Below are 72089 nucleotides of genomic sequence, written 5' to 3'. Positions count from 1 at the left end.
GCGGCAGCTACAGTGGCCTGTCAAGGCATTTGGCTTGCTCGCCTTCTCGGCGAGATGCTGAATCAGGACACCACCCTGCGCTCATCTTCGTCGATAACAAGTCAGCGATTTCCCTCTGCAGAAATCCAGTGCTTCACGACCGCAACAAGCACATCGATCTCCGCTATCACTTCATACGTGACTGCGTCGAGAAGGGCACGGTGATAGTGGAGTTCATCAGGACTGGTAAGCAGAAGGCGGACATCCTGACCAAGTTACTTGGTCGCGTCCGGTTCCAAGAACTGCGCGACAAAGTCGGGACCATCGACGTCAAGCCTCTTCGACATGGTTAAGGGGAAGATTGTGAGCTTCACCCTGTCTTCGACGCATGCATGGTTGCATGAAAAGTAGCTAAGCAATACTAGGCTTTCTCTAGTTAGAAAGGAGCTGAGTAGTGGACGCCTAGTAGTAGTAGTCTTTCTCTTGTGAAAAAGCCTGAGGTGGAGAGTTAGTAGTAGCCTTTATATCTAGTAAAAAGGCTAGGGGTGCATGTTCGTAGTGTGTGTGCACTGGGCACAGCCCGGCTTATAAAAGGACCCTGGGTCCTTCACTTGTAATAAGGCCATTCCATTTCAATCCATCTATGCCTCAATTAGTACTACTACATATGTGTACGTGTGTGTGTAAGCAGCACTTGCGAGTGTGTTTTGCCATTCTTCTTGTTGCTTCGGTAGTATACTTAGTGCAAGTAGTAGTAGGCAGTACCACACAGCCGCTACTCTGTGTAGTTCATCTCTTCCTCGACTTCGTCCGATCCTGGTAGCCGGCTACTCTGTAGTTTGGGCTAACAGGCTTTAGCAGCAAAATGTCTGAAGAAAACCATGTGCTGCGTGCTCAAGCTATGTATGCTCTGCTCTAGCTGGGGCACAATTCCATTTCCTCTGGGATGCAGAGCAGAGGCAGGACCGCAGTCGGGCTGCCTGCTTACTTGCTTAGCTTTACAGCACAGTGCACAGCCCGCTGCATCCCGGTCGCGAGGAAACCAGCAGCAGCAACAGCAAAAAGTCTCCGACCACCCACGTCCACGTTAGCAGCTGGCGCTGCGAGCAACCGGAAACTACCGATGACTGAATTCACCAAAGATAACTTCACAAAGTACTACTCCTTCTGTAAAGAAATATAAAAACGTTTAGATCACATCAAAACGATGATCGACATTCATCGGCTGCAGACTGACCGAAAGAATGTCTTGCCACGGCACGCGTCGACTCCCATTATTTTAATCTTTTTCCTATTCCCGGAGTAGCTAGCGTAGAATTCCAACTCACTTGGATCAAGGTGTATGTAGAATGTAGTGGCACGGCAGCAGAGCGGAGAGCATGTGTGTCTGAACCGAGCAGCGTGACACTGTGTTTGACTTTGTGTTTTCATATATTCAAACTTCAAAATGGAAGTTGCATACATCCCCATCCCCAGCTTGTCTTGTCATTGCTAGCTTGGACATATTCGCTCGCTTGCATGTCGCATGAGGACGTTGTATACATCTGTATCTAGATAAATATAAGACAAGTAATTTAAGATGAAGATAATACTAAGCCCTGGTTTCAGGTTCGCTAGCACGGCGGGATTATACATAGTCCTGGCCAACTAGGGCGTTCCTGGTGTGCCAAAACTCTATCAAAAAGAGTCATCTCATAACTGAATAAAATGAGGGGCGCAATCTTGCTCGTGAAGGTAAAAAAATTATTCAAGCAGCTTGCAAATGGGCATGTCGTCGGCTGGCACTATGCTATACATGCCTCCTATTGGTGACTTGCGTGTCGGAAAAAGATCAAACGCGCACCCTCGCTCCCTCTGCGCGCCCTTTTGGACCGGCCCATGTGCGGGATGGGACGCCCCCAGTTTTCTTATTTTCTTATTTAAAATAATTATGTCAAAAAAATTCAAAATTTTAAAGACATATCCAAGAAATCACAAAAATTTCATGAATTTTAGAAATGTTAGCGTACTCATAAAATGTTCACGAATAACAAAAACATTTCCCCAATTTAAAAAATGTGTATTGTTCAATTGTTTTGCTGATTCATAAATATTCATGAATTCAAAAATGTCCATGCATTGTAAAACATGTCATAAAAAAGAGTTCTTGAATTTCAAAAGTTGTGACAATTATTTTAGAACATGTTTGCCGATTAAAATTAAATATGCACAATTTAAAAATGGAATTTTTTTAATAATATTCACTAATACGAAAAATATTAATGATTTATTTTGTCACAAATTTGTCATGAATGTTCGCAAATTTGAAATATATTTGTGATTTGAAATAAAGGACCACGAATTCAAAACAATGTCAAGATTTGAAAATATATTCACGATTCAGAAAATGTCCATAATTTGAAAGATGTCAAAAATGCAAAATAAAGAAATAGAAATTAAAAAATAAAAAAAATCGAACATGAAAAAATAAATATAAAAAAAAAGGAAAAATATAGAAGATGAAAAAAAAGAAAAGGAAGAAACATGATGATGTGGAAGACATAAAGGAATGGTGTAGTGGTATTACCTCATCCACACTTCCTCAACTTCCCTGATGTTGTGCAAGATATAGAACATGAGGTCCTCCCACTCTTGTCGTGGCATGTTATAAGGTTTCGAGGCCCCAGCCCTCCCACCTTGCGCGTTGAATAGATGGAGCCTGGGTTGATACTTCGGCTCTTCTATATTGTATCGAGGCACCTTGTTATGCAGATGGGGAACGTGGTCTGGATAGTATGATGTCCTGAGGTCTGACACCTCCTCTAGGATAACTGCCTCAGCTATGGAAGCTTCAATCTTAGCTTTGTTTCCACATTTCTGTCGGAGATGCTTGTTCTGTCTCTCAGGGCCGTACTGCCAGCGATTCTGCAAAGGCCCCCCCAACAATACCTCGTTCGCGAGGTGCAGAATGAGATGTGTCATCGGTGTAAAGAAGCCTGGCGGAAAGATCTTCTCTAGCTTGACTATCAACTCCGGTGCCTTCTTATGCAATTTTTCAATCACGTCTTTACTTACTTGTTTAGCACAGAGCGTGCGGAAGAAATGGCTTAGCTCGGCAAGCACTCGCCAGACATGCTCGGGGACATAGCCTCGAACCATCACCGGCATTATCCGCTCAATCCATACATGGTAGTCATGACTCTTCAAGCCGGTCACTTTGCCCGTTGAAAGATTGACTCCCTTACTTATATTCGATGCATAACCATCGGTGAACTTCAAAATGTGTTTGAGCCAGATAAGTACTTCCTTTTTTTCTGGCGGTTTAAGGACAAAGTCAGCATCTGGCTTGAACCAGTTTTTTCGACCGCCTGTGGGAGGCTTCATGTTCAGACGTGGTCTATCACAAATTCTCTGTTGATCGGCTCTAGCTTTAACGTTATCCTTCGTCTTATCAGGAATATTGAGGATCGTGCGGAAAAGGGACTCTGCCACATTCTTTTCGGTGTGCATCACATCGATATTGTAAGGAAGTTTGAGGTCCTTGAAATAGGGAAGCTGCGAGAAGGGGGTAATGTGGGTCCAGTTGTGCGTCTCACCATATCCCTCGAAGCCTTTGGCTTTGGCTTTGGCTTTGCCTTTGACTTTAGGCTGGAGAGCTTTTAGCTGAGCAAGAACATCTGCCCCCGAAATGTTGGAATCTCGGTTACTTCATGAACAACCCGGCCTTTCGTGAAGTTCTTCTTGTCTTCCCTGTCTGGATGGTCTGGAGGGAGGAACTGTCGATGCAGGTCAAAGGCTACATACTTGCCACCCTTACTCAGCCAAATCATTCGCAGAGCCTGCATGCACACGGGGCATGGCATCTTCCCACTTGTACACCATCCGCAGAATAGAGCATAGCCGGGAAAGTCATGCATGCAATAGTGCAACCAAACTTTCATCAAGAAATTTCTCTGCAGATCCCGGTCGTATGTCAACGTCGGAAAGTACCAAGAATGGTGCAAAGCATCCACCAGCGGCTGCATAAACACACCCAATTGCTTCCCCGGATAATCAGGCCCCGGAATGATGAGCGACAAGAACATGGTCTTGCGTTGCATTAGGGCACCGGGAGGAAGATTGAGCGGAATTACAAACACGGGCCAGCAGCTATATGGATTGGACGACATACCATATGGATTCAACCCATCACCTGATATGGCTATTCTGACATTCCCAGCCTCGGCTGCTTGCTCAGGGTATTCTTCATCGAACGACTTCCATGCTTCCCCTTCCGATGGATGTACGATTTTTTTTGGATTGTACCTTATACCTTCCTTGTGCCACTTCATCATTTTGGCAGACTCCTTCGTGATGAAAAGGCGCTGCAGTCTTTTTATAAAATCAAGATACCGAAGAACCTTAACGGGGATGGTTAGCTGCTTTTTCTCACCATCCTCACCGACCACCTCAATGTACCGAGATGAACCGCACTGCCTATAGTACTTGTCATCCGCATACTCGTGCCTAAACAAAAGGCAATTCTTCGGGCAAACATCTATTTTCTCATAATCCATAGAGAGTGCCTTCATGATTTTCTTTGTATCGTACATGCTTTTCGGCAGTTCATGACCCTCAGGGAGGCTGCTAGCCCGTACTCCCAAGAATGCTTCGAAGCATTTCTGGCTACAGCTGTACTCAGCCTTGACTGCAATCAGTTGCGAGATGGCATCCAGCTGAGATATTTTCGCACCCGCATAAAGAGGTTTCTTCGACGAGGCCAAGACCTCCAAGAAGGCCTTTGCGGTTGCCTCCGGCTCCTCCGGTTCATTCTCTGAAGGTGTCGCATTTGCCATTTCTGCAACAATGACATCATCTAGCATGTCCCTGACCCCGTCGTCCTCATATCCATCGATGCGTTGTCGCATCACCTCCTCTCTACCACGGTCCTGCTCGGCTATGTTTATCGGCGGCATGTCAAAGTTTGGCATATATCCGTGCATGCGAAGGTGCTCACTCATGTCCGTCTGATTTCTACGGTGACGTCTGGCACATCTCGCACAGGGGCATGGTGGGATATTCTCATTGGACGACGGAATATCTCCTTCAAATACACATCAGTTTTCGCGATCCACTCTGATGTAACTCGATTCCGACGGATAAAACCACTGTACATCCACTGATTATCTGCCATCCTCTGCTTTTTTGCAGCCACACAACATAATTAAGGACTGACTTAAATTAATGACATCAAATTTTCAGTTTCTACCGCGTTGAATCCACCTACATCTCTAATAGGTAAAGATGGGTCCTAATCCCACCCGAGGACGTGTAGATTGAGTACGTTCTGCATGCTCTACCCCGTTCTGAGACAAAATTTCGGCAGCACCTCCCCGCTGTTCTCCAGATACACGTCTCGGCTAATAGCCAAGAGAATGTGCTCCGGAGAACAACGGGGAGGCACCACCGAAATCCTGTCTCGGAACAGGGTAGAGCATGGAGAAACATAACCAATCTACACATCCTCGGCCTGACCGTGGAAAACGCTGGACAATCCGAAAGAGCTGTGGTGATAAATATACAATTGAATGCATATTTATCGATGCAACCCTTTCGGACGGGAGACGCCTAGGTTACGCGACTTGACTTGAGAATGAAATCTAGTGACATGATAGGTAGCTCACCCTCGGCTGTAGAGAAAGTAGTCGAACAATGGAGGGACAATCGGGGTCCAACAGCTCCTACGACGATCACTCCATCGAGATGGAACACCACAGAACCTGCACCGTGACAAAATTTAAGAACATCACAATATCATCATCATCATCATCATCATCTATTATCATGTAACAATCATTGAAGCATAAAAAAATCATTATCATCATCATTTATCATGATCCAACAATCATCATCATTTATCATCTCTTCCACAAAAAAGATGGAAATCTATCATCATCATCATCTAAAAAATATCAAGGCATCCATTCATCTAACCATCTATCATCATACATAATGCATCCATCCATCTATCATCTAACTAAATTAACAAAAAAATTGCTTCAAAGAGGGAGGGAAGGAGCTCACCGTGGGGGAGGGCAGGCACGGAGGGGGAGGCGGAGGGGAGGTCGGGCTCGGTCTAGGCCAGCCGGAGCAGCGGCAGAGGAGGGCCGGTGCAGCCTAGCCGCCGACCGGGGCGACGGTCGGGCGGCGGTGAGGGAGGAGTGGGCTCGGGAGGTCCGGCCGGACCGAGCTCGACGAGGGCGCGGCCGAGGGGTGGCCGGGGAGGAGTCCAGGCGCCCCACTGCGGCAAGGGAAGGGCGGAGGCGGCGCGGGCTGAGACGGCAAGGGAAGGGCGGCGGTGGCACGGGTGTGGGTCGGGGGGGAAGGGGGAGATGGGGAATGGGTGGTCGGGAGCGAACCGCAGCGGATAAGGCAATCCTATGTCGACGGCCAAACCGTCGGCATAGGCTTGGCCCTTTGCCACGTCATCGATCCGTGGCCGTGTGCGCAGCTATGCCGACGGCCTTGCCGTAGGCATACCTCTATTTATTAAAAAAAATTAATTTTTTGTTTTAATTTTTTAATTATATTTTTTTCTGTTTTTTTTCACAACATAAACGTGCCTTATCTAAAAAAACATACCCCGATGGTATATCAATTGCCCCCCTCACGGACGTTGCTGCCGCCGTGCCCCGCAACAACGCGCGTGAGGCGGGCACACCCACGAGCCGCGTGTCGGGTGCCTGCGCCCGCCACCACGCTGCCACAACCGTAGCAGGGCCCACCGCAACACCTGGCGGCATTGCTACCGCCAGGTACCCCGTCTCGTCTAACCCTAACACAGATGACCGCCGGATCTAGCCCTTTGAATTTCGCCGGACAGGGTTTGATCGGTGGACCTTTTCACTTGGTTGTCATAGCCCAGCCCATAGCTACATCCCCAACACCGTCCCAGCCTTCCCTCCGTGTTGTGGTGGCATGTCCGAAGAGGCGGCACGCGTCTCCGCGGTGTGCCCCCCCCCTCACGGACGGCGCCGCCGCCGGCACATGGAGGGGGGAAACGGACGCGTCGGGTCTACACGGAGGGGATCTTGCTGTGGGTCTGGCCCGGATGTTGCTCCAAAGTGTTCCTATGGGCTGACCTAACACAACCGGGTGGAGAGGTCCACTGGTCAAAGCCCGTCCGTGCAAAGTCAAAGGGCTAGATCCCGTGGTCAAACGCTACAGGGTTAGGCGGGACGGGGGCCCTGGGGGTAGCAATGCCACCCGAGCGTCGCACCGGGACCTCATACATGCGGGGTGTTGTGGTGGCATGTCCGAAGAGGCGGCACGCGTCTCCGGGGTGTGCCCCCCTCACGGACGGCGATGACACGGTAGTAGACGTTCTGCGGTAACGATGCGGCGTGAATATTATTAAATACTCGGAGCGCGATAAAATCATGAGCTTTTTACACGACGTGGGCACATGTGTTGTAGAACTGATGGTAATTTTTCATAATTGTTCGTGATGGAGTAGTATCTGAACAATTCCCTCTACGCGGATTGCTCTTCGCGTGTCTACGACTGTGGCCGGCGGCCTCCAGGGGCTAGCATGTCGCCAAATCTTGCGTAGGCGGCCTCTCACAAGTCTGGAAGTGTTGTGGCGGGTGCCAACGCCCGACACGCGTCTCCGCGGTGTGCCCCCCCCCCCTCACGGACGGCGCCGCCGCCGGCACATGGAGGGGGGAAACGGACGCGTCGGGTCTGCACGGAGGGGGTTTTGCTGTGGGTCTGGCCTGGATGTTGCTCCAAAGTGTTCCTATGGGCTGACCTAACACAACCGGGTGGAGAGGTCCACTGGTCAAAGCCGGTCCATGCAAAGTCAAAGGGCTAGATTCCGTGGTCAAACGCTACAGGGTTAGGCGGGACGGGGGCCCTGGGGGTTAGCAATGCCACCCGAGCGTCGCACCGGGACCTCATACATGCGGGGTGTTGTGGTGGCATGTCCGAAGAGGCGGCACGCGTCTCCGGGGTGTGCCCCCCTCACGGACGGCGATGACACGGTAGTAGACGTTCTGCGGTAACGATGCGGCGTGAATATTATTAAATACTCGGAGCGCGATAAAATCATGAGTTGTTTACATGACGTGGGCACATGTGCTGTAGGACTGATGGTAATTTTTCATAATTGTTCGTGATGGAGTAGTATCTGAACAATTCCCTCTACGCGGATTGCTCTTCGCGTGTCTACGACTATGGCCGGCGGCCTCCGGGGGCTAGCATGCCGCCAAATCTTGCGTAGGCGGCCTCTCACAAGTCTGGAAGTGTTGTGGCGGGTGCAAACGCCCGGCACGCGTCTCCGGGGTGTGCCCCCCCCCCTCACAGACGGCGCCGCCGCCGGCACCTGGAGGGGGGAAACGGACGCGTCGGGTCTACATGGAGGGGATCTTGCTGTGGGTCTGGCCCGGATGTTGCTCCAAAGTGTTCCTATGGGCTGACCTAACACAACCGGGTGGAGAGGTCCACTGGTCAAAGCCCGTCCGTGCAAAGTCAAAGGGCTAGATCTCGTGGTGAAACGCTACAGGGTTAGGCGGGACGGGGGCCCTGGGGGGTAGCAATGCCACCCGAGCGTCGCACCGGGACCTCATACATGCGGGGTGTTGTGGTGGCATGTCCGAAGAGGCGGCACGCGTCTCCGGGGTGTGCCCCCCTCATGGACGGCGATGACACCGTAGTAGACGTTCTGCGGTAACGATGCGGCGTGAATATTATTAAATACTCGGAGCGCGATAAAATCATGAGTTTTTTACACGATGTGGGCACATGTGTTGTAGGACTGATGGTAATTTTTCATAATTGTTCATGATGGAGTAGTATCTGAACAATTCCCTCTACGCGGATTGCTCTTCGCGTGTCTACGACTGTGGCCGGCGGCCTCCGGGGGCTAGCATGTCGCCAAATCTTGCGTAGGCGGCCTCTCACAAGTCTGGAAGTGTTGTGGCGGGTGCAAACGCCCGACACGCGTCTCCGCGGTGTGCCCCCCCCCCTCACGGACGCCGCCGCCGCCGGCACATGGAGGGGGGAAACGGACGCGTCGGGTCTACATGGAGGGGATCTTCCTGTGGGTCTGGCCCGGATGTTGCTGCAAAGTGTTCCTATGGGCTGACCTAACACAACCGGGTGGAGAGGTCCACTGGTCAAAGCCCGTCCGTGCAAAGTCAAAGGGCTAGATCCCGTGGTCAAACGCTACACGGTTAGGCGGGACGGGGGCCCTGGGGGTAGCAATGCCACCCGAGCATTGCACCGGGACCTCATACATGCGGGGTGTTGTGGTTGCATGTCCGAAGAGGCGGCACGCGTCGCCGGGGTGTGCCCCCCCTCACGGACGGCGATGACACGGTAGTAGACGTTCTGCGGTAACGATGCGGCGTGAATATTATTAAATACTCGGAGCGCGATAAAATCATGAGTTTTTTACACGACGTGGGCACATGTGCTATAGGACTGATGGTAATTTTTCATAATTGTTCGTGATGGAGTAGTATCTGAACAATTCCCTCTACGCGGATTGCCCTTCGCGTGTCTACGACTGTGGCCGGCGGCCTCCGGGGGCTAGCATGCCGCCAAATCTTGCGTAGGCGGCCTCTCACAAGTCTGGAAGTGTTGTGGCGGGTGCAAACGCCCGGCACGCGTCTCCGCGGTGTGCGCCCCCCCCCCTCACGGACAACGCCGCCGCTGGCACATGGAGGTGGGAAACGGACGCGTCGGGTCTACACGGAGGGGATCTTGCTGTGGGTCTGGCCCGGATGTTGCTCCAAACTGTTCCTATGGGCTGACCTAACACAACCGGGTGGAGAGGTCCACTGGTCAAAGCCCGTCCGTGCAAAGTCAAAGGGCCAGATCCAATGGTCAAACGCTACAGGGTTAGGCGGGACGGGGGCCCTGGGGGGGTAGCAATGCCACCCTAGCGTCGCACCGGGACCTCATACATGCGGGGTGTTGTGGTGGCATGTCCGAAGAGGCGGCACGCGTCTCCGGGGTGTGCCCCCCTCACGGACGGCGATGACACGGTAGTAGACGTTCTGCGGTAACGATGCGGCGTGAATATTATTAAATACTCAGAGCACGATAAAATCATGAGTTTTTTACACGACGTGGGCACATGTGCTGTAGGACTGATGGTAATTTTTCATAATTGTTCGTGATGGAGTAGTATCTGAACAATTCCCTCTACGCGGATTGCTCTTCGCGTGTCTACGACTGTGGTCGGCGGCCTCCGGGGGCTAGCATGCCGCCAAATCTTGCGTAGGCGGCCTCTCACAATTCTGGAAGTGTTGTGGCGGGTGCAAACGCCCGACACGCGTCTCCGGGGTGTGCCCCCCCTCACGGACGGCGCAGCCGCCGGCACCTGGAGGGGGGAAACGGACGCGTCGGGTCTACACGGAGGAGATCTTGATGTGGGTCTGGCCCGGATGTTGCTCCAAAGTGTTCCTATGGGCTGATCTAACACAACCGGGTGGAGAGGTCCACTGGTCAAAGCCCGTCCGTGCAAAGTCAAAGGGCTAGATCCCGTGGTCAAACGCTACAGGGTTAGGCGTGACGGGGGCCCTGGGGGGTAGCAATTACCCGAGCGTCGCACCGGGACCTCATACATGCGGGGTGTTGCGGTGGCATGTCCGAAGAGGCGGCACGCGTCTCCGGGGTGTGCCCCCCTCACGGACGGCGATGACACGGTAGTAGACGTTCTGCGGTAACGATGCGGCGTGAATATTATTAAATACTCGGAGCGCGATAAAATCATGAGTTTTTTACACGACGTGAGCACATGTGCTGTAGGACTGGTGGTAATTTTTCATAATTGTTCGTGATGGAGTAGTATCCGAACAATTCCCTCTACGCAGATTGCTCTTCGCGTGTCTACGACTGTGGCCAGCGGCCTCCGGGGGCTAGCATGCCGCCAAATCTTGCGTAGGCGGCCTCTCACAATTCTGGAAGTGTTGTGGCGGGTGCAAACGCCCGGCACGCGTCTCCGTGGTGTGCCCCTCCCTCACGGACGGCGCCGCCGCCGGCACATGGAGGGGGGAAACGGACGCGTCGGGTAAACACAGAGGGGCTCTTGCTATGGGTCTGGCCCGGATGTTGCTCCAAAGTGTTCCTATGGGCTGACCTAACACAACCGGGTGGAGAGGTCCACTGGTCAAAGCCCGTCCGTGCAAAGTCAAAGGGCTAGATCCCGTGGTCAAACGCTATAGGGTTAGGCGGGACGGGGGCCCTGGGGGGGTAGCAATGCCACCCGGGCGTCGCACCGGGACCTCATACATGCGGGGTGTTGTGGTGGCATGTCTGAAGAGGCGGCACGCGTCTCCGGGGTGTGCCCCCCTCACGGACGGCGATGACACGGTAGTAGACGTTCTGCGGTAACGATGCGGCGTGAATATTATTAAATACTCGGAGCGCGATAAAATCATGAGTTTTTTACACGACGTAGGCACATGTGCTGTAGGACTGATGGTAATTTTTCATAATTGTTCGTGCTGGAGTAGTATCTAAACAATTCCCTCTACGCGGATTGTTCTTCGCGTGTCTACGACTGTGGCTGGCGGCCTCCGGGGGCTAGCATGCCGCCAAATCTTGCGTAGGCGGCCTCTCACAAGTCTGGAAGTGTTGTGGTGGGTGAAAACGCCCGGCACGCGTCTCCGGGGTGTGCCCCCCCCTCACGGACGGCGCCGCCGCCGGCACCTGGAGGGGGGAAACGGACGCGTCGGGTCTACACGGAGGGGATCTTGTTGTGGGCCTGGCCCGGATGTTGCTCCAAAGTGTTCTTATGGGCTGACCTAACACAACCGGGTGGATAGGTCCACTGCTCAAAGCCCGTCCGTGCAAAGTCAAAGGGCTAGATCCCGTGGTCAATCGCTACAGGGTTAGGCGGGACAGGGGGCCTACGGGGGTAGCAATGCCACCCGAGCGTCGCACCGGGACCTCATACATGTCGTACGGTGTGGTGGCATGTCCGAAGAGGCGCCACGCGTCTCCGGGGTTTGGCCCCCTCCAAGTGACGGCGGCACTGCCTTGCGTGCAGGGGCACACCACGGAGCCCCAAGACGGGCGTCTACGCATGCCTGAACACTTTCACATATGCATCGGGACCCGTGCGATGTTTCGGTGACATAGCTACACCCCGAATCACCCCCCAACCAGAATTCCCTCCGTGTCGACCGTTTCCCCCCTCCGTGACACGGCGATAACGACGTTCGTAACGGGGGGCAATCGATATACCATCGGGGTATTTTTTTAGATAAGGCATAATTATCTTATGCAAAAACAAAAACTAAAATAAAGTAAAAATAGCAAAATAAAGTAAAAATAAAAAAATAAAGTAAAATAAATGTATGCCGTCGGCATATCTGTGCACACACGGAGGTGCAGTCCCACGGATCGATGACGTGGCATGGCACACGGGTCGATGACGTGGCAGAGGGGCCTATGCCGACGGCTATGCTGTAGGCATACCTTTGCCATAGATAGTATAAAGCAAAATTAATAATAAAACTAAATAAACATATGCCGACGGCAAGGCCGTCGGCATAGCTGCGCACACGGATCCATGACGTGGCAGAGGGGCATGGGCCAGGTCTATGCCGACGGCCTTGCCGTAGGCATACCTCTGCCATAGATATGCCGACGGCCGCCGTTACCTCCCGTCGGCGTAGTTTCAACGCCGTCAAACGGTCAGCGCTGACCGGGTAGGTGGGCCCGGGCTATGCCGACGGCCACGCATATGCCGATGGTCCCCGTAGGCGTATCTCGAGCGGTCCCGACGGCCTGGTCTATGCCAATGGCCCCGTCGGCATAGATGTATGTATGCCGACGGCTTTTCTACGCTTACGGCCTGTCCTTGGCCGTCGGCATAGGTCCATCTATGCCGACGGGGGCCGTCGGCATAGATGAGGCCGTCGGCGCAAGCAGTTATTCTGGTAGTGTTTGTTCTATGCGAACGTCTATGATGTGCACATTGTTCTGAGAAGCTTGGTCTTCCCTTGCTTTACGTGATGAAGTTCTAACAAAGTTATCAATCAAGTTCTATCTAGGCAGGCTTTTCTAGACATCATATAATAGTACACATATCATATAATAGTACACATATCATATAATCTTGATGGTGTGTTGCATTCAAGGTTAACTCTATTTACAAGTAAGCCACTAAGGCGCATATTGATTATCGATGCCACTATCATGCTATAATGCTCATCTATTTTTGGTAATTTAACTGATATCATGGAAACACTTGAGTGCAAGTGAATGTTTCAGCATGCAAATTATAATAGCTTGGTATGTGGGTTTAAGACTTGCTAGCCCCACGCACCGCACGGGTTGATGACTACACCCCCCCCCCCTTCGTTTCTAAATATAGGTCTTTTAGAGATTCCAATATGGACTACATATGGAGCAAAATGATTGAATCTACCGTCTAAAATATGTCTATATACATTTGTATGTAGTTTGTATTGACATTCCTATAAACACTTATGTTTAGAAATGGAGGGAGTAGTAATAATAACTAGTGTAAATTTTATACTTTTCCAAGGATTTATAATATGTTTATAGAGAGTTTATTTTCAAAACAGCTAGATGAATTTTCTGTTTTTTAAGTATAGAGTTGTAACGTTTGATTGTTTTTCAAATGAATAAACAAGCTAAATGTTAAATTTTGGTATGTTAGTTTTCAACGCGGTTAATGCATTCTCAATGGTCGCATCTTTTGGGAAGTTAAAAATCAATTTTCTGTAACATGTTTTTTTACTTGTGTAACATATTAATCTAACAATCATTGTGCTTTTTCAAAAAATAAATCTAATGTGCCTTTTAAATAAAATTGGTATTTTCATCAAGATCTGGTATACTGGTGTGAAGCCACAATGGCTCAAGTTACATTTGAAAAAAAAAATATAGCAAATGCACAAACATGAATAATGACACAAAAGAAAGCTGAGTTCAAGGTTTCATCAAGAATAGTACTCCCTCCATTCCAAAAAATGTGCCATGGCTTTAGTCCAGCTTTTTTTTTGGCTCAGAGAGAGTAGCAATCCTAAAATATCAGTGAGTGAGTTTATGGGAGAGTAGTTTGCATGCCATAAAAAGAGAAACGACAATGTAAGATTCAAGAATACTAGCAAGATGATCCACCACACAAGTAAACATTGAGTAATTTTTTAGCGATAAAAGATGCATGCTTGAAAAGTTTTATAAGTGTTGCAAACGTTGCAAAAGGATTCTAGAAGATTATTTGGTATTATACATGAGAAACATGTTTGAGAAAAGGCCTCTAGAAGAAATGAAGAACAACCACGATATATGTTGGAGAAGAACCCTATGATTAGAGAAAAATCTGGAGCTGGATGTCCTGAGTTTTGGATGTATACTATTCATGGATTAGAAATATCTAGACATGTGTAATTTAGAGATTTGTAGAGAAAATGTGTTATGTACCAAAGAGAGTTTCATATATTGGATAGAATATTCATGGATTATAAATTTATAGACATGATTACTTAAGAGAATTTAAGATTAAATATGTTTTCGCAGGGTTTTGATGGTTGCCACATTTAATAAATAGATTTACTGCCCCTCCTAGTTAACTATATAATCATATTAAGTTTGTAACTATGGAATAGTTTATATGTTGAGGATTTAATAAGTTCCAAATAAGAATGATTTTTTTTAAATTCTCAGTAGCATTAGAATATCTTGATGCACAATCAACATCAAGAACCATTGGTCCAAGCTATGATCTATCCAATATTCTACCTTTTATTTACAAATGAATACTAAGTTTCATTTTTCACCAGATGAACAAATTGTTACAACATGATAAACATTTATTCAGATAAAAATGGTCTAGAAAATGAATTTCCTAGGTCAATAAATATTAAATTTTATTAGTCCAAATGAACAAAATATTATGATATGAAAAATAATTTTTATATTTGTTTCAAACTTTTTGTAAAATCGATGGATAAATATGTTTGTATCAATCATCAGAGATAGAATAAATAAACAACCAAATAAGACACCTCATGAAGGAAATATGCCCTAGAGGCAATAATAAAGTATTATTTATTTCCTTGTATCATGATAAATGTTTATTATTCATGCTAGAATTGTATTAACCGGAAACATAATACATGTGTGAATATATAGACAAACAGAGTGTCACTAGTATGCCTCTACTTGACTAGCTCGTTAATCAAAGATGGTTATGTTTCCTAGCCATAGACATAAGTTGTCATTTGATTAACGAGATCACCTCATTAGGAGAATGAGGTGATTGACTTTACCCATTCCGTTAGCTTAGCACTCGATCGTTTAGTATGTTGCTATTGCTTTCTTCATGACTTATACATGTTTCTATGACTATGAGATTATGCAACTCCCGTTTACCGGAGGAACACTTTGTGTGCTACCAAACGTCACAACGTAAATGGGTGATTATAAAGGTGCTCTACAGGTGTCTCCAAAGGTACTTGTTGGGTTGGCGTATTTCGAGATTAGGATTTGTCACTCCAATTGTCGGAGAGGTATCTCTGAGCCCACTCGGTAATGCACATCACTATAAGCCTTGCAAGCATTGTGACTAAATGAGTTAGTTGCGGGATGATGTGTTACGGAACGAGTAAAGAGACTTGCCGGTAACGAGATTGAACTAGGTATCGAGATACCGACGATCAAATCTCGGGCAAGTAACATACCGGTGACAAAAGGAAAAATGTATGTTGTTATGCGGTCTGACCGATAAAGATCTTCGTAGAATATGTGGGAGCCAATATGGGCATCCAGGTCCCGCTATTGGTTATTGACCGGAGACGTGTCTCGGTCATGTCTACATAGTTCTCGAACCCGTAGGGTCCGCACGCTTAAAGTTACGATGACAGTTTTATTATGAGTGTATGTATGTTGATGTACCGAAGGAGTTCGGAGTCCCGGATGAGATCGGGGACATGACGAGGAGTCTCGAAATGGTCGAGACGTAAAGATCGATATATTGGACGACTATATTCGGACTTCGGAAAGGTTCCGAGTGATTCGGGTATTTTTCGGAGTACCGGAGAGTTACGGGAATACGTATTAGGCCTTATTGGGCCATACGGGAAAGAAGGAAAAGGGCCTCAAGGGTGGCCGCACCCCTCCCATTGGTCTAGTCCGAATTGGACTAGGGAAGGGGGGCGCCCCCTTCCTTCCTTCTCTTTTTCCCTTCCTCTTTTCCTATTCCATATGGGAGGTGGAATCCTACTAGGACTAGGGAGTCCTAGTAGGACTCCACACTTGGTGCGCCCCCTCCTAGGGCCGGCCTCCTCCTCCCTTGCTCCTTTATATACGGGGGCAGGGGGGCACCCCAGAGACACAACAATTGATCCTTGAGATCTCTTAGCCGTGTGCGGTGCCCCCCTCCACCATATTACACCTCGATAATACCGTTGCGGAGCTTAGGCGAAGCCCTGCGTCGGTGGAACATCATCATCGTCACCACGCCGTCGTGCTGACGAAACTCTCCCTTAACACTCGGCTGGATCGGAGTTCGAGGGACGTCATCGAGCTGAACGTGTGTAGAACTCGGAGGTGCCGTACGTTCGGTACTTGATCGGTCGGATCGTGAAGACGTACGACTACATCAACCGCGTTGTGATAACGCTTCCGCTGTCGGTCTACGAGGGTACGTGGACAACACTCTCCCCTCTCGTTGCTATGCATCACCATGATCTTGCGTGTACGTAGGAATTTTTTTGAAATTACTACGTTCCCCAACACCTCATCTGTAATCAATTGAACACTATGGTTGGATTTCCACTATTAAAAAAAAATATTCAACACAACATTGAATACATTAGTGGGATAAAGTATAGAAAGGTTGCACTTTGCGAAAAGATGTTTTATTATTTTGAATAATGCAAATGAAACAATTTAAGTTAAGATCTTCCAAATCTTTCTTCAACCAAGTCGCGTGCATCATGGCTTTCTTGTTATTCCTTTATTTTCCTGCCTATTACAATCATGCCTAGCGTTATCCGCTTGCCGGTGCTTTGCTATCCGAACTACCATTGCTAACTCTGAAAGGCATACAACTTTTAAGACATGGTCTTCGGGCGAAAAGAATGTTGTCGGTAGCCATTCGCCAAACTTTTTCAATAATGACCAAGTTATTTTTCCTTTTCATGATGGTATACTTGTGAGGTGTTCACTCATATTTCCACTTCTCTTCTCCCATCAGACTAAGTGGTCGATTAGGTCATCTTCATATACTCATTGCCTCTCTCTCTCTCTCTCTCTCTCTCTCTCTCTCTCTCTCTCTCTCTCTCTCTCTCTCTCTCTCTCTCTCTCTCTCTCTCTCTCTCTCTCCTAGTAATTGTTTCATAAATCCAGCAACCAGATCGGAGTTGCAGACAAGAGAAAACCTCATTGCCTCTCAAATGCAAACTTGAGTGTAAGTTTTGCCAAAAACTAACTACATAGATGACCTAGTTCCAAAAATATTGTTCTGCATCAAAATATAACTATGTGTAGGCATAGTCAGTTTCAGATCCCAAAATAAAAGGATGGCGTAAATAGTAGAACACAAGATATGACGTCCATATTGTGTAGGCGAGTAACTTGATTGAAGGGCCAAACGTTTTACTATCGTCGTCCTCAATAGTGACGGTTACAATTATACTGGTTCCAACAATCTGGACAACAATTGTCCAAGTTAGGAACATGACTACGTGGAGTTCGCTAGACGATCTAATGTGCATGCCTTGCGCGTTATAATTGCCAATGAAGGAGGCGACATAGGAGACAACGGCGAGATAGAGCGTGTTGGCTTCCTGAAAGAGTATGCGGGTCAGTCCATCCCAACGATAGTGCCAACTAGAGGCACATATTACCATCATGACCAGGACAAGTACGGTCTTGGAAACTATGAACGCATTGGAGCGTCACCGTTTTATATGTACACCATGGATAAAAATTATTGTCGCATTATGAGAGCAATTCCCATTTTCCATATAATCAGTCATCTCCTCGCCTACTTTATATGTTGAAGCATGCACTAGGCAAATTAAAAAGCTGCACCAAACATGACTGGTGTTTAATGAGCCATAATAAAAATGCATATAAACAACCATGACTAATTATGTGAACAATGTAGGTTTACCAGCACCAAAAGATGGTTGGGAATCAGAAGATTTGTTGTCCGGTCCAGTTGCAAAGTAATGAGGATAGGAGTGAAGGCCACAATTTTCTCCCATTTACTCCACAAAGCGATGACTCGGTCCATGAGTTGAGTGATTGCTTCCGTTGCTCGATCTATCTACACACACGTCACAAAATCAGACTAGATATATATGCTCCTTTCTTTCTGTGTTCTGATCGTCTGATGATTCAATTGAATTGTGTGTACAACTACTATCAGTACTAGTATCCAAACGATGATCGACGGGCATCCACTGCAGACTGAACCGATGTCTTGCTACAACACGCGCCCTAGCATCGACTCGCTTTCTTCTAATCTTTTCCCCATTCAAACTCACTTGGATCAAGGTGTATGTAGAATGTAGTGGTACGACACCCACAAGGAAAGGGGGCGCAACTTCCTATTGGGCCAAGTTGGCCCATTGCACCTTCCCCGATTTGGCCTTTTAAGGCCCGTGTGTATTAAATTTAATATAAAAGCCTTGTAATAAATATTAGACCCTTTTATATATAATTTAACAGCACCCGAAACATTTTACACCTATATATTATTTATTGGAAATACTTGCTATTACTCGATACTCTCAAAAACACTTCCGGTGACCCCAATACGCTTTCAGATTCTCTCGAAACTATTTTGAATATTTATGAAATAATTCCACAAATATATTCTCATCACTCCCGTCCTACTAGCACTCAGCAGATCATGATTTCCTAAAGCCTATGACCCCGTAGGTTCGGTAACTCATAGACATGAACGAAACCCCTTCGTTCAATGATCCATAGCGGAACCATGGACGTCCATATCGATCCCTAGAGTACATGAATGATATTCGAGTGAACCTTTGGTTATCATGTGATGTTCCCTTTGCTTCGCGATGATTCACAAAACTCAGGATGCATCGGTATCTAGTCATCACATGCTCACTATATCATTATCCTCGTTACCGGTTTTGTTTTTCTTTCTCATTGTCGTGTTCCCGCATCCCCGTGACGTAGTCACCTATGTTTGGCCAGACGGTGACGGATGCCGTCACACCGAGAGGGCACTAAGAATATCTCTACATCGTCGGAGGAGAAATCCCACTATCGAGCTATCTAGTCCCTTGTCGAACTTTTCGATGAGCATGTAAGTTGTCGTTTTGATTACCGTGTTACCGGCGTTTGAGAAACCCCAAAGGCCATACCTGTGGTAAGACGTAACTACGATTCTCGCATGGTCTAAGGTGCGAAATCACACGTTAACACTCCATGTTATTATAATTGATTGCAGACGATATAACCTCAATTCATAACAGACAAGTTTGGGTCGATTCAATATGATCGTTCTTCTAACAGCATACTCTCAATGTTGTTTTAGGACTATCATTACACTTAACGATATTGTAAGATCCAGAAAACATGATCACCAACAACACTTGAGCCAGTCTTAGAGGCAGGACCAGGAAACTGTTATTTAACCGTTTATCATTCCACACGTGCATATGAGTTTTCCACTGAATCACATATTCCAGGATCAACCAGTTATATCATAGGATATAAACTCTTTAATTATGAATATGGAAATATAATAATACAAATATTATTACCTCTAGGGAATATCTACAACATTTATTTTCTCCATGGTACTTTTCATCTCCTATTTTTTTTGCTTGTGTGGTGCCGCTGCCGGCGAGGCCTTCGTGGGTCACACGATGCTGCAAACCCGGGCCTCAAAATTATCATATTCGTGAAAATAGAACAAAATTATCACGTTTGACCTAAGGTTTTCCACTTATCATGAAAATAGAACAATATCACCACATTCAGATAACTTAAGTTCACTTTTAAATTTGAAGTATTGTGAAGATCACAGTCCATTTGTGAAATTTGAAAATACAAACCAAAGCACCTTTTCAAAATGAAAGATGTTATTATCCCCACTTTCATTTTTTAACCATACCACATGATAAATAAATAAACTCATAAATATTTGCCGACACATGATTCACTTTAATATCTGCACACGATGACTATTGAAAAATAATCCAGCTTTGTTTGGAGCTTTCTGAAATAAAGGGAGCATGTGCTCCCGAGAGGAAAAATGCATGTTATGTATGGTTCATGGTCCTCCGGTTAAGTCAACAAGAAAATAAAATGGAAGTTTTGAACAACCAAATCCCATGTATATGTGTGGATAAACAAAGAGTTCAAGTTCTTTTTTACTTTTGTAGGAGATATTAGCAAATGGACGGGCATGGGTAAGGGCTAAAAATAGAAGTAAATTAGAAGGTTACACAAAGTATGATACAATATTAGGTTAATAGTGAACAAGTTTAAGTGGGCATAGTCTCCATGGGATCAAAAAAATAAGAAAACTTAGAATGGCAAGGTCTAAAAGACTCAAGAACATTGGCCAGAAGTTGATCCATGCCCCAAGTAAATACAAACGAGTAGTCTTGGGCAAAAGGCAATGCATACTTCAATGCTTTCTAGGAATTTTGATAAAGTTGCAGGAGGCTTCTAGGATATTTTGGAGTACTGGACATGATAAAAGTGTTTGAGAAAAGAGCCCTAGAAGAAATAAAGAACAACCATGACATAATTTGGAGAATAACCCTAGGACTAGAGAAGGTTGTAGAGATGGGTGTTCAAGGTCTTACATGTAGAATATTCATGAAATATAAATATCTAGACATGATTAATTTCGAGAATGCTAGAGTAGATTTGTTATTATCGAAGATATTCTATAGTTGGATGTTTCATATCTTGGTCTAGAATCTTCATGGTTTACAAATATCTAGAAATCATTACTATAGATAATCTAGATTAAACATATCATTTATTGAATGATTGCCACTTTTTATCAATAAGATTGCAACCCCTCCCACCTAACTACACATATTCATACTATAACTATTGAATACGAGTAGTATATATATTGTGCACTTAATAGGTTTCCTAATAAGAATACAATTTTGTTAATTCTAAGCGCATGAGAATTTGTTAGTGCGTTGTCAAATCAAGAACCATTGATCTGATCTTGTGATCCACGAAAGTTTTATATTTTATTGAGCTCTTTAACAACCTCATGAATATTTATACATTTGAATTTTGCTTTAGAAAAGGTATCTTCTGGGTCAACAAATAATACATTTATAAATTAAATGAAAAGGTATCATAATATGATGAGCAATTTTTTTGTTTCACCTTTTTTGTAAAATCAACAGATAAATAATATTGTACCAGCCATCAATGTGAGAGACAAAGAAAAAAACAAATTAAAAATACCATATTAACTGCAATACTATTAATGGTAGTTAAGCACATCTATAGTATTATATAGTATACGAGTTTTTAATTTTTGAATCCAAATCCTAAGAAGCAATTTCCGCCGTTGATGACATCAATCATACGGTCCAAAGTCAATGGATTCGCGTCTGTAGTAGTATTCACTGTGCAAGCGCACTTCACTCTAAAGAAATCTAGAGCCTTCAGAATTGTTTATTGTAGGCCGCTTCGACACTTCCTGTACGTTCAGCGCTTCAATTCGCAACCACTCCAGTGTCCTGTCCTCCCCTCTCTAACCTTCTCTTATTTTAGCATCACAAGATTTCTTGGGGCCATACGAAAATATCGGAGGATGGTGCGTTTGTGTGTGTGCGCGCGCCAAGTTGTGGCTTTTCGCGTGTGCACAAGGCATCACATGATTTTATGTGGCCAAACTTTGTACCCAATCTATGCGGAATATTGCATTTTTTACAGAGTATAACACGGTACTAATATCCGAGACTGATAAGTTTTTAGTGTGTACGTTTTATTCTAAGTTTTGCAATCATAAAAATATTATTCTTACAAGAACAAATGTGAGTATAAGATTATTCTTTTTTATAGTATGCATCGCTAAAAAAATATATTACGTTTGCACCAGAATTACGGACGGTAAGAGTGATAAGTGATATAATGAAACATTGCACGTGTTGTGCAAGTACCCGCGTACTAGTATCCTACAGTAACAATAAGGCGTTGGTAGGCCAAGTGAGAAAAAATATATTTTGTATTTACTTTGGTTTAAAGGTTAGATTCCGTGATTGTTCAACCAAAATAAGAAACTATATAAATTTATATAGAGTTGTGTTGGTTCATAAAAAAATTTGACAAAATAATACATATGTTTTTTGTCTTTGTCTCATAAGCACAATTTTCCATTTGATAAAATAACACAACTTTGGTACACACTTAACAATAATACCTCTTTTTCTATTTTTATTTCAATTTTCATGTGTTGGTTTAATGCATCCTATTTTTTTCTATGCATGTCCGGTTGAGCCAAACCAACTATTTACTCACAATCAAGCATCACGCTATTGCCAGCAGGGTACATTGAGTCGACGTCTGTGTGACAACGTGAGAAGGGATGTCAGACTCTCGTGATTCCGGCTCATTCGTGGTGGCGGGCGTGTGTCCGTGAAGTCTTGCCACTCAGATCGTGTTAGGCAGGCAACCAACTTCAAAGTTTAGAAGATGTTTTTGGATCAAAAAAAAATTCAAAACATTTTTGGATTCATAAAATGTTCATTAATAAATAAATATTGATGAACTTCTAAAAATATCCATGAATTTTAAAATATTTTACAAATTAAAATGTTTTAAAATTCATAAATTGTTAAGAAATTCGAAAAATATTTTTGAATTCAAGATTATCTAATAATAAATTGAGAGAAAACCCAAGGAAAACCAACACAAAGAAACATAGGAAAAATCAGTTTAGGCAAGATAATTGATGGAAGAAAAACTGGTGGAAGAACCCTACCAAGTATGCCCTAAAACTCCAGCCTATATTTAGTGTAGTAGACTTATTTTCCTATCTGTAGTAGTCATTTTAAACTGAACACGTGTTATTAAGTAAAGGGATCAATCTTCTCTTAACGTATAGTAAAGAAAACTCAATTAATAACGTGCCACCGCATCCAGGTCCACTAGTGCAGAACCGGGCTTTAGCACCGGTTCGTAAGGCCCTTTAGTGCCGGTTCTGCAACCGGCACTAAAGTGTGGGGACTAAAGGCCCCCCTTTAGTACTGGTTCAACACGAACCGCCACTAAAGGGCCACCACGTGGCACGAGGTGCGTCGTGGTTTGGGGGACCTTTAGTCCAACCGGGACTAAAGGATTTTTTTTTTGAATTTTTTTTGAAATAAATCAAAAACAGCCCACCTACTGGGCCGGCACGGCCTGCATACGACTAGAAACCCAACCTCTAGTTGGGCCAGGATGCAGGCCCGTACGGCCCAGTAGGCCCCACAGGGAAGAAGACTTGCAATAGGCCCACAAAGGCTTGCTTAGAGAGGAGCTCGACACGGTAGCCGCGGCGGGGCTTATAAACCGGTGCAAGCTCCTCTCAACTAGCGAGGTGGGACTAAACATTGTGCACTGCGGGTGGCAGCGCACCCCTTTAGTACCGGTTGGTGGCACGAAGCCGTACTAAAGGGGGGTCTTTAGTACCGATTGGAGCCACCAACCCGTACTAAAGGCCACCACCTCTTTAGTACCGGTTCGTGGCACGAACCGGTACTAAAGGTTCGCCACGAACCGGTACTAATAAGCGCCGCCCGCCTAGCCGTTGGAACCGGCACTAATGTACCATTAGTGCCAGTTCAATTACAAACCGAGACTAATGAGCTTCACATTAGGCTCTTTTTTTACTAGTCGTCGTACTTTATATCGTTCACATGTGATCTCCAACCCTCCATTAAATGAACAATTACACAGATTAAATTATCACATGGGCTACCTCTTCATATACAAATGCGTTCCACCGTGTACCGTCACGCGTGTGTGTGAACCTCTTCTCTTGGTGTTACGTACTTCACCTAGAATATGTGTGTGTGAGAAGTTGCGAAGGAGTTGTGTGTGTGTGAGAGAGAGAGAGCGCGCGCGCATGTGTGAATGCAATGTGTGTGAAAAAAAAGTCGTAGATATATTGAGGGGGTGCTTGGTTCAGAAGTCCTAGGACTTTTTCTAGTCCCGGGACTAATAAAAAAAGACTCTCTAGTAGAGTCTTTTTCTAGTCCCTAAAAAAAAGTCCCTCCTGTTTGGTTCCTAGGGACTTTTTAGGGACTTTTTTTAGTCTCTGGGACTAAAAAGTCCCTGAACCAAACACCCCCTGATATACTAGATGATCCATTATGCCATTGACGCAAAGACCAACGGCAATCACGAAGCTAAGCAAGTTATGAATGTATTACAAAACTGTTAGTATAGATTATGGTAGGCTACGAGTTGTTACAATTAATTGTATTCTTTCCTAGATGATTCCTACCATATCTCCAGGAGGGCCTTCTTGCCCACCAAGTCTTGTAATCTTTTACATACTTGCCCTCGAGGCTCAATAATATATCCAACGCATTATACGCCAATTCCTCTCTATCCCTCTTACATGGTATCGAAGAAGAGGTCTTGAGTGCAAGACCCGACTGGCACAATTAAATTGCAGTCCACGTATAGTCCCGAGGGAGCACACGTGAGGTGGAGTGTTGTCATATAAATGTATAGCCAACCTTTTCCCAACAGCTTGAGCTTTTGGGTGAACTAGTTGGTGCGTGCAATTCTAAAAACAACCATGCATATCTAAGATGTAGAATAACCATATGAGGAGCACAAAGATCGATTAAAGACACGAAGCGAAGCAACCTATAAACAATATATTTTATAAATGATTCAATGTGAGCAGTTGGCTTCTAATTTTTTTTAAGCGGCAGTTGGCTTCTACATAGTTATGAATAAGCAACAAAGAAGCAAAGGCTACACACATGAAAAGCTGATATACAGGCCGGGCAGGCGCGAGGGCTACAGAAGGTACACGCTTTGTGTTGCATCCGGTGTGTTACGCGCGGAATAATGTGAACTCATATTTGGCACAATTAGCATCAAATAGATCGCGCGATACACAAGGAGCTCATACGTGGGGAAAACAATTATTTTTAAATTCCCAACGATTTTTTAAAAAATTTAAAATATGTTTTGTAAAATTTTGAAAAAAAATAAAATGAGAATAAAAAACGAAAAGATAAATGGAAAAGAAGGGCGCTCAGTCAATCTACAAATGGGCCAGTTCCCGGTTCGCTCGGGCGCTCACCCTTGCGCGACGCTAGGGCTATGCCACGCCCACACCAAGAGATATATCGGTCTCGCCTCTGGTGCGAGGTTTGTATTGTTTTTCATTGGACCGGTTCGGTGCACTTTTCGAAGCTTCAGTGAATTTTTATTTTCTGTTTCTTTGTGTTTTTGTTACCATTTTTCATGGTCTTATTTGGTATTTCTACTTCTGGTTTTAAGTTTTTTGCTTTTTATTTTTCAAATAAATTTTCCTGGTTTGATATTTTTTAATGAATTTGAAACATTTTCAAATAGACGTTGATCCTTTTTATGAATGGTATGAAACTTTTTTATATTACACATTTCTCTTACATTGTATTTAACATGTTTTTAAAATTGCATGAACATATTTTATGAAATGTGTGAACAGTTTTTTAAAAATTTCACGTACATATTTTTAAAAATATTATGAAGATATATTTAAAACACGTGAACATTTTCTAAAGTGTTAGTTACATTTTTCTGAATGGTACAAAGCGTTTGTTTAGTTACACGTACATTTCTTACATTGTATAATTATTTTTTGACACCAAAATGTTTTTAACGGGTGAATTGTTTTGACTGTCTTGAATATCATTTGGACTGCTATCACCATTTTTTAAAGTTGCTTGAACTAAATTTATACACTGCTCAATATTTTCCATTGCGGGATGATTGTTTCTAAATACTTAAGTAAAATATTATTTTAAAAAAATGTAAGTTTTTTTAGGCAAATAAAAAATGTAAGTGAAGGTTATAAGACAAGAAAAGAAAATGTTGATAGTGAGCAGAATGAGGCAAATAAGAAAAATCCGGAACAAGATCCACCACCCAAATAAGTCAACTTGGGCCGCGCCGAGTATCGAAAAGAAAAAAAGGTTCCGAAGGGAGGCCGGAGGGGAAAGAGAGAGAGCGAGAGGTCGGCGACCATGGCGGCGGTGGATCTGTCGAAGCTGCTCAAGGAGAAGCGGTTCTGGGCAGCCTCCTTCCTCATCGCGTGGGCTGCCGCGCTCCAGGTTCCACCTCATCTCCTTCCTCCCTCCCCTTCCCTCTGCTCCAGAAACGAATCAAGTTGGGATTTTTAACCGCGGCGGGAGGGGAAATGGTGTGCTTGCAGGGGCACATGATGTGGGTGCAGCGGCAGGACGCCTTCAAGCACAAGTTCGGCGACCCCGAAGCCCCCAACAAGGTCACCGAGCAGGGGCAGTCGCCGGCCGACGACAGCCGAGGCGGCGAGCCGGATAAGGCCACCGCCGACGCAGAGTTCAGATAGACAGATACTACTAGATGAGAACAAGAACCACTTTTTCTTTCGTCTTGTCTCCCTACATATCATCCATGTGTAATTAGTACTACCAGCTGGCTGTGCAAGCTTGGTCATCACATAAATAATGTTTGTTGGTTATGGTAGGAGATTTCCGGTGTTCATCACAGCTAAGCCTTACTATCATCCCTAACATTAATCTTCAATCACATAGCTTTGCCTGGGGGCTGACTACTACTCCATCTCAGTCAGTAGCAGCTTCTCAGTTCTGTCCCACTCACTTACTGAATGAATTGCAATTTCTGATCGGCTTCCTTTTCGGTAACTCCAAGCTGCTGCAATCCCAAAACATACCATGATCGTCTGTTAGGATTTCAGAAGAAAATCTGGGGACTGTTTCTCTTGTGATGAAGTAGAAGAATCCGTGACTTTGTAGCCGGATCAATTAGTAGCTCTGCAGTGTACGTAGCTACTCTACGGCATGTACAGATACAGATATACAGATGGAGCATTGCACCAGGGGAGCGAGCTGCTGGCGTTACTGCATTTCAGAGAAGGAATTACAAAGAAGGAAAGACAAGCTGTCTAATTGCTTTCAGATTCCACAACTTCTTAGCACATGCTTGTACCCGAGTTCTGGCCTCGTCTCTCGTATATGCGATCAGCATTGAAGGTCATTTCTCTTCCTTTCTTTGCTGGAGATGCGCCAACGGCATCAGCAATTGTCCAGCAGTGGTTTAACTTGTGAGATCCCTGTCCGTCAGGTTCTTCAGCACTTGCCTTCCAGCTCCGGTGAGGGCTGCCTTAATCTGTGAAGTGAAAAAGGAGGACCTTCAGTGCTGGCTATGTGTTTGAGTTATGCATGAGAAGCTCACCGCCGGTGCTTGTTACACCTGGTGGTGGTGGTGGTAGGAGTTTGCCATGAAGTTCATCATGGCTAATTAGCGCTTCTCTTAATCCTGTCAACAATAACTAATCATCCCCAAGCAGCTCTTCTTGGACTCACATATCGGTCAGCAGCTCAACCTCAGCCCTGCCCGACTCACTGAATGATGAAGTGCAGTTTCTGTTGGGCTTTCTTACCTCAACTCCCAAGTCCCAGGTGCAACCCCAAAACAGATATCATTTCACAAGGAATCGTAATACTGTAACTACCAGAAGAGATAATTAATGTTTACAGATTCTGTTTGGTTATTTGGGTCTGGGTGAATCATCCCAGTTCCCAAAGCTTTGCCTGTGCTTATTACTCAATCATCCCAGTTCCCAGTCCTGTCTCAGGCACACTCACTCACTGAATGGATTGCAATATGTAGTTGGCTTTTACAATTGCCTGCTCCCAAAACGGACCGGCCATTGTAAATCTGGGGGTGTTTTTCTAGCGATGGGTACTAAGAAATGTTTATCTTGTGATGATGGGAGAAAAGGCGACCATTTAATTAGCCATGCAGTGTACTTAATCTATGGCCATGGCAGGAGCCTTGTTGTCTACTATGGCCTGCGCTTGTACCGAACCTTTCCTCTTTCCTCTGGTGGTTGAGTTGCAGGCAGCACCTAGTAATAGATACTCCCTCCGTCCCAATAATATAAGAGTGTTTTTGACACTTGGGACGGAGGGAGTACATGCCAAGTCACAATATATACCAGATGAGACGCGTTACGGCGGAATTCCTAACATACAGTGTATTTGCGCGTGAGTGGTCTGACAAATTCTTGCCATCAGACATATGTCTGGTGGGAAGTGTTTCCCAAAGCTAATTGCAATCCTAGTGAGGTGGCATAGTTGCATGTGCACTACAATAAGTTAGTTGGGGCCAGCATGTGCTCAAGATAAGAGCATCTTTAGCAGATCCCATAAAAAGCCCCGACCCGTAAAATAACCGACAAAATGCGGGTCGGCGCGGAAAATCCCGCCCGATCTGACCCGCAAACACGGCCGGCCCGTAAATAGTTTTGAGGGGCGCGGCAAAATCTTGACCCCAATCCGCGAATACGCCCCCCCCCCCCCCGGCCCGTCGGTGCCCTGCATATAGCAGGAGCGGTTGGTGGGGAGGATATTTCAGCCCGCGCTTTTCCCCACCTACCACCTCCCCTCTCCCCCCTCACCTCGTCGCCGGGCCGCCGCCCATGATTCCGGCGAAAGTAGCCGGCGGGATCACGCCAAAGGCCGCCACACGCACAAGCTCGAGGTTGCCCTCCCCCCCTCCTGCGTTGACGGGCCGGAAAGTTGCAGATCTGCGGCCCTTCGTCGCGGGCGGCCGGATTTGGCTTTTCCGGCCGCTGGTGGCTGCGCCAAGCGATGGAATGGTTGGGGAGCACCTCGGGCAGCCCGGCAAAGTCCCATCGCCGCATGCAGGTACGGATTCATCCTGTCGCCGCCGCCGACGATTTGCCGGCATGGATTCGGCCGGCCATCCGTCTGGCTCAGCGCTTGCGCAGCGGCTGTGCGGCCGCTCATACAGTGCGACGACTGCTCGCGGACAGTGCTGCAGCTAACTTCGGGCACGCCGAAGCACCCCGGATGGGTATTCTTCAAATGCGAAAACGACGGGGTACGTGTTCTTTTCATTCGGCTTTGGCACCACATTCTCTGGTTCAATTGCGATAGCTCATTTCGAACATCTTGTGTGTAGAAAGATTGATGCTCATTTTGGTTTTGGGAAGGCGAATACATTGATTTATTGATAGAAAGAAACTTAATAGACGTTCGTGCACTCCTTAGTACAATCGAAGGTAATGAAGCGGCTGCATGTGCAACTAAAGGGGAAGCAACGTCTACTTCTTTAGAACCAAAGAAGAAGAATAAAGAATGCAAGATCAAGAATCCGCAGATCAACAATGAGTGCATGGAGAATATATTGCTTCAACTAGTGGAGCAGTTATGGAAGTTGAAAATCTTCTAAAATGCATAATTGTGGTTCTTGTTGTTTTGATATTGCTATTCTAGCAAAGATTTGGTGATGTCCTATGTACCCAATGCCGTTGAAAAAGCAAAGAAATGTATTATCTTGTGTCAAATTGAAGTGCAAATTTCGGATTTATGGGCCGGCGGGAGCAGCGCCAGACCAGGACCCACAAAGCCGACCCGTAAAAGAGCATATTTCGTAAATATCCTTTTATACGGGTCCGTTTTACAGGGTCTGCCTCTGCGGCCGTCCACGCCGGCCCGCAAAGCCGTTTTTGCGCGAACTGCAAACGCGTTTTGTAGGTCAGCGTTATGCGGGGTCTGCTAGAGATTTAGTGCGGATTGTGGTGAGCCCGAAAACTTAGAGGAGCTCATCCTCACGTGGTCACGGTATCTTGTACCATCCTTTGTCATATGGATCCGATACAGTGTAGGTTCATGCGGCAGAGCTGATGTAATGCTGCTCCAAGTTGACCCACATGGCGCATAATGTCGTCACTGTGGTGCTGGACCTGACAGCTAGCTCCGTCTTGTACCCGCGGCCCAGTTCAAGGCCTGTAGGCGCCCGACCCTGACGAAAGAGGTCCATTGCCCACACCCCACCAGTGCTGAGCGCACTAACCCTACCAATGGCGAACCAGCAGCTGCTTCAGGATCCTGTCCCGCTCCCCATCGTGCCATGCCCAGGCTGCGTGCGGGATGTAGTCACCTGCCTCGCTCGCCGTGGACAGAACGCTGGCCAGCGTTTCTACAGGTGCATGAATCACAGCGTAAGCAATCTACTCCCTCCGTTCGGAATTACTTGTCGCAGAAATAGATGTATCTAGACGTATTTTAGTTTTAAATACATCCATTCCCGAGACAAGCAATTCCGAACGGAGGGAGTATAATTTTCAGTTCAGGGACTTTCGATCCCATTCAGCCACTTAGTTGCTCGCATTTTTGTTCATGATGAAGCACCTGATGTGGATGCGATTTCTTCAGGTGGCAAGAGTTGTACGCGGGCCACTTAGCGGCCATGGCGGCTGTTGGGTCAGCGGTTCGGGACGACGTACTGCTACCGTAATGACATGCGTAGACAGCTGATCACTCATCACATATACGGTAACAGCCACCGATCCCCTTGTCGCATCTCCGTGCCCCAACGAGATGGAGCTGGACTACAAATTTTTTTCTTCCAAATTTGCCATTTACACACTACAAAATTTTCTAAACTTGGCATTATCTAGAGAACATTTTTCTTTTCTTACTATTGCTATCGGACCATGCCAATTTCTAATTTTATATAATTCATGTGTTTTTTTGACACTGTACCATGGCGACTTAAATATATATTGTCATAACAACTTAAATCACATGCTAGTTATTATTTCAGAGCATGGAAATTTTATTAATTAGAGCATTGCATTTATATGTATTTGGATCATAGCAATTTGACCATTTATATTTTTGGACCATGGCAATTTTTTAATTGGTTATTTATTTTTTTATAAACATAGTTTTGTTAATATTTGCCATGTGGCCAATATAAACTTTTCCTATATTTGTCATGTGACGATGATACTCTCAATTTTTTTTCCTCCGTATGCATTTTTTTGGTATTTATTGTATGCTAGGTGATTTCCCTGCGCTTTGCGGCGGGGAATTTGAAGATTAATTTCAGATGTACTATGTAAAAAGAAAATGATCTAAATCAAGAGCTACTATTTTTAAATGTAGAAACATTTCATACTTTACCAGCACTATGTGAAAACAAAGAGTATGGATGGGGGGGGGGGGGTGCAAAATAGTGTTAGCGGATGCTGACATGACACACTTGGTGGGGTGGAAGGCCGCATGTTGAGAGGACTTAGTTAGGATCAACTTTTTAAGAATAGTAGATACCATGGCAATTTATTGAACATAGCATGGCAAATGTCTCAAAATTTGCCATGCTATGTTCAATAAATTGCCATGCTATGTTCAAAAAATTTATTGAACATAGCATGACTTGAACATATAGGTGGATTTTGCCCTGGCATCATGGCTATTTTCTCTCTGCTTTCATATATAAAATATTTTAAAACATAGCTATATTAGCAGTTTATGATGCACTACCATCTTGTACATGCCAAGTTCATAAATTTTGCCTCTTTCTAACAACTTGTGCATGGTAAATTCTACAACTTTTCATAAACAACATCTTAATGTAAAACATTATACATTTTTGTCATGGCAAAAATCTACAACTTCATAAACTACTTTGTAGGTTCCATTTGCTTTGTTTTTTATGCATTATGCTATACAAAATTTATACTTTATGTCATGGCAAAATGTTATACTCTACAGCATGGCGACTTTGTGTGCATTTTTTTTGTTACACGCAAATTTTCTATGCTCTATGGTATGGCAATTTCACAATATATAAAATTTTCTCGTTGGAATCAAGCCACTGAGGTACGTCTAGAGCGAACGATCCTTGCCTTTTTCAGAATTGAGTGAACAATCCTTGCTAAGGGAAGCTTCACGCTAATCAGGTACTCCCGCCGATTCTTTTCAGAATTGTTCAGACCTATATATACGTCTTGCCGGTCGCGTACTCGTGGTCCATCTCCAGCCTTGCCGTCACGGCAATGCACCGCTCTGTTGCCTCATCACGATGGTCCACTCCTGCCCGCAATAAATGCTGACCCCATCATGACGTTGTGCTATTGGTCCACAAAACAGGATCAGGCGAGCTCGTCCGCGCGATCGCCTGTCTCGTTGTGGTGTGTTAAGTGACAGAGTCGCATGTGCTCTAAGATAAGTCAATGGGGCTAGCTATTTAGATTTTTACTCCCTCCGCTCTATAATATAGTGCATATAGATTGTTATTTTTCAAAAGCTGAACTGATAAAACCCTGACCAAATTTATAGAAAAATTATGAATATCTACGATACCAAACATATATCGTATGAAAATATGTATCATAATGTATTTAATGATATGTATTTGGTAGTTTAAGTGTTAATATATTTTCCTACAAACTTGATCAAAGTTTACGAAACTTGATTTTTAGAAAAATCTATAAGCGCTAGATTGTAAAACGGAGGGAGTAGAAGATTTGCTTTATGAACCATATGTTTTATTGGGCTGACTGATCTAAACAACGAGTCAATGGTTAATTAGTGTGGGTCGCCACTTGAAGGATAACGATACCACTGGCCAGCAAGATTAATAAAGAAAGAAAAGGACCGCTGGATAGTCTAAGGCTAGTCATAATAAGGAGTTAATTAGACTAGTGTTATATGCATGACACTACACTAGTAGAAAACAGGGCTTTGGTTCGGGCCTGGCCAGCCCATTAGTCCCGGTTCAGTCACGAATCGGGACCCATGGGGACATACGTCCCGGTTCGTGAGCCCAGGGGGCCGGCCGGGGCCTCGTGGGCATTGGTCCCGGTTCGTCTGGACCCATTTGTCCCGGTTCCTGGCACGAACCGGGACCAATGGGCCTCACTCCTGGCCCACATACATTTGTTCCGGTTCGTGGCTCGAACCGGGACAGAAGGGGGGGGGGGCTTTAGTCCCGGTTCCAGCCACGAACCGGGACAAATGAGTTGCCTATATATACCCCATCGCCGCAGCAGAGCACTCCACAGTGCTCTGTTTTTTCTAGCCGGCGAGGGGAGGGCATTTGGGTGCTCTACCTCACCTCCTATGCACATGAGGTGTTCGATGAAATGCCCGAGCCACACTAGTTAAGCTTTCTCCTCTCGAAGCTCGACCTCCAAGCTCCATTTTCCCCGAGATTTGCATAGGTTTAGCGGTCCGTCACGTTCTGTCCCCGTCTTCACCGCCGTCGATCGCCCGCGCCGATCTCGTCGCCGACACCACCGTGGTGAGCCTTTTGTTCTTATCTTCTTTCTGAAAGAAAAGAATTCTTACTTTAGATAGATACTTGTCTAATTTTCTTACTTTTATTATTCCTTGTCAATGAGAACTATGTATGTACATTGGTTTTAATGTGATGATGAACTTCTATTAACTTGGTCACTTATCTATCCATGATATTCTGTAATGGTTTTTGACACACTTAATTATATATAATGCACGCAGATGAACCGACAATGGATGTATGATGACAGACACACCTCCGAGTACATTAAGGGCGTGCATAATTTTCTCGAAGTGGCTGAGGCAAACAAGCAGAATGGTTTTATGTGCTGTCCATGCCCTATATGTGGGAATACAAAGTCTTACTCTGACCGGAAAATCCTTCACGGCCACCTGCTTTATAAGGGTTTCATGCCACACTATAATGTTTGGACCAGGCACGGAGAAATAGGGGTTATGATGGAAGACAACGAAGAAGAAGAGGACGATGACAACTATGTGCCCCCTGAATACGGTGATGCTGCAACGGGGGAAGCTGCTAAAGATCAAGAGGAACCAGACGATGTGCCCGATGATGATGATCTACGCTGGGTCATTGTTGATGCAAGGACACAGTGCGAAAGTCAAAAGGAGAAGCTGAAGTTCGATCGCATGTTAGAGGATCACAAAAAAGGGTTGTACCCCAATTGCGAGGATGGCAACACAAAGCTCGGTACCGTACTGGAATTGCTGCAGTGGAAATCAGAGAATGCTGTGCCTGACAAAGGATTTGAGAAGCTACTGAAAATATTGAAGAAGAAGCTTCCAAAGAATAACGAATTGCCCGACAGTACATACACAGCAAAGAAGGTCGTATGCCCTCTAGGATTGGAGGTGCAGAAGATACATGCATGCCCTAATGACTGCATCCTCTACCGCGGTGCGTACGCGGATTTGAACGCATGCTCGGTATGCGGTGCATTGCGGTATAAGATCAGACGAGATGACCCTGGTGATGTTGACGGCGAGCCCCCCAGGAAGAGGGTTCCTGCGAAGGTGATGTGGTATGCTCCTATAATACCACGATTGAAACATCTGTTCAGAAACGAAGAGCATGCCAAGTTGATGCGATGGCACAGAGAGGACCGTAAGAAAGACGGGAAGTTGAGAGCACCTGCTGACGGGTCGCAGTGGAGAAAAATCGAGAGAAAGTACTGGGCTGAGTTTGCAGGTGACCCAAGGAACTTATGGTTTGGTTTAAGCGCGGATGGCATTAATCCTTTCGGGGAGCAGAGCAGCAATCACAGCACCTGGCCCATGACTCTATGTATGTATAACCTTCCTCCTTGGATGTGCATGAAGCGGAAGTTCATTATGATGCCAGTTCTCATCCAAGGCCCTAAGCAACCCGGAAACGACCTTGATGTGTATCTAAGGCCGTTAGTGAAAGAACTTTTACAGCTGTGGAATGGAAATGGTGTACGTGTGTGGGATGAGCACAAACAGGAGGAATTTAACCTGCACGCGTTGCTGTTTGTAACCATCAACGATTAGCCCGCTCTCAGTAACCTTTCAGGATAGACAAACAAGGGATACCACGCATGCACGCACTGTTTAGCTGACACCGAAAGTATATACCTGGACAAATGCAGGAAGAATGTGTACCTGGGCCATCGTCGATTTCTTTCGACCAACCATCAATGTCGAAAGAAAGGCAAGCATTTCAAAGGCGAGGCAGATCACCGGAAGAAGCCCGCCATGCGTACCGGTGATCACGTACTTGCTATGGTCAATGATTTACACGTAATATTTGAAAAGGGTCCCGGCGGACTATCTGTTTCGAATGACGCTAAGGGACGCGCACCCATGTGGAAGAAGAAATCTATATTTTGGGACCTACTCTACTGGAAAGACCTAGAGGTCCACTCTTCAATCGACGTGATGCACGTGACGAAGAACCTTTGCGTGAACCTGCTAGGCTTCTTGGGCGTGTATGGGAAGACAAAAGATACACCGGAGGCACGGGAGGACCTGCAACGTTTGCACGAAAAAGACGGTATGCCTCCAAAGCAGTATGAAGGTCCTGCCAGCTACGCTCTTACCAAATAAGAGAAGGAAATCTTCTTTGAATGCATGCTCAGTATGAAGGTCCCGACTGGCTTCTCGTCGAATATAAAGGGAATAATAAATATGCCAGAGAAAAAGTTCCAGAACCTAAAGTCTCATGACTGCCACGTGATTATGACGCAACTGCTTCCGGTTGCATTGAGGGGGCTTCTACCGGAAAACGTCCTATTAGCCATTGTGAAGCTATGTGCATTCCACAATGCAATCTCTTAGAAGGTCATCGATCCAGAAATCATACCAAGGCTAAGGACTGATGTGGCGCAATGTCTTGTCAGTTTCGAGCTGGTGTTCCCACCATCCTTCTTCAATATCATGACGCACGTCCTAGTTGATCTAGTCGACGAGATAGTCATTCTGGGCCCTGTATTTCTACACAATATGTTCCCCTTTGAGAGGTTCATGGGAGTCCTAAAGAAATATGTCTGTAACCGCGCTAGGCCAGAAGGAAGCATCTCCATGGGCCATCAAACAGAGGATGTCATTGGATTTTGTGTTGACTTCATTCCTGGCCTTAATAAGATTGGTCTCCCTAAATCGCGGTATGAGGGGAGACTGACTGGAAAAGGCACGCTTGGAGGGGACTCAATAATATGCAGGGACGGGCATTCTTGGTCTGAAGCACACTACACAGTTCTACAGAACTCTACCTTGGTGACCCCGTATGTCGATGAACACAAGAACAGTCTGCGCTCCAAACACCCGGAGCAGTGTGACGACTGGATTACATGTGAACACATCAGGACTTTCGGCGGTTGGTTGGAAACACGTCTCAGAGGTGACAACACTGTTTGTGATGAGCTGTACTCGTTGTCCAGGGGACCATCTTCGACTGTATTGACTTACAAAGGATACGAGATAAATGGGAATACATTTTACACGATCGCCCAAGATCAAAAGAGCACCAACCAAAACAGCGGTGTCCGCTTTGATGCAGCAACCAAGAGGGGAAATGACACATATTATGGTTACATAGTGGACATATGGGAACTTGACTATGGACATGATTTTAAGGTCCCTTTGTTTAAGTGCAAATGGGTCAATCTGTCAGGAGGTGGGGTACAGGTAGACCCACAGTACGGAATGACAACAGTGGATCTGAACAATCTTGGGTACACAGACAAACCGTTTGTCCTAGCCAATGATGCGGCGCAGGTTTTCTATGTGAAGGACATGTCTACCAAACTGAGAAAAAGAAAAGATAAGGAAGCGAACACATCATACGATGAGCCAAAGCGCCACATAGTTCTTTCAGGAAAAAGAGACATCATGGGAGTGGAGGGCAAGACAGACATGTCCGAAGATTATGAAAAGTTTCATGAAATTCCTCCCTTCAAAGTCAAGGCTGACCAAGCACCCTGTTAAATGATGAAGATTATCCATGGTTACGACGCAATAAGCAAAGGACAGAAGTGAAGAAAAAGTGAAGACTTTCTCTCCACGACTATTATGATGATGCCTTTGATCTAGAATATCCATGTAACAGACAAGTTTCCGTATGAAACCCTGATACTTCGAAAAAGATTGTCCGTTTTGTACACGAAGTGCATCCAGTTTTTGCCGTAACCCTCTCAACTTTTTAGCACATGCTATTTGGATGAAATGATGATACCATGCCAACTTTCAACCTTTTCAAAGTTCATCTGTAGTGCTTTTCAATTTCAGGGTCATTTAGCTCAAAAAAAATCAGTAAATGCATGAAAAATAACAAATGACGTCAGAAAGGGTTGAAAATTGATGATGTGGCTTTGAATGGTGCATTTTGAACACACAAAGAGTCTGGAGTTCAAATAAGTTCAAAAAAATGAAAATTGATGTAGTGCTTTTCAATTTCATGGTCATTTAGCTCAAAGAATGAACTAATATAAAAAAGAATGAACTAGAAAACTTTTATGAAACTCTAATAGCAAAAATAATAAACTAAAATTTATGCAAATAAAATTATCAAAGTATTTTCTGTTCAAAACATTAAAAGCAAAAAGAATTTTCATAAAGAACTTTTTTTGTTAGAAACTTTAATAGCAAAAGGAATTATCATAAAGATTTCTTTTGTTAGAAACTAAAATAACAAAAACTGTTTTTGAATATAATGATAAAACACAGTAATATTAAATAGCAGGAAAAGGAATCACTCCAAAATCTATTTTTATAGAAAAGTTAATGACAAACTAGTGATTCACACAAATTTCAAATAATTCAAATTTAAACTATTCAAATTGGAAAATTAATGGCACTAACAGAAAGTTTATAATTTTTATTACCTAAAACCAAAAAGAATAACTGAAAAACTAGTAAGTATTTTGCTGTAATTAGAAACAAAATAAAATAAATAAAATAAAAAAGAAAGCAAAAAAATGAAAAAGTAAAATAAAAAAGTGCCACCTACTAGGCCACCACGGCCTGCATACGACTAGAAACCCGCTAGTGGGCCCAGGATGCAGGCCCGCAGTAGGCCCAATAGGCCCACAGGCACAGAGAGTGGATTTAGGCCCGTAAGCCTGCAGTAGAGAGGAGCTCGAAGTGGTCGGCTCGGCAGGGCTTATAAACCACTCCGAGCCCCTCTCGGCTAGCGAGGTGGGACTAAACATCACACCGCACCGCGTCGGTTCCAGCACACGACCTTTGGTCTCGGTTGGTGCCACCAACCGGGACTAATGGGAGGCATTGGTCACCGGGACCAATGCCTCCCATTAGTCCCGATTGGTGGCACCAACCGGGACCAAAGGTATCTGTTTCCCGCCCTTTGGGCTGCTGAAAAGAGACCTTCGGTCGCGGTTGGTGGCACCAACCGGGACTAAAGGTTGCATTGGTCCCGGTTGGTGCCACGAACCGGGACCAATGGTTCATGTATATATAGCAAACACTTAGAAAATTTCACTTTTCATCTAGCAGTTGCCTCTGACGATGGCGCGCGCGGACCTCCTCGATGCCGCCAGGCTGCCGGACGCCGTCGCCGTCGCCCCCACCCAGGAGCCCACGCCGACGCCGTCCACCGCCCGCGCCGTTGCCGTCCGCCGCCCACGCCGTCGCCCGTGCCCCTGCCCCCGCACGCCGTACGTCGCCGTCGCCCGTGCCCCTGTCCCCGCGCGCCCCCGCATGCCATCGCCGTTGCCCGTGTCGCCGTCACCCGCCCCCGCCGACGCCCTCGCCGCCCCCCCCCCGACGCCCTAGCCGCCCCCGCCGTCGCCCTCGCCGGCCGGCCCCGCTGTGAGCCGCCGCCGCCCCGGCTCTTTTTTTTTCATTTTTTCATATATGTATTTTTCCATGTATATATACTAGTAATTATGTATAGTCACGCAGATTATTATGTATAGTCACGCAATACTAAATTATTAAATTACAGAGCAACAATTTTCTATATGAAGAATGCATTAGGCAAAACCTTTACTTTTTGACTAAATTTTCTATTTGAACTTTTTTTTTAAAACCAAGCAATACTACTTTATTTGAACATTCTCTGATTTAGGTTAGTGCATTAGATGTTAGGTTAGTGTGCATTTTAGATTAGTTGAATTAGATGTTTTTTAGTAAGTGTTTAATAGAATTAGTTAGAAAATAATAGAACTAGCTAGTTAAACTAGTTTATTTTTAGTAAGTACTACTTTATTTTGTTTATAGTAATTAAGTGCTTAGTAGCTGAACTAGTTGTTTTAATAACACTACTTTATTTTACTATAGAAGTAGTTTATTTTTTAGTAAGTACTACTTTATTTTATTTATAGTAAGCGCTTAGTAGTTGAACTAGTTGATTTAATAAAACTACTTTATTTTACTATAGAAGTAGTTTATTTTTAGTAAGAAAATTAATAGAACTACTTTATTTTTTTGTTAAAGCAATTATTCCCGCATCGACGTCGACGATGCCTATCCCGCATCCTCGTCGTCGACTTGGCGGAGGAGGCCTGCTTGATCAGAGGGGCCATGTCCGGGACTGGGCTCCGCCGGGCTGGTATTGGGAGGTGCTACCTTCCGGGGGGCGTAGCTTGGTGAGGAGCCAGCCCGTCGTTGACCCGAACCTTGTTTGGTGGCGGTCGCGTGGGCCAGTGACGGTGCCGAGGCTTCCAGACACCGTGGAGGTGGTACGTCACCGTGTCAGCGAGGAGGACGAGCACGTCCGTCGCTACATGGTTGCGTTGGAGGGCAGGTTCTCCAATACCTGGGAGGTTCTTCAGGGATCTCACTGGAGCTATGATCCTGTGATGGTTCCTTTTCTTTGGGTGTCCACCGCCCGCGCCGATACCCGTCGGGCGCTACGGTTCTAGCTGTATTTAACGATGCTATATGTATGATACTATTCGAGGTGTATTAGTGATAATATTCGACGATGTACGAACGCAAGAGATGATGTAGTTTTGCTTATTGAATGCATGCTAACTTGAATACTAATTTATTTTACGAATTGATTTTGCTTATTGAATGCTCAAATTGAAAACTACTCCCTACTTGAATGCTAAAATTGGAGAGCACTATGCAAGGTGTATGCATTTGATTAGTTGATAGCTTATAGGGTTTTTGTTTTTGCAGAAATCTAGGAGCCATCTCCATCATCCCCGCCATCGTCCCCGTCACCGACCCCCCTTCGACCTCGAGGTGAGACCAGCCAAATCTCCATGTCAATATGAGTCCTATAAAATATTTTGAAATGTTTTTGCTCATATTTTCAACCATTGAAATGTAATGGCCATCAAGTTTGAATGCTCATATGATGTAGATAAAAACATGTATATTTCCGTTCCGACAAATTTCAGGCGCTCGATATGTCCATTTTTAGAAAGATAATTAAACGATATTTCGGGTTGACTTTAAGTCTGTCGAGTCTCCACCATATATGAGAGGACGAAGAATCCCGACTGTTGTCGTGGGGTAGCTTCTCCTTCGTTCCCGTGTGCTAGACAATTTGGTGTAATGCACTCGAAAACGAAAGGAGGAGCTACCATCACCGACGGTCGCAAATGTCAAAGAGGAATCAGTTAGGGAGAGTCTCCACCATATATATATGAGAGGACGAAGAATCCCGACTGTTGTCGTGGGGTAGCTTCTCCTTCGTTCCCGTGTGCTAGACAATTTGGTGTAATGCACTCGGGAACGAAAGGAGGAGCTACCATCATCGACGGTCGAATATATACACCACGTGAGCTGAGAGTTTCCAAGAAAAGACTCGACAGACCGATAGTCAACCCATGATGAATAATAATGTTCTAATTTAGTTTTTGTAGTACATATATGTAATTGTACAAGTTTAATATTTGAATTATGAACATAGGAAATGTCGTACTCAGACGCCGAAAACGACGACCGAGGTCTGTGCGACAGGTTCCTTCACCTGGACGAAGATCGGCGCTTCAGCATTAAGCTCCAGGAGACCTTCGATGTTGAAACGGTACGCAACGACGACAAGTGTTTTTTCGTAATTAAGCACGACTTCAACTATTTCAACGTGTAATTTTCATCTTTTACAATTTGACTAGCTTATCCCATGCCATGCAAGACGCCATGTCTTGGAGAGGATGGGTTTTGAAGACCATGAAAGTTTCGAAACAAAGAAAATTCACTTAAGGACCCATCATGGTATGAATTTTGAAGTAAATCTGTACAATTCTTAAAGCGTAACCCATTTTGGTTGCCCAAATTGGGAAGCACTTTGCAAGATGTATGGTTTTTATGAGGATATGCTGTCACCATGGATCTTGGTGATCCTGACATCGAGCAAGACAATATGGACATTTGGGTCCTTGTTGATACGCTTCCAATTCTACCGCTATGTGAGTTTCTCAAACATAGTTATTAGCTAATTTATATTGTTTATTTCAAAATAGTTGACAACTTATTTCCATTGATAGCTTATTTTCATTCTTCAAACAATGTGCGGTAGTGGTAGACAAAACCCACTACACCGATGGCTCCGAATTAACTTATCAGGAGAAAAATCATCTGATCGCATTTTGTACTGACCTTGAGAATTACAATACCTATTATGATACTCCTCCAAATTATGGTCAATACGTGCCACTAGTGCACGTGTTGAACCACGGTAACTTCTATGGAGATACCCTGGTAAGATTTTTTACTATTACGACATCTGTGCATCTTTTGCATACTTCTAAAACCAGTACATCATTGCTAACTACGAAGTTATTAGTATGTTTTTGAACAGAGAATCCTGATGGATTGTGTGCCTCATTTGATGTATCAGAATGGTCGCCTTGATGTTTTGAACATACAGCCAGGTCATCCTACGAATCTCACTGTCCATACCGGATTTCTAAAACCGGTGAACACATGCTAATCAAAGAATGGAAAAAATGTATGGATGATACGTCTCCAACGTATCTATAATTTTTGATTGTTCCATGCTATTATATTATCTGATTTGGATGTTTAATGGGCTTTATTATACACTTTTATATTATTTTTGGACTAACCTACTAACTAGAGGCCCAGCCCAAATTGCTGTTTTTTTTGCCTATTTCAGTGTTTCGCAGAAAAGGAATATCAAACGGAATCCAAACGGAATGAAACCTTCGGGAGAGTTATTTTTGGAACAAACGTGATCCAGAGGACTTGGAGTGGACGTCAAGAAAGAAGCGAGGAGGCCACGAGGAAGGGAGGCGCGCCTGCCCCCCTGGGCGCGCCCCCACCCTCGTGGGCCCCTCGCAGCTCCACCGACCTACTTCTTCCTCCTATATATACCCACGTACCCCGAAAACATCCAGGAGCACCACAAAACCCTATTTCCACTGCCGCAACCTTCTGTACCCGTGAGATCCCATCTTGGGGCCTTTTCCGGCGCTCCGCCGGAGGGGGCATTGATCACGGAGGCCTTCTACATCAACACCTTAGCCTCTCCGATGATGTGTGAGTAGTTTACCTCAAACCTTCGGGTCCATAGTTATTAGCTAGATGGCTTCTTCTCTCTCTTTGGATCTCAATACAAAGTTCTCCTCGATCTTCTTGGAGATCTATTCGATGTAACTCTTTTTGCGGTGTGTTTGTCGAGATCCGATGAATTATGGGTTTATGATCAAGATTATCTATGAACAATATTTGAATCTCCTCTGAATTCTTTTATGTATGATTTGTTATCTTTGCAAGTCTCTTTGAATTATCAGTTTGGTTTGGCCTACTAGATTGATCTTTCTTGCAATGGGAGAAGTGCTCAGCTTTGGGTTCAATCTTGCGGTGTTCGATCCCAGTGACAGAAGGGGAACCGATACGTATTGTATTGTTGCCATCGAGGATAAAAAGACGGGGTTTATATCATATGCTTGAGTTTATCCCTCTACATCATGTCATCTTGCCTAATGCGTTACTCTGTTCTTATGAACTTAATACTCTAGATGCATGCTGGATAGCGGTCGATGTGTGGAGTAATAGTAGTAGATGCAGAATCGTTTCGGTCTACTTGTCGCGGACGTGATGCCTATATACATGATGATGCCTAGATATTCTCATAACTATGCACTTTTCTATCAATTGCTCGACAGTAATTTTTTCACCCACCGTAATATTTATGCTATCTTGAGAGAAGCCACTAGTGAAACCTATGGCACCCGGGTCTATTTTCCATCATATTAATCTTTCGTCAACTTGCCAATTTCTGTCGCCGTTTATTTTGCAATCTTTACTTTACAATTTATAAAACAAAAATACCAAAAATATTTATCTTATTTATCTCTATCAGATCTCACTTTTGCAAGTGGCCGTGAAGGGATTGACAACCCCTTTATCGCGTTGGTTGCAAGGTTCTTATTTATTTGTGTAGGTACGAGGGACTTGCGTGTGGCCTCCTACTGGATTGATACCTTGGTTCTCAAAAACTGAGGGAAATACTTACGCTACTTTGCTGCATCACCCTTTCCTCTTCAAGGGAAAACCAACGCTGTGCTCAAGAGGTAGCAATGGACAGTCGTAAGGAGGTTCTTGGAAGCAAAAGGAAGCGAAGCGCAAGAATTGGAGAGAGGATGATCTCCATTCTCCATAATGGAGAGTCAGGGCCTATATTGTTTTATGCTATTTTACCTTAAAGAGGGTATTTAGGTCCTACCTAATACTGATGATCATGTGCTAAGAACAATTATGTTGGGTTGGTTCGATGACTATGAGGATGATGATCGTATGACTTGTTATTAATAACGAGTAGAAGTTGTATGATGATGGTTAGTAGGACTTGTTATTATGATGATGCATGATGCGAGCATGAAGAGTTATTATATATCAGTGGGTGAAATGAATATGGATTGGATTGAAGTGAAGGCAACATGTGCTGCATGTCAAAAGTAGTACTAATCCAAACTTGATCAAGTTAGGATTAGTATTACTTTCGACATGCACCACATGTTGCCTTCACTTCAATGTAAGCCATGTTTAGGCATAGCAGTAGCGTTGGTAAACCAAGCACGGAGATAAGAGAGGACACTTCTCTCTATTAGCTAGCTAACACCCTAAATTAACCCCCCAAAACCCCCTAAACCACCCCCTTTCAAAAAAATAAATCTCAGCTCCTGCCAGCTGCTACCAACCGGGACCAAAGGCCCTCCTGCCTGGGCTCGCCGCAGCGGCCACGTGGAGGCCCATCTGTCCCGGTTGGTGTAAGAACCGAGACTAAAGGTTTAGGGCTTTAGTACCGACCCTTTAGTCCCGGTCCCCAACCGGGACAAATGGGCCTTACGAACCGGGACAAATGGCCCTTTTTCTACTAGTGCTAGTCTATGTTACTATCTTCATAGTGCAAAGTATTATAAAAGTAGTTTACCACAGATAGTTGTATTTATTAGGTTGTATACTCATTTTGCCTTGGGTTGAGTTATGTTACCACAAGCACCTCTCTCTTCATTAACTACTTGCCACATAAGCAAACATGTAGTGGATTGCATTATGTTACTATGTAAATTAATTCCACTATGGCCAGCCTAACGTAGGTTCTACGCAACTGTGACATACCCACTTTCTGGTTGATAACTACTACCATTTATTTGGATGGACAAAAGTCGTTATCCCTGTAGATGGATGGTCAGATTCACGTGGTATTCCGGTCGGTCTGGTGGAGTACCAATCATAGTCGTTTGGAAAATCCAGTGTTTCTGATAATGAAATCCAGAATGGTAAGTCGGTGCTCTATCTTGAATGTAGGAGTTCTTTCGTTTCATTATTTGCAATGATTGCAACCTGAAGCTTGGGTGCCTCCACTTACCAATGTCAGTATTAATATATTATTTGAGGATCTATCCAAGCAATAACACATTCATGGACATTTTTTATAGAGAAAGATCAATAACACTTCACTTCATTGTATCCTCAAGAAAAAAAAGTATACTCAAGAAAGGAGTGAAATCATGTCATCGTTGTCATAACTATATGATACCCCGCGTGTTGCTGCGAGGATTGGTTGATGAAAATTTAGAATGAACATGATAACCAAAATTTAAAATGCATAGGACTTGTTATATATGATTGGGAAAATTTTAGCATGGTCCCTCTTACCTCCCCTTTTCACATGAGAGATAAGAGTACATAATAGATCTGCGTCATTGATTTTATTAACTAGTGGTCTAATTAATTCTTACCTTCTTACCTCTCGTGTGAAAAGAGGAGGTAAAAGGAAGCATGTTAAAATTACTTGATTGTTTTTTTCCACTTGACATCCTTGTTAAGATAAATAAATTAGTAGGGATGACTCTAGATATAGATATATAAGATACACACAACCATTTTTCTTCAACAAAAGGTGGATTTTAATACACACAACCATTAAGAGCAATTAACATTATTAATGGTAGTACATTTCGAATGAATGGACGACGCAAACATTAGAATTTAGAATGACTCAGAGAATGACAAAATTAAGGAAAAACCAAGAGAAAGTACACATGCAGGTGGATGCATCAGATGGGTGGACGTTGTCATTCATCATCTACTTAGTGAACTCGATGGCCCATGCATTGGCGTAGATGTAAGTGGTCTTCATGGCGGCGAACCCGGCGCCCTTGGCCAGGGCCTCGAACTCCCTCTCGTACCTCTCCCTGCCACCCGGGTTGTGCGCGAGCATGATCATATCGACATGGAACACTCCCTGCGCCTTAGGCGTGGCTTCCGGGTTCACCGGCAGGATGCACTCCACGAGCACCACCTTGCCGTGCGCCGGCAAGGCGTCGTAGCAGTTCTTGAGCAGCTTAGCGCAGTGCTCGTCGCTCCAGTCGTGGAGGATCCACTTCATGAGGATGGCGTCACCCGAGGGCACCTTCTGGAACATGTCGCCGCCGACGTGGGTGACACCGGGGAACGGCGGCGCCTCGGAGATGACGTGGGGAAGGTCGAAGTTGATGCCCTTGATGGCGGGGTAGTGAGCGGTGATGGCGGCCACGGTGGCGCCGACGCCCCCGCCCACGTCGACGAGGGTGTTGAGGCCCTCGAAGCCCTTGTAGAGTTCGAGGAGCTTCTTGGTGATGATGATGGAATGGTTCTTCATCCCTTCGTTGAAGACGCGGTTGAAGCGCGGGTCCGTGCCGTGGTACTCGAACGCCGACATCCCGTATGCCTTGTTGAATGGGATGCCACCGTCGAGGACCGCATCCTTGAGATAGTACCTGAAAAATGGTACGGTATGATTCACCCACACATTGGAACATATATGTGCTCTGCTTGCCACATCTTTTGCAACAGGGAGATGCTACTACTCTCTGAACAAAGAGTACTGAGCAAATGGGCAAAGTAAGATGAAGAAAGAGGAATGATCGATCTAGCTCACCAGCTCTCCATGAGGACCTTGTCCTGGTTCATGAGCGCGAGCGCTGACATCGAGACGCCGTCCTCGTTGGGGGTGAGGTACTTGCACACGGGCGCAGCACCATACCGCCTGGAGAGACGGCCGTCCTTGCCCTCCTCCGTCCTGCACGACACCACGTTGTACGAGGCCAGCAGACGGAGCATACGGTCCACCATGTCCGGCGCTTCCGGATTCGCTGCGGATGGGAGCTTGGCAGCCACCTCGGCGGGAGTCAAGAACTTGCCGCCGGCAGACATCAGAGTCTCGAGGAGTCCCAGCTCGATGGCGTTCTTCAGCGTCATCGGGAGGATGGACGACGAGACGAGCTGGAGAGCGTACATGCACGCATCCTCATCGGCGCCGGCGGCGATGGAGCCCATCTCTGCTAGCTTCTGCCTCTCCGGAGCCGAGCTGCGGGTACGTGCGTTGAGTGTGAGCGAGCGACTGAGCGATGACCTACTTTGGAGGGAGGACGGGAAGGGGCCTGGTTATATGGGGCTTTCTGGCTCACCAACCACCACACCACACCAACTGCTTTTTCTTCTTGGTCTTCAGGAAAAGCAAGGGATGGATATGGCACACCGGAAAGTTGTACCCTTACATTATTGTTGTGGTTGTGGTTTATAAGTAGGTTTTGCTATAATTTGTTCATAATGTTGTGAGTAGGTGTACTAGAAACATAACATCCAACCAAATACTGGTGGATGAATCATTGCATAAGATAAAGTGAACATGGACGACATGTGGTAAATACTTGTACTTCCATGATTGAAGATGAATAGATTTGATGTTTTTCCATATAAAAAAATCATATGTGCAGACAGAATAATCTTGTACTACCTCCATCCCATATTAGTTGCCGCTCAAACGGATGTATCTAGTACTGAAATATGTCTAAATACATTCATTTTGACGACGTTGACAGCAATGAGATGGGCCAAATGCCCTCAATTTCATGGGCTCAAGTTTACACCTTCAATTTCAAGGGCTCAAGTTATATTAACGAAGTTTGGATCTTCATACTTTCTGGTTAGAGAAGGACACAATAAATATCGTCTGGGACCGGAGAACAAGGTGGCCCTAAGATCCTAAGGAAAAACTAGAAAGGTCTGCGTTTCTCTTATTTTTTGAGCAGTTCACTCATTTTATTTTATTTATTTTTTTTCCGATACAAGATGGTACTAATTTGTTTCTCCACATTTTTGTCCGTCCAGGGACCTCCTATATGACGCTGATCGTGATGCACAGGCTCGGCACATACTGGTCCAGCCCACCAACGTGGAGCCACTTTTTTTTAATGCGCGATGTAAGAAAAATCCTGAAAATGAGGAGCTCGCGATGATTTGATCTCACCACCTCACACTACCAAGGTGAGTTAGTTGCCACTAGAGCGGACGGCTGGTACTGACTACCAAAATTGTGAAACATGAAAGTATCCATAGCAGGGATCATATTTGAATGTATTTTTGAAAAGTATTCTATTTTTTCTTGAAAGAACTATTAACACTTTTGAAATGCCAATCCTTTTCTAGAAAGGCAACTAATTGATAAAATTTCAATTATTTTTTTGAAAATATAAACAACTTTTGGTATTCCAAACATTTTATGACAAAACCCGAACAATGTTGAAGTCTCCAACAGTGTAAAAATTCATTTTTTTAAAGGATAATTTTTTGAAAATCACGAAACATTTATCAAAAAGAAGAACAATTTTTGAAAAATATGAACAACGTTTAATATTCTGAACAATTTTTGACCAACATAACCTATTTTGAAATATAGAACAGTTTAAAATTGAATAAATTCTTGGAAATTCTAAAAATATTTTCAAAAACAAGAATTTTTTCGAAACTACACACATTTTTAAAAACATGAACATTTTTATAAAAAGGGTACATTTTTTGAAACTCAAAAGGAAATTTGGAAAATGCAAAAATTTAGTTTTATCTATGAATTTTCTGAAATCCTGATACTTTTTGTGTGAACAAAAATTGTAATAACCAACAGTTTCTGAACTTCCGAACAATTTTTGAAAAGCGTAATTTTTTTTAATTTTGTGAAAGAACAAGCGAAAGTTTTTTTGAATTTTTCGAAAACAATTGAAGATAGGAACTTTATATGAAGGTCGAAAATTTTATGAAAAATGATTTTTTAATTAACGAGCATTTATCAAAAATCATGAAAATATTTTTTGAAAAACGAAAATTAACCTTGAAAAAGAAAAGGGAATAGAAAATACAAAGGGAAAAGGGAAAAAGAAAAAGAAGATAAAGAAAACAAACATGAAAAATAAAAGGAAAAATAAAAGAAAAAAGATACATGAATAAGGGGAAAAGTAAAATAACTGAAAAACCAGTAAAAAAAGGTTCGGTAAACTACTAGAAGGTTCCCAAAGCTGGTTAGGAATCTTCCATGAGGTTCTCAAAACTTTTATTTTTGACAATGAGGTTCTCCACTAGATTATGTCAATCAATCGCTTACGGCTAAAATGGGCCAGCCTAGTTATTCGTCCGCTCTTTCTCTCGGTGTGTTGGATAACACATACGTTCACCTGAATTATATTTTTTGATATTTTTTGTACTTATGGTGGTACTAATTTGGAGACAAGGGCATATCCAGCTTCTCACTTGTGCTCCAGGCTTGGTCCAAAAAGCCTAGCCACCAAGTCACAAGAACAATCTTCCTCTTCGGCTCAATCCGTCTGTCACCCCGCCACCTTTTTTGGGCCGAAAAAAAAATCCTGTGGAATATTTTGGGCCGAATAAAATACCACGACCTTTTCTGGGCCAAAACAATATAGTTGCATGGGGACACGATCTAACGGTTAGCCATGTAGAGTAGAAAGGACAAGGCTAATTAGACAACCTCACCTAGCCTCTTTACAAAAATTCTCGCCAATTTAAATGCGACAGTGAGTTGCTTACAAAAACAAGGAGCCTCCTTGAGAATCAATAAACAAATGTGCGGATAATTAAATTGGATGTAGAAAAGATCCCATTAATTAAATGAGATTGTGGGCTAGGAATTCTATGGTTGGATGGGCTGATGGTAGAGAGATGACCCCGATTAAATAAATGGACCGGAAAAGGAATTGAAATTAAAAGAAGGAATAAATGGGCGTGGTAGTTAACCTACATGTGCATGTGTTTGAATAGTGATTTGAGGGCGCAACATGTGACATAAATGGACATAAGTGAGTTGAATTTGTTGGCAACATAACATGACGGTGGAGGAGCTTGGCAACTTACCAAACTCACCACCTTGAGAATGATCTTTGTTTCTTTTGAATCTCATGTTACAAATTTTTCTTAGCCATGTTCATATTATACAATTTGCGCATGCTAGAATGTGATGACCAAACTCATCGTCTTGAGACTTATCGCATTTGTCGTAAATAGATGGACAACTGACCACCATCGACTATGGTACAAAGAGGAAAAGTGGCAACTCATTAAGGGTGCACGACAGTTTGTTTCTTCCGTTGCAAGGCATGGACATGTTCGCTAGTAGTGTACAAGGTTGGAAATCAATTCCGACTAGGCCTTAGAGCTTATCTCGCCATTCCTCTAAAAAATAATCCCAAAACGCGCCCAAAACTCAATTTCTCAATCTGAGGAGTCAAAAAAAGTGTGCACCTAGCACTTCCCCTAAATCTTAACTCCCTAAGAAAAAACTTCACGGTTAAATTTTCCAGCATGTTGGAATGTATGTTGATGTTCACTTGACAAAAAAAAATAGATTTAAAAACATTTACTATTTCTTTCAGATTTTAATGTTCATGCTGGTGTATTGGAGCTTGACAGCAGAAAATCCATGTCGCTGAATGTATGCTATATAAGCTTTACTTCCCATCTACCGTGAATCGAAGTGCTCATATTCCTTAGGAAAACGCTACATGATACGTTAGAAGAAATGGGAGAAACACATGTATCCATGCATGACTAGTTTAACATGTTAGACTGATCAAACATGATAAATGTCAGTTCGATCAGTTCCTGCCGAGTCACACGATGGTGACGTGCATCTACCATTGGGCTCAACTAGAGCGATGCAAAGCACGATTTTCTGTTGGGTGCTCGGAGAGAAGGAAAATGAGGCACACGATGCAAATCCATCAGCCGAATCATGCGGCAGAAGCGAGCAACACCGAAGAGGCCGATGCAGAGCAAAAGAATTTGAATAATAAGCGCCTGTTGTGGTAACTAACAAAACTGGCACTCACGCGCATGCTCTCATGGGCCGCCAGCAGGTAGCTTCTAGCTCACTCGTTACACGTAATTCAAAAAGATCATGAATTTGAAAAAAAAGTTCAGGAAATTTGAAAAAACAATGTTCGTTATTTTCAAGGAAAAAGTTTGTGAAAGTCGGGAATTTTTTCACGAATTAAGAAAAATTTCAATAATTTGAGAATGTTCATGAGTTTAGCAAATGTTAAAGGATTTGAAAAAATTAATGAATTTGAAAAAAATAGAATGTGGCAAAGTTCGTAATTTGGAAATTTTTCACAAATTTGAAATAATTCTCATAAAGTTGAAAAAAGTTTACAAGAATTTGAAAAAGTTCATGAACTTAAGAAATTTCACAAATTTGGAAAAGGTTTACAATTTGAAAAATTTCACTCATTTGAACAGAGAAAAAAGTGGATAGGAAAAAAAAAAGAAAGGAAAACCGAGTACAACCCATGCCAGGAAAAACACCCCAAAAAACGGTGGGAAAAACTACATAGGCCGGCCTTTTGCCACATATTGCTGGGAGGGGTGTGCGCCGTGTAGCAAAACTGCCTATAAGTAGCGCTTAAGGCGCTAAATAGGATCTGTGGCAATGGCCCGTTCTTTTTTCTGCATTTGCTCTTACGATTTTGTACGTACTTTGCCCAATAACAACAGATGACCCATTTAGCAAGCTTCTGCCCGTCCATGGCCCGTTCATCATGTTGTTTTCCGACGAAGAAGAAACAACCCAGCCCACAGGCGAAGCACAAGTACGACGCCACCCGCTCGAGAGCAATTAATTGAGGAGCGCTCGTTCGGGAGCCTCCCCAAAGGTCACTTGAGGTGGGCTGAGAGCACGTCATATGGCGCGCTCTCGGCGCTCCCTCTGGATTTTTTTTCGGCACGTGTTTCCGGCTTTTTAGCTTTTCGACAAAAAATTTATTATTTTTTACATGAAAAACACATATTTTTTTCTGCGAGAGGCATGGTTTTGCTTCCGCGAGAGGCACAACAGAAAAATAATGCGTTTTCTTTTTTTTTTTTGCTTTCGCGAGAAGCACGGTTTTGCTTCCGCGAGAGACACGTGTTTTCCTTAGTGTTTTTAGATGATATATGCGTGTGTATGCTTACTTTTGTGGCCTATGCATACGCGTAGCGCTAGTGGCATGTTTACCGGCAGGGCAAGCAAGCACGAAATGAGAGGTTATATGGACTGGACTGGACTAAGCACCAAATGAAAGGTTACCTGGACTGGACTGGACTGGCCGGAGGAGCTGCCGGTGGCGTACATCGGTTCGTCGATCGAGAGATGAGGAGATGGAGATGGATCGATATCCATGTCGCCGTCGTGGTCGATGAGCCACCAGCTGCTTAATTAGTTAGCTTGCCCGTAACAGCCAGCTTAGATAGATGATGGTTCGATTCCATCTCCCGACCGATCGATCCAGTGGAACCGCAGACGCGCTGTGACTGCCCAACAGTCAGACTAGTTTGGTACAAGAGCATTTTTATGCCGATCGTACCAGCAAAGTAATCCCCAAGTGTTAACTGCGTCCTGCACCCACGTATTTTTGCACGAAAAGATGCTGCACAAAGAGAGGTCTCTAGCAGTTAGATGTCGATGAAAGTCACCGACTGGATTTCGTCATTTCAATGGACACAGAAATAATTATATACCTTCCGGTCAGGATGTTTCAGCAGTCTCAGTAGCACACAACATTTCAAATAAACTTCAAAACATTCTTTGTTTCTTGCCGAATGTCAGTTGTAGTCTACTAGCTAACAAAAGACAAAAGTTAAATTTATTTAGCAGAACAAACCATCGGTAACATGTACGATTTTTGTTTGTTTTCCTTTGATTAAAAGGAGTTTTTTTAGTCGATTAAGAAGAGCTTTGAAAATGTGTAACAGCGGGGGTCGGGCGTCACCCAGAGAGGAGGGAGAGGGACACACGCACCATGGTGACATGACCATGACATCGTGCTGATTTAACCAAGCGATTGTTGTTGTGAAAAACCCACGCATCCAGTATGTGTTGGTATAGTAAGAGTATCTCCAATAGATGATGTAGATGCAAACATAATCAAATTTTACATCACGAAAGCTCAAAAATGGTGCTCCAACAGATTATGTAGAGGGAAAAAATTACTCCAAGCTCCCTCTAGACGTAAAAATGACACTTGGTGATGCAAATTTGCATCACTAGCCGCGCCCGAGTAACACACCGCGTGAACGCCCAATCACCGCTGAGTTTTCATTTCCAACACCCCCGTGTGACTACTGTGTCAGCCACCGCGCCGCCGTTCCGCCGCCGCACGACCCCAAATCGGTTTATTCGACCGCTGCGGCAGCCGCACCGTCACCAGCCAGATCCGGCCATCCCACCCCTGCTGCTGCCAGATTCGATACTTTCCCGCCGATCCATGATCCCAAATTGGCTGATTCGACCGCCGCGTCGCCCGATTCGACAGTCCCACAACCTCCGCTGTGGCCTGCTGCACTTCCTTGGGCCGTCTCCCGCCGCCGCGCCGCCTGTGTCAATGCAGTCCCCGTGCTATCGTTATGCTGCTAAAGAAGTCGTCGAAGGGCAAGTCTGTCTTGAAGGGTGTGCGGTCGCACCCCTCCGGCAACTTCGGTTGCGAGTTCCAGAGCGGCGGCCGTTGCTACTGGCTCGGCACCTATGGTTCTGCCGATGAGGCCGCATGTTTGCGCGACGTCGCCATGTGGCGTTTCGGCCGGCTAAGGGGGGAGATGAATTGCCTAGAGATTGAAGACCGGGGGCAGACGGAGTTCATCGGCCGGAAGAATCTGGTCATACGGCTAATGGAAGCAAAGAAGAAGAAGCAGGAGATCCACATTGCTTCCGGCGACAGTGATGAAATGGTGATGACAAGGTTTCCGCAGGAGAATCCCCAGTATGTTCAGAACGAGATGTAGTTCTATTTGAAGCGTGCCGTTGAGAGGAAGATGCAAGTGTGATGTTGACGTGGAAGGCGTGGCAAAAAAAAATCAATGCTCCAAATTGCTTTCAAAAGTAGCATCTTCGGAGAATCGATTTTTTTCACCCCTTCAAAGAATGTGATATCATAATGGAAATTTGCAAGCACTTAGAACATTTGTCAAAGTTTATCACAAAAATATTCAGAATTTTTTGAATTTGTTTTGATTTTTTTTATTATACTGTTCGTCCAAGCTCATTTGAGCTCGAGCTCACATACTCCGCGTCCCTGACACAATATTCACTCTAATAATGAGACATCATGTTTAAAAAAAATAAGTCAACTTTGTTTTGAATTTTCTGAATTAAACATCCACGTTCTGTATGGTTCATCTTAAGCCCGAGCCCCATGGGCGTGCGTCCTGTGGGCCGGCATAGGGTCCGCAATTGCCACGGGACCAAATTTCATGACACGGCCAGCCTAGCCCAGAGGCCGAATGCCTGTTAATCCCATCTCGCCTGGGCTGTAGACCGGAATTACCTATCTTTTTTTTTTTTTGCGGAATTACCTACCGCTTAACGCGTCAGGTTATCAACCGTCCGAGGGAGCGATGCACACAGGCCGGCCCACCTCAAGTGCGAGCCAACTGGTATTTCAAAGGTTCTAGAACCTTCCTTGAACTAAGTATTTCTGTTTTTTTTGTTTCATTTCTGGTTTTCTGTTTATTTATGGTTTTCATTTTCTGTCTCTTTTTTCGTTTTTATGCTTCCTTTTCTTTTTCAATCAATTCCAAATTTTCAAAAAATGTTTAAATCTTCAAAAATTGTTGCTTCCTTAAAAAAAGTTTGGAATTTCAAGAATGTTCGAATTTTAAATTTTGAAAAGCTATTAACGTTTTCCAAAAAAGTTCCAAATAATCAAATTTTGTTCACATTTTGTAAACTTTTATTCGAATATTTCAAAACATGTCCACAAATTTTCAAAAAAGGTTCAGAAAATTGAAAAAAATGTTTGTGTTTGCAAATTTTATCTGGGATTTGGAAAAATGTTCAAATATTCAAAATTTGTTCATGGTTGCCAAATTTTTTAAGTTTGTTTGGAGCTCCGAAAAAATGTTCCCATTTCCAAAAAATGTTGGTGTTTTCATTTTTTTGAAATCCCTATTTATCAAAAATTATTCAGGGATTCAAGACATGTTCATGTTCTTTAATAAATGTAAAAACTTTCAAAAATAGTGTTTGCGTTCTCAATAAATGTTCCAGTCTTTATTAAAAATATGCACAATTTTGTAAAACGTTTGTGTTTCAGAACATATTCATTTTTTAAAAAAAAATCTCGGTTTTAGTATTGAATAATGTGTCAGATCTATCCATGCTTATAGTTCTTAATGTTCTGCGCTGGTTATTAGGAACCAACTCTGACCCAGGTAACCTGACTTGCCGGGATCACATGCTCATGGCCCTGTGTTCAATCCCTCACGCGCCATGCTTTTTAGGGGTTTTTCATTGCGGAACTACAAATGGGCTAGCCTAGTTGCGCGGTGGGGGGGGGGGGGGGCTATGCGAAAGAGCCACTAGCTGTAGGAGCTTCCTCTAGGCCATCGAATGTGCTGCAGACCCATGTTCACATGACTTGTCGTTTGCGTTCAGGTCGTGCGGCCATGCGCGATGAGCCTCGGAGGACTTGCCGCCTTGGCGACTAGGTCGAAGACCTAATGGACCGGCGCCACGTCTATTCCTCCAGCACCGCATCTGTTCATGTTCATTGCCATAGGTCAGTTCTTGCATTAATTCATCTTTTTTTGTCCACACGATACGACAAATCCGATTCCAACCCAATCCAACGCCGATTGATCCCTTGCCCGAGTGGCCAGGACCAAGAGCAATTGATTGACTTTGAATTTTTAACAATTCCATTATCGTCCAAGGACCTATGACCCTATGGCCGTGAGTTCTGAAATTCACCAAGCAATTGTTGCCAGTAGCTTGTTGCTAATTTTGTTATTTTCACCTTGAGGGAAGTTATATAGGTGTTAATTAGAAGATTCGGGTATAATTTCAGCAAATATGGAGCAATATAAAGTATAGTTTATTCACAAATTGAAATAGTGACTAGAGATTAGGATTGGATGGTGTGCTCATCATGAGTATGGAATCTTGAATATTTTTACATATTCAAGGTCCATATGAGTCATAGAGATTTTGAGAATTTTGTGGAAATTTTGGGAATGACAGAAATGTAGGTTGCTTCACAACCTAGGGCAAACAGGGTTTTCCTTTTATAAAAAAGGGAATATTCCCAAGAAATAAATATTGGGGTTGGGCTAGGATGGAAATGACATGATCTTGGGATGGATTTGAGAGTGATGAATTACTTCGGAGAGAAAAAAGAGATGGTCTTCCCAGGTTTCAAGACCACAGAGCCAAACCAGAAGAACACCAAATCAAAATCCAAAGGAATCCAAAAGAAAAAGAAAGGGCAAAAAATTTGGGGTGTCACATTGTTGCAGCATCTCGAGTAGAAAATGCTTTTGCTGACAGTTATATTGCGGCATGTGCCGATGCAGCAGCACTAACAGTGGCGGCTCGAGCAGCTGCTGCCCGCTGTGTTCTGGCACGTGATGATGTGGCAACATCATTATTGGTAGCTAGAGAGACTTCTACATGGCGTGATCGGCTGATTAGAACACGGAACACAACGCAAGAATCTGCTATAACGGCCATAAGAAAGCACATGAAGATGCAGTAGCAGCAGCATTGGAAACTTGAAAATCCGTGATCCGCTGTGCTGTGGCAAGTCTCCGTACTGCATCAGCGGTTTCGTTAGCTCGAGAAGCTTCCTCCCTTTACGATGCAGCAGGTGGTGCTAGAGTAGCAGCGGCAGCTCGACAAGCTGCAGGCCGCTGTGTTTCAGCGCGTGCGGATGCAGCCGAGTCTGATGCAGATGTTGCCGAACCAGGAGCTATTGCTCTTATCAATAATTTTGCGAAGCTCCCGGTAAAAGGCTTTGCGACCCGTCTTACTCCTATCGCTCATAGAACTATCAGCCCTTTCCAATCTGCTTCTATGAAAGGTCGTTTTATTCTTGATGGGATCCTGTGCCTTCATAAAATCGTGGCACGACCTCAGAACTCGTAAATCTAAAGCGGTTATCCTCAAACTGGACTTTGAGCAAGCCTATGACTCGGTTAGTTGGCCATTCTTGAGGAAGGTTCTCTTAGCTAAAGGCTTTGACGGTGCTTATGTTCATCGGATCATGCAGTTGGTCTCGGGGGGCCACACTGCGATCTCTGTTAATGGTCAAGTCAGCAACTTCTTCGCCAACGGCAGGGGCCTGCGGCAGGGTGACCCAGCCTCTCCAATCCTGTTCAACTTCGTCGCTGATGCTTTCTCTCGCATCTTGTCCAGAGCTGCCTCTCATGGTCACATTTCCCCTGTCATTTCGCACCTCATCCCAGATGGAGTCACCCATCTTCAATATGCTGATGACACTATCATTATGGTCGAGCTTAATGATACTTGCATTGCTCGCCTTAAGTTCATTATCCTCTGTTTCGAGGCCTTGTCGGGGCTCAAAATTAACTTCTCAAAGAGCGAGGTCATTGTCACCGGTGTGGATGACATTGAGGCTCTGAGGGTGGCTCGTCTTCTCAACTGTAAGCTTGGGTCCTTCCCTTTCAAATATCTAGGCCTTCCTATCTCGCAGGATGTGTTACATGCGAAAGAATTCGCTCCTACTGTCGCTAAGGTTGGCAATGGGGTGCTCCCCTGGCGTGGTAGATACAACACTAGTACTGGGAAAGTGGTGCTGATTAATGCATGCTTGTCGTCTCTACCTATGTTCCTCATGGGCTTTTACCTTCTTTCGGCTGGTACCCACATAGGATTTGATAAACATAGAGGCGCGTTTTATTGGAACGCGACAGATAATCGGCGCAAGTACAGACTTGTTAAGTGGCAGCTCATGTGTAGGCCAAAAAACCTTGGGGGGTTGGAAATCATTAACATTGCCGAGCAAATGCCTCCTGATTAAGTGGTGGTGGAAGATCATGTCTAATTGGGCTGGCTCCTTATGGTACTCTATCCTTAAAGCAAAGTATTCCCCCCACTCAAGTCCTATGTTTGCGGTGGATCGGTGTGGTTCGCAATTCTGGAAAGATCTGATCCGGGTCCGCCAGCTGTTTCTAGCTCATGTTAAGTTCATTGTTGGAGATGGTACCTCCGTCCATTTTTGGCTTGATTGGTGGTGTGGAGACTCACCTCTCTCTCTGAGCTTTCCTACTCTTTTTCCTTATTGCCATAACCCGAATATCTCCATCGTGGAGCTGCCGGCTAATAATTGGGACCTCGCTTTTCCGCCGTTCCCTATCACCTGTAGAGTTGGAAGACTGGCAAAGACTTACTGCCTTCTTCCCCCCGCTCTCGGTGATTCCGGATTCGGTGTTTTGGCCTCTCACTTCGTCTGGTCGCTTTTCGGTCAAATCTTTGTATTCTAAGCTGATTGGTGGCTCTCCCACCAATAGATTCTGTCGAATTTGGCGGGCCCGCATCCCCCCAAAAATTAAGATCTTCCTTTGGCAGGCCTTCAGAGGTCGCCTCCCCGCGGCCGATCAATTCGTAAGAGAAATGGCCCGGGCTCGGAGTTCTGCTCCCTATGTGGTACTTTGGAAAATACGAACCATATATTCTTTCACCGTGTGCTTGCTAAGCTTGTGTGGAGTTGTGTTAGATCTTGGCTCCAGGTAACCTGGCACCCCTCTTCCTTTTCTGAACTGAGAGGCCTCGCCAACTCTCTGGCAGGCGTTACGAAGAGGGTCTTTTGGGTCGGTCTGGGTGCTATCTGCTGGGTGTTGTGGACTACTAGGAACAAGTTTACTATCGAACATGTTTTTCCTGCTAAACCTGCTGATTGCTTATTTAAATCGTGTATATTGTAGCAGCAGTGGAGATCATTGACTAAGCCGGAGGACCGGGATGCTCTTGATCTTCCCATATCTACAGTTCGGGCTTCGGCGTCGTCCTTACCCAGGCAGGATCATGATGCTTAGATGTTTTGGAGCCTCTTCGACTACTAGTTGGCTACGTCGTCTACCTTCTCTCCGGCCTACGTGCCATGTGTTGGCCGGGTGCCATGTATCCCTCATACTTTCGTTAACCTTGGGTCTGTGTTTGTCCTTGTTTGGGTTTACTTTATGCTGGTCTGGTTGGCTGTTGTGTGGTTCTATAACTCTGTCTAGTGGCTTTATTTATAAATTCGGACGTATTGCCTTTTCTCTAAAAGAAACATAAAAAACAGATCATGAAATATTGCTATATTATGGACCCGGCCTGCTCTCCAACAACGCCGTCCCATGGTCACCGCATGCTTACCCGTGCCATGGCTGGTGTCCGTCGTTGCAGCACTATGCCGGCCAGTACTGTTGCTCCTTGGCAGCTCCCCGCGTCTGTGGCCGCTGCTCTTCGCGACCCGACCTGGCGCCTAGCCATGCAAGAGGAGTATGATGCCTTGTGTGCCAACCACACGTGGACACTCGTTCCTCCGCCACCGGGCTCCCACCTCATCTCCGGCAAATGGATTTTCCCGCACAATCTGCGTCCTGATGGCTCCCTCGATCGGCACAAGGCGCGGTGGGTTGTCCGCGGCTTCTCCCAGTGCCTGGGGATCGACTACACCGACACATTCTCCCTGGTCGTGAAGCCTACATCGATTTGGCTCGTGCTTCAGCTTGCGGCGGCTCGATCATGGCCGGTCCATCAGCTCAACGTAAAAATTGTGGTTCTTCACGGCGAGCTCTCCGAGCATGTCTACTCCCAACAACCTGCGGGGTTTGTCGACGCGTCATGCCCGTCAGATGTCTGGCTCCTCTCCAAGTCTCTCGGTCGAGTGCCGAAGCTGAATATCGAGCCGTGGCCAATGCGGTTGCTGAATGCTGCTGGGCGCGTCACTTTCTCCATGAGCTGCACCTCTGTGAATGTATTCAAGTGTGAATTGCTCCAGCCGTTACCTGTCCCACTACACAATTAACCATACAGTCCAAACAAGAAACATAAAAAACAGATCATGAAATATTGCTACATCCTCGCCGTTGTGGAGTATTATTTATTTGCAACAACATACCATGCATGACGAGCACCATTACCGCTAGGTTTTGTGAACTCTTAAAATATCGGAAAAACTAACGCCCACACGTGTGGGCGTTTGCACATCGCCCACACGCCTCCATCACCACTTTTTTTGCCACGTATGAACAGATGACATCAGCAGAAATCTTTTTGGTTTTCGGCTTAAAAATGTTTTATCTCCTAATTAAAAAAGCAAATTAAAAATCTGTTTTCACCATTAAACCCGTCTCAACGAGATCTTCAAAACTAGACCCGATGTTGATATGTTTCAATGAAATTTTTTTTGCCCAAAAGTTGCCATGATGTTTACACTGTAGTTGCCATAGTGCTTAAACTAAAGTTGTCATGTGGCAATTTAGTTTGTAGATCATGGCAATTTTAGTTTTTCAATGATGGCAATTCCAGTACTTTGACCATGAAAATATTTTTTTTGTATGAACCATGACAATTTTAAGTGCATGTATCATGGCAATTTTAATTTATGGTGCATATCAAGTCTAGTTTCTTAATTCCTCGTTTTATAATATGTCAAAATTTACTTTTAAATGTAGAAGAAAATAGCTGAAACAGATCATGGCAACTTCAGTGTAAACATCATGGCAATTCATGTGCAATAGACACGGCAACTGTTAACCAAAAAAATTCGTCGAAATATATTGATATGAGATCCAGTTTCGAAGATCTCGTCGCGAGGGATTTAATGGTGATAACGGATCTTCAATCGGATTTTTTTCATTTAAGAGATAAAACATTTTAAAAACAGAAAATCCAAAAATATTTCCACATGCATGCATGCGATGACATGGCGTAGTCTATGTGCTATAGGACATGTGGGCGGGTTTGGCTCCCATCACACGTGTGGGCGTTAGCGTTGTCCTAAAATATACGTACATATACACCAGCTAGACATTGAATGATCTATAAAGCACGTCCCGGTATGGAAACAACATAATGCGTACTCTTTCCTTTTCTTTGCTCCACACTGTTGTGGAAACTCCAATTTCAAGCTGAAGAAAAATGCCATATTCCCGTGGAATATGCCATGCACCACATTATTTCATTAAACACAAATCTTGCAGTTATGGCAATATCATCAATCTCCATTATTCTCTTTCCTTTTTCGTTATCTATTTTCTGGAAAATATTTTCTTTCGTATCCAAACAAATAGGGAACTGTAGAAGCTTCGTTGAGTTTCACATTTCTTTTCAACAATTGTTTCGGCGGGATTAATTGAGAAAAATCCCAGCCCTTCATGTTATTTCTCTCTGCGGAAAACCCTAGACCCTACCCAGCCGACCCTCTTGGCCTATATAAACCCACTCTTCATCTATTGCCCATGCACCCCTCTCCACGACCAAGAGACCAAAGGAAGAATACCCTGCCATGGCTCAGGACTAGAAGGAAGCTTGGTCGTTTACTTCATCTTCAGTATTAAGCTGAACCTCGACCTGTCTGCACCAAGCTTGACTATCTTCACCTTCAAGGCTAGGTAATCATCCAAGAACGCAAGCTAGAGGAACTCACTTTGTTGCAGTCTATCATGGCCGAAATGTTTATCTTTATCTTTTGATATTGGGTCATGTGCCTCTGTAGTTTATCCATGAATAAGCTACCTAGGTTTTCTAATCTGCCCCCAGTTATCTAGTTTTGAGGACTATATATTATTGGCCTCCATCTAATTTAGGCGCCACATGGGAATGTCTGGTTAATTCTTTCACTCATTTGATTTTTGGGCCTACCTTTGTCATTCTTTGTCATTGTTGGCACCTCCGATAGAGGTTTGTATCAATCTCTCTCTAATAGATCGATCAGATGTGTTATTTTTACTGCCATGGATCAACCCCACGTTCATTCTCTTGATCATGTAATAGATTGCATTTTGTTGGTTGAATAAGTCGTGTCTTGCAGATATAGTAGTTTTTATCTGCACCATGTAGTCGTTTTTATTGCGCGAGCTTTATTCATATTTATCATTTGGCATTCCTACACATGCATGATAATGATTTCAACATAAATTAGAAATTTTAATAATTATGCTTCACTCTACTGTTTATATTTAGTATTCCAACTATTTTGTAAGTGGAATTTATGACCTATAGGAATATTGGTCTACAGGTAGAGAAGAGACGAGTCAGATAGGGAACGGTCGCCGGCATGGATGTTACTTTTGAGGCGAGGAACGGCTTTCACCCTAGAGGTGTGGTACTTCGCGACCGTGAGGCAGATGAACCACAAGCGCTACACCCATTTCCCGGTGAAGGCACAGCGGCTTTTCTTCCAGGGCGAGGAGCTTGACGACGACCGCAATACCGAGCACTACGGTATCATCCAGGGGTCACGCGTCCGCCTCGACCTGCCTGCAATCTTGACCACGTTTCCTTTGTTATTTTTGCGTTCCATGCTGTCGGCAAGGAGGAAGCACCAGATAGGAATAATAACCTAAGTGTAGGATTTTTGCTGCTCCAAGTATGTAAATCAGAGTCTCCACTTGCGTCTCCGCCTCAGCCAGCTGCGACGCCCCTTCCCGCTTGCCGCTATTGAGTCTGTATGCTGTTACGTTAACAGGTTACGTGCGTGCATGCATGCACGCTTGCATCATTGAGGAATTCCTTGCATTTCTTCTTCTGTTTTGACGATGCTTGCCCGTCTACCAAGAACGAGAGAAATGGGATTAGATCCATAGTCACGGCGCCATGCATCTCACGATTAACTCCACGCTGCCGTTTCCTTTATTCCGATAATCACGCGCCATCCCAAGCTGCCGTTTCCTTTTATTCTGTCAAAGAGAAAACAGAAGGAAACTCCAATTCCTGCGTAAATATGTACGTGCCATTAACTGCCCCACGATTTTAGGTAAATGCAATCAAATTCAACTTTTAGTACGTACGTAAAGCTTGGTACTTCAAAATCGTTCGTAGGAATAGAATATCACCGCTTATAAAACAGAAACAACGAGAGAAAGATGGTTCGTGCCGATAATTATGGCGCCATTCCACGACTAACTCCACATTAGATTTGATCCACTAATCACGGCAAGGCCCGCACACAGAAAGTGGAGGGGTCATGCACGCGCTACACTACTTGCATGCAAGAAACAAAACTGCAAAGAACAAACATGCACAGATTCATGGCTAATAGTCGCGCCCTAGCCGGCGCCGCCGCGTCCTATCCCTGCCTGTGTGCATCATCGCCGATCTCGACAATGGAGTTCCCGGTGCCTCTTCCTGCTCCGTCCAGCAACCCCGTGCGTGCTCTGCCCTCTTCTACGGTGGTCACGGACGATCCACTCGGTCCAGCCCAGGGGTTCCAACGTGGTCGATCCGCCCATCACCGGCACAGGGGGTGCCGGTCGTGGCTGTGTGCCGCTCCTCCCCTTTCCCTTTCCCCAGCCTGGTGCTTTCTTGTCGCCGACTTGGCGATGCATGAGGCGGGACAGTCGCTGCCACTTCCGACGGTGGTTGGGGTTGGCGGAGCTCTTCAAAGCCACCCCCTTCGATGTTCTCAGGGCGGTCTGGGTGCAGGGCGGCAGCCCTGGCGGTGGGAGGCCCGTTGGTCTTCAGCGGATTGCGCGGCTCGGGTGCGGGCGAGCAGACATGGCCGCTCATGCGGTATGGATGCAGGTGGTTGACGGAGCGGGGGTGCGATGGAGGGGTCGGAGCACCGGGGTACATCACTTGCCCGGTCTTTGTACTGGCCGACGGTGGCGGCGTCCGCAGACGTCGTTTCCTCCTTGCAGGCTCCGTCGCGGTGCTCTCACTCCCTTCGTGTTTCTCCGGGTGAAAACTTGATCTGCGGGATCAGACGGTGGCGGCTATCCATGGTCGTGCCCTTTGTTGACAACAATCTAGCCGGCAATTTGACTTGTCGTGGTGCGAGCGGATGAGTCGACAATGGGTCAATCGTTAACGAGCCAAGATCGGAGAAGCGAGGAAGATGACAAGTCAAGATTAGGAGGAGATTGTTAGCATAATCTTGATTATAGCTTAATTAGTTAGTGCTAGTTAGGTGCAAGTTTAGATACCAATTATTGGAACTTCGGCCACAGGATCGATCACATCACAATACCACGAACACGCGAACAAAAAACTTCTATGGCCAAGGGCCCTTGTCGCGCCCTTTTTTTATCTTTATTTCTTTTTCTCGGACCGGTATTACAAAACTAACGGCCTAGTACATATATATATGCACATAGCAAACCCCGTACCATGACTAGACCTAAACCTACACGGACCAGGACTCCCTAACCGAAGGCAATACACACGTATCCTACTCCAAACCTGATAACTACTATGACTCCAGCTCCTACCGTACACTAGGACACGGCAAGCTAGCACAATCACGGCAGCTAGCTTACAACTAAACTTGCACCTAACTAGGACTAACTAATTAAGCTATAATCAAGATTATGCTAACACCCTTTTTGGAGGCACCGTTTTGGAGTCCCCGCTCTGGCATTGGCCATCTCACCTCTCCTCGGTGGATCGCTCATGTGGTGGTCTCCGTCGGCTAGAAGCGGATCTTCCTTGCTCATTCGTAGTATGCTTGGTAGTCGTAAGGGTGGTTTGTCGGTGCTCGGCACCTTTGTATCTTGCTTTGGGGGTGTGTGTTGAGTACAGTGTTGGCATGTGTTTGTATCGGTCTTCTTGGATGTATGCGGTGATGGTTGCTTTATAATTTAACACGGGGAACCCTTTTTCGTCATCTGCACCTCGTGAACTCTGTTCCTAATATAAGATGTTTTGGCAATTCAAAAATGAGAGGAAGAGGGTGTAACGTTCATGAGGAGCACATGTTGTTCTAAATTTTCTTTTCTGCCAAATGAATGTGCCCTGTAGGAGGAAGGATAAAAAAATCCTATGAAAAAATTGATAGAAAGTTTTTTCTGCAAAAAGAAGCTCCATTTTGTAAGAATATACTCCCCCGTTGACAAATATAACAAGTTCTAACCTTTTTGAATCAAATGTATATAAACATATTTCAGTTTGTTTGTTCACTCGATTCAATCTGTATGTAGTCCATACAAAAATATTCAAAACATTTTAAATTTATGAACAAAGGAAATATTTCGCTCCAGGTCGCCGGCCGCTTGTCGTGCGCACATACAGGTAACAGGCTTGACCCAGACGGACACACACAACCTTCTCAAGTTGGTCTTACTTGCTACTCCCTTCGTAAACTAATATAAGAATATTTAGATTAGTAAAATAGTGATCTAAATGCTCTTATATTAGTTTATAGAGGGAATAGAAAATATCAGTAAGCCATGCGCCCGGGCAGCAACATTGTCATCGTCTGCGATTTAATTACTGCTACTAAGGGTAAAACGACATGGTTTGAACATATTATCTCATCTTACCTTGTCTAAATTACGTTATCATGCTTCAAGCATTACTCTATTTGTTATGAACTTAATACCTTAAGATGCATGCTGGATAGCGGTCGAGGGACGGAGTAATAGTAGTAGATGCAGATTGGTGTCGGTCGACATGTCTCGACGTAATGCATATATATTGATCGTGTCATGAATAACGTCATAACTATGCATTTTTTCATTAATTGTCCAACAGTAATTTTATCCATGTTATTACACTCATGAGATAGATGCGTGTAATTTTATCCATTGTTACTACACTCATGAGATAGATGCCTGTAGTGAAATCTATGGCACCCGGCTCCATTCACTTTATATTACTAAAGCCCTAAATATCTTCCTACAATTTATTATCTTTTATTTTATTTTACGATTTAACTATCTATCACTATCAAAATTAATCTTTGCAATTAACGAGTGCAAGGGGATTGACAACCCTCTTGCCCGCGTTGGGTGAAAGTATTTGTTTCGTGTGTGTACATGTTCTGCTTACGTTCGTTTGCGCGAGTCTCCTACTTGTTTAATAAATCTTTATTCTTAACTAAGGGAAATAATATTTACTGCTATACTACATCATCCTTCCTTTTCGGGGAAATTCCAACGCCTATCACAAGTAGCAGATAGCGCCTTACCATTTCGGAGGTAGCCCGAGATCCCACCATTGGATCGTGATGACATTTTGCAGGGATGTTATAGACTTAATATTGCACAATCTCACGGAAAGGATTGACTAAGTGAATGTGATGTTCTGCATGGTTGTGTGTGAGCAATGTTGATGTTGAGCCCCAAAGATTCATGGAAGGATTTGATCTCAGTTGAGATCAAAGTTGATGTTGTTGAAGAAGCATGTCCATTCTCTGGGTTCACCACGCGGGACGTGCATTGGCCACCACTGTCGATGATTACGATAGACACTTGATCGGCCATTTGAGTAGGCTAGGCGAGGAAGAGAGCGGGTCAAACATGCATAGAGGTTAGATTGGGTGCACACCAGGCGAATGATTTTACCCAGGTTCAGGCAATGTTCCAAATCCTGAATATATGATATTTACTAGGATCTTCTGGGTTATGACACTAGTAGAAAAATGGTCAAATGTGAAGCACATTAGTGCCGGTTTAATTTTGAGCCGGCACTAATGTGTCCATTAGTGCAGGTTCCAACGGATAGCCGGCCGCTCTCATTAGTACCGGTTCGTGGCGAACCTTTAGCACCGGTTCGTGCCACGAACCGGTACTAAAGTGAGTGGTGGCAGGATGTTGTCAGTCTGGGGCCCCTCCAGCATCTTTAGTACCGGTTTGTGTCATGAACCGATACTAAAGGTCGTCCTACATAAACCCTTCGTCCACCCGGCTCGCTCTGTTCTTCCCCTTTCCCCTCTCCTCTCTGTTCTTCCCCTCTTCCTCTCGAGCTCATCACACATTTTGCCCAAAATTTATCAAGATTTGAAGGCCCCCATCCATTCAAATTATCACAAAGGTTAGCAACTTTGTCCTTTCATCTCTCATTGCTAGATTAGCTCTTACAATGCTTTGTATAGTGATTAATTTGTGAGTTTAGTAATTTGGGAGGAATTATATGTGCTAGTATTTGATTTATATGCAATTGGAGGTAAAAAATAACACTTGGTTTGCATCTGTAGGTGTGGTTTACTTAGTGCCTTCTAAATCTCCGTCGTAACCACCGTCGATCGCCCGCACCGTCCCGTCGCCGGCACCACCTTGTGGTGAGCCTCTTGTTCATGATTTTTTTATATACAAAATTGATGTTTGTGTGATTTGGATATATAGTTACTCGTATAATTATCTTACCCGTACGTTGTTTGTTATACATAGTGCCATGGTTTTGATATCCGTCCCCGTCGGCCCTCGTCCTTGTTATGATTCAGATGTGGTATATTCTCTTTTAAAACTAGTTGTTGCATTTCGTGTTTATGACAAATTATGCCCATCAAGTTGACATAGATATTTTTATCTAGGTGGTTTGTGAACCGGAAATTCCAACCGACCCTATTGTCGAGAGGTTAAATTTAGTTGAAAGAGAAAATGAGTATTGAAAGAAAAATTGAAAAGAATTGAGGGGGAGAAGATGGAATTGGAGTTGCATGTTGCCGATGTCGTCGATGATCACAAGATCAAGATGGAGAAAATGCGCTTGGAGATTAAAAAGATTAGAAAATATGCCATTGATAGTGAGGCTTGGTATCATTATGCTGTTGGATCAATTGTTACCTTAGTTGCGATCTTGATTGCATTTGTTGTTGCATTTAAATGCTTTAGCTAGAGAGTTGTTTGTTTGTTGCATTTAAGTGTTGTATGAACTATATATATGTATGAACTTGTATTAATTTGGTCTTTTCGGTGTTGTGTAATGAAGATGAGCCGATAATGGATGTATGATGACCGATGCTCTCCTGAGTTTATTAATGGTGTGCATACTTTTCTGCTTGCGGCTGAGGCAAACAAGCAGGCAGATGGTTTTATGCCTTGTCCATGTGCTGGCTGTAAGAATGATCACAATTACTCTACGTCAAGAACCATTCACGTCCACCTGTTTGAGTCCGGTTTCATGCCCCACTATAATGTTTGGACCAAGCACGGAGAAAGAGGGGTTATGATGGAAGACAATGAAGAAGAAGAGGACGACGACAGCTATCCTGGCCATGGGTTCCCTGAATACGATGATACAACAATGGGGGGAGAAGCTGAGCTGGCAATGCGGGAAGAAGCTGAAGAAGAGGCATCAGATGAGCCCGATGATGATCTAGGTCAGGCCATTGCCGATGCAAAGAGAAACTGCGCAAGTGATTTGGAGAAGAAGAAGTTGCAGCGCATGTTAGAGGATCACAAGAAATTGTTGTACCCGAATTGCGAAGCTGACAAGAAAAAGTTGGGCACCACACTGGAATTGCTGCAATGGAAGGCAGAGAATGGTGTATCTGACAAGGAATTTGAAAAGTTGCTGGTAATGATAAAGAATATGCTTCCAAAGGACAACGAATTGCCCGAGAGTACGTACGAAGCAAAGAAGGCTGTCTGCCCTCTAGGGTTAGAGGTGCAGAAGATACATGCATGCCCTAATGACTGCATCCTCTACCGCGGTGAGTACGAGGATTTGAACGCTTGCCCGGTATGCGGTGCATTGCCCTATAAGATCAGTCGCGATGACCCTGGTGATGTCGAGGGCGAGCGCCCCAGGAAGAAGATTCCTGCCAAGGTGATGTGGTATGCTCCTATAATACCATGGTTGAAACGTTTGTTCCAAAACAAAGAGCATGCCAAGGCGATGCGATGCCACAGAGAAGACCGTAAGAAAGACGGAAAGTGGAGATACCCGCTGATGGGTCCCAGTGGAGAAAAATTGAGAGAAAGTACGGGACGGAGTTTGCAGATGACGCAAGGAACGTATGGTTTGGTCTAAGCGCAGATGGCATTAATCCTTTTGGGGAGCAGAGCAGCAACCATAGCACCTGGCCTGTGACTCTATGTTTGTATAACCTTCCTCCTTGGTTGTGCATGAAATGGAAGTTCATTATGATGCCAGTGCTCATCCAAGGCCCTAAGCAACCCGTCAACGACATTGATGTGTACCTAAGGCCATTAGTTGAAGAACTCTTACAGCTGTGGAATGGAACAGGTGTACGTGCGTGGGATGAGCACGGACAGGAAGAATTTGACCTAAAGGCGTTGTTGTTCGTGACCATCAATGATTGGCCTGCTCTCAGTAACCTTTCAGGACAGACAAACAAGGGATACCGCGCATGCACGCACTGTTTGGATGATACCGACAGTATATATTTGGACAATTGTAGGAAGAATGTGTACCTGGGACATTGTCGATTTCTTCCGAGCAGGCATCCCGTAAGAAAGAAAGGCAAGCATTTCAACGGTGAGGCGGATCACCGGACGAAGCCTCACCACCGTACTGGTGCTGATGTACATGATATGGTCAAGGATTTGAAGGTAGTCTTTGGAAAGGGTCCTGGCGGACAACCTGTTCCGAATGACGCTGACGGACGCGCACCCATGTGGAAGAAGAAATCTATATTTTGGGACCTGCCCTATTGGAAAGACCTAGAGGTCCGCTCCGCAATCGACGTGATGCACGTGACGAAGAATCTTTGCGTGACCCTGCTTGGCTTCTTGGGCGTGTATGGGAAGACAAAAGATACACCTGAGGCACGGGAGGACCAGCAACGTATGCACGAAAAGAGGGCATACACCAGGGTCATGCCAGCTATGCTCTTACCAAAGAAGAGAAGGAAATCTTCTTTGAATGCCTGCTCAGTATTAAGGTATCGTCTGGCTTCTCGTCGAATATAAAGGGAATAATAAACATGGCAGAGAAAAAGTTCCAGAACCTAAAGTCTCATGACTGCCACGTGATTATGACGCAACTCCTTCCGGTTGCATTGAGGGGGCTTCCACCGGATAACGTTCGATTAGCCATTGTGAAGCTATGTGCATTCCTCAATGCAATCTCTCAGAAGGTAATCAATCCAGAAACCATACCAAGGTTAGAGAATGATTTGATGCAATGTCTTGTCAGTTTCGAGTTGGTGTTCCCACCATCCTTCTTCAACATCATGACGCACGTCCTAGTTCACCTATGCGAAGAGATTAACGTTTTGGGTCCTGTATTTTTGCACAATATGTTCCCCTTTGAGAGGTTCATGGGAGTCTTAAAGAAATATGTTCATAACTGTGCTAGGCCAGAAGGAATCATCTCCAAGGGCCATGAAAATGAGGAGGTCATTGAGTTTTGTATTGACTTTATTCCTGACCTTAAGTCGATTGGTGTTCCTGAATCGCGGCATAAGGGCAGACTGGATGGAACAGGCACGCTAGGAGGGAATCAAATAATATGTATGGACGGACATTCTCTCACTGAAGCACACTACACAGTTCTACAGAATTCCGCCTTGGTGGCTCCGTATATGGACGAACACAAGAATTTTCTACGCTCCAAACACCCGGAGCGGTATGATGACTGGATTACACGTGAACAAACCAGGAGTTTCGTCGGCTGGTTGTAGACACGTATCATGCATGACGCCTCTATTGAAGATGACCTGTACTCGCTGTCCCAGTTACCATCTTCGAATATAATGACTTTCAAAGGGTACGAGATAAATGGTAATACATTTTACACGATCGCCCAAGATAAGAAGAGCACCAACCAAAACAGTGGTGTCCGCTTTGATGCAACAACCAAGACGGAAAAGGAAACATATTATGGTTACATAGAGGACATATGGGAACTTGACTATGGACGTGGTTTGAAGGTCCCTTTGTTTCGGTGCAAATGGGTCAATATGACACGAGGCGGGGTACCGGAAGACCCGCAGTACGGAATGACAACAGTGGATCTCAACAATCTTGCGTATGCAGACGAACCATTCGTCCTAGCCAATGATGTGGCACAGGTTTTCTATGTGAAGGACATGTCTACCAAGCCGAGAAAAAGAGAAGATAAGGAAGCGAATGCATTATACGATGAGCCAAAGCGCCACATAGTTCTTTCGGGGAAGAGAAACATCATGGGAGTGGATGACAAGACAGACATGTCAGAAGATTATGAAATGTTTGATGAAATTGCTCCATTCACAGTGAATATTGACCCGAGCATTCAGTTAAATGATGAAGATTTTCCATGGCTACGGCGCAAAGGGACACACGCGAAGAAAAAGTTTCACACCCAAAGATCTGGGATGTGATCAGCTTCACTATCATCACTTTTTTCTGTGTTTCACACCCAGGAGGGAATCTCTGTAATAGTTACGGTAGTTATGTGTTTTGGCATTTGAAACGCGAAGAAATTTTATGTGCAAACAAATTCTTTCATGCATTTACTGATTTTTTTTCCAGCTAAATGACCCTGAAATTGAAAAGCATTTCAAATGAACTCAGAAAAGGTTGAAAGTTGGCATGGTATCATAATTTCACCCACATAGCATGTGCAAAAAAGTGGAGAGGGTTACCGCAAAAACTGGATGCACTTCGTGTACAAAATGGACAATCTCTTTCGAAGTATCAGGGTTTCGGATGAAAACTCATCTCTTACAAAGGCATTTCATTTTTTTAAATAACCTAAGCATTACCAAATTGAATATAATGATAAAACACACTAATATTAAACATAAGAAAAAAGAATCACTGAAAAATCTATTTTCAAAGTTAAGTTATTCACAAACTAGTGATTCACACAAATTTCAAATAATTCAAAATTTAAACTATTCAAATTTGAAAACTACCGGCACTAACAGAAAGTTTGTAATTTTTTGTACCTAGAGCAAAAATATTCACAAAGAAACTCTAAATAGAGCAAAAAACAACTCAAAAATAGATAAAACAAAAATAAATAAAGCAAAAAAATAAGAAAATAAAAAAGCCCACCTACTGGGCCAGAGCGGCCTGGATACGACTAGAAACTGAACGTTTTGTTGGGCCAGGATGCAGGCCTGCAAAGGCCCAGTAGGCCCACAGGGCAGCATAGAACAGGTAGGCCCAGTAGGCCTGCTTTGGAGAGGAGCTCAAGAGAGCTACCGCACTGGGGCTTATAAACCAGTGCGGACGCCCCTCGGCTAGCGAGGTGGGACTAAACTTGCCGCACCGCACCTGCGCCAGCGCATCCCCTTTAGTACCGGGTCGTGGCTCCAACCAGTACTAAAGGGAGGGGGGTCTTTAGTACCGGTTGGAGCCACCACCAGGTATTAAAGGTGGGCGCTTCCCGCCGCTTGGCCTGGCCAAAACAGACCTTTAGTACCGGTTGGTGGCTCCAACCGGTACTAAAGGGGGGCTCTATATAAGAAAACACTTCAAAAAAATCGTCAGTTTGTTCTCCCTCTGCTTCTTCTCCTCTGCCCCGTCGCCGCCGCCCCTCGTCGCCGCCCCCGTCGTCGTCCCCGTCGCCGTCCCCTCTGCCTCGCTGTCCCGTTTAGATGAATTAATTAATTAGATTAGTTTTTTCTATTTTTTCTGTTTTTTATACAAATGTTTTATACAAATGCTCGTGTCTTGGTTGATGAGGTGGTGGACCAATATTCGGGGCTAGAGCTTCACATTCATGGAGGTGACGACTGCTACCTCTTGAGTACTGCGTTGGTTTTCCCTTAAAGAGGAAAGGGTGATGCAGTAAAGCAGCGTCAGTATTTCCCTCAGTTTTTGAGAACCAAGGTATCAATCTAGTAGGAGGCCACGCACGAGTCCCTCGCACCTACACAAACAAATAAAATCCTCGCAACTAACGCAATAAAGGGGTTGTCAATCCCTTCCCGGTCACTTACGAAAGTGAGATATGATAGATATGAT

At 44.6% G+C, this 72089-nt stretch overlaps 2 protein-coding genes across 2 annotated transcripts; one reads left to right on the top strand and one right to left on the bottom strand.

Moving 5' to 3' along the window:
• Positions 1–45082: 45082 nt before the first annotated feature.
• Positions 45083–46676, bottom strand: LOC109771271 (tricetin 3',4',5'-O-trimethyltransferase). Its single transcript, XM_020329967.4, has 2 exons — positions 46120–46676; positions 45083–45958 (listed from the first exon to the last, which is right to left on the bottom strand). The coding sequence occupies exons 1-2, from the start codon at positions 46515–46517 to the stop codon at positions 45286–45288; spliced, it is 1071 nt and encodes a 356-aa protein (XP_020185556.1). The 5' UTR covers positions 46518–46676; the 3' UTR covers positions 45083–45285.
• Positions 46677–52910: 6234 nt separating this feature from the next.
• On the top strand, positions 52911–53285 carry LOC109771290 (uncharacterized). Its single transcript, XM_020329980.1, has one exon. The coding sequence runs from the start codon at positions 52911–52913 to the stop codon at positions 53283–53285; it is 375 nt and encodes a 124-aa protein (XP_020185569.1).
• Positions 53286–72089: the final 18804 nt, after the last annotated feature.

Source organism: Aegilops tauschii, chromosome 3 (assembly GCF_002575655.3).
Source record: "Aegilops tauschii subsp. strangulata cultivar AL8/78 chromosome 3, Aet v6.0, whole genome shotgun sequence".
Classification (NCBI taxonomy): domain Eukaryota; kingdom Viridiplantae; phylum Streptophyta; class Magnoliopsida; order Poales; family Poaceae; genus Aegilops; species Aegilops tauschii.
Note: the sequence above shows the minus strand (reverse complement) of the source record. Positions and strands in the feature narration are given on the sequence as shown.

What these genes read in the sequence shown, in the direction of transcription:
- LOC109771271 (XM_020329967.4), bottom strand. Translation starts at nt 46,517, where the DNA reads ATGGGCTCCATCGCCGCCGGCGCCGATGAGGATGCGTGCATGTACGCT. An exon ending in AAGGTCCTCATGGAGAGCTG is followed by an intron (nt 45,959 to 46,119) that starts GTGAGCTAGATC and finishes ACCATTTTTCAG; the next exon opens with GTACTATCTCAAGGATGCGG.
- LOC109771290 (XM_020329980.1), top strand. Translation starts at nt 52,911, where the DNA reads ATGCTGCTAAAGAAGTCGTCGAAGGGCAAGTCTGTCTTGAAGGGTGTG.